General features: G+C 39.1%; 1 protein-coding gene and 1 long non-coding RNA gene across 8 annotated transcripts; one reads left to right on the top strand and one right to left on the bottom strand.

The window, feature by feature from the left end:
* Nucleotides 1-9708: 9708 nt before the first annotated feature.
* On the bottom strand, nucleotides 9709-41403 carry LOC122556689 (G protein-regulated inducer of neurite outgrowth 3). Of its 5 annotated transcripts, none has more exons than XM_043703735.1 (2): nucleotides 41288-41403; nucleotides 9709-12723 (listed from the first exon to the last, which is right to left on the bottom strand). In XM_043703735.1, exon 2 carries the CDS (start codon nucleotides 12600-12602, stop codon nucleotides 11367-11369), a length of 1236 nt encoding a protein of 411 aa, XP_043559670.1. In that variant the 5' UTR covers nucleotides 12603-12723; nucleotides 41288-41403; the 3' UTR covers nucleotides 9709-11366. The 5 variants fall into 5 exon arrangements, with proteins under 5 accessions (XP_043559670.1, XP_043559666.1, XP_043559667.1 ...); XM_043703731.1 differs by lacking the exon at nucleotides 41288-41403 and adding an exon at nucleotides 13248-13715; XM_043703732.1 differs by lacking the exon at nucleotides 41288-41403 and adding an exon at nucleotides 13046-13192.
* On the top strand, nucleotides 13673-26435 carry LOC122556690. 3 transcript variants are annotated; one of them, XR_006313612.1, is made up of 3 exons: nucleotides 13673-13735; nucleotides 23281-23492; nucleotides 26167-26435. It is a non-coding gene; the product is annotated as an uncharacterized LOC122556690 (long non-coding RNA). The 3 variants fall into 3 exon arrangements; XR_006313613.1 differs by lacking the exon at nucleotides 13673-13735 and adding an exon at nucleotides 21999-22040; XR_006313611.1 differs by lacking the exon at nucleotides 13673-13735 and having other exon boundaries at nucleotides 22052-23492.
* Nucleotides 41404-63372: the final 21969 nt, after the last annotated feature.

Here is a 63372-nt window from a genome sequence, read left to right as displayed (position 1 = left end):
ACATCCTTCCCTGACAGCCTGTGCTCCCAACGTATGCTCCTCAAATCCTGCCTTACAGCATCGTAATTTCCCTTCCCCCAATTATAAAATCTACCTTGTTGTGCGCACCTATCTCTCTCCATAACCAAGGTGAAAGTCACAGAATTGTGGTCACCCATCACCAAAATGTTCACCCACTAACAAGTCCACCACTTGTCCCGGTTCATTACCGAGTTCCAAATCCAATATGGCCTCCCCTCTGGTTGGACAATCTACATACTGTGTTAGAAATGCTTCCTGGGCACACTGCACAAACACCGCCCCATCCCATCTACTTGATCTAAAGAGCTTCCAATCAATATTTGGGAAGTTGAAATCGCCCATGACTACTACCCTGTGGTTTCTGCACCTTTCCAAAATCTGTTTCCCCATCTGTTTCTCCACATCTCTGCTGCTATTGGGGTGCCTATAGTAAACACCCAACAAGGTGACTGCATCTTTCCTATTTCTGACTTCAGCCCATACTACCTCTAAAGGCAGATCCCCCTCGAACTGCCTTTCTGCAGCCGTTATACCATTTCTAATTAGCAACGCCACCCCCCCTCCTTTTTTACCACCCTCCCTAATCCTACTGAAACATCTGTAACCAGGAACCTCCAACAACCATTCCTGTCCCTCTTCTATCCATGTTTCCGTGATGGCCACATCTTTCCTATCCATGTCCAAATGCCTTTTAAATGTTGTTAATGGACCAGTCTCAACCACGTCAGCTCTTTTCTCTTCTTACAGATGCTGCCAGACCTGCTGAGATTTTCCAGCATTTTCTCTTTTCGTCTCAACCACTTCCCTGGCAGCTCATTCCATATGCGTAATATCCTCTTGTTAAAAAGTTGCCCCTCAGGTTCCCTTTTATTATTTCCCCTCTAATCTTAAACTGATGCTCTCTAGTCCTTGATTCCACAACCCTGCGAAAAAGACTGAGTGCATTCACCCTATCCATACCTCTCACAATCTTATACACCTCTATAAGGTCTCCCCTCAGTCTCCTACACTCTAACGCTCCCCTGAGGGGAGCAGAGGAACTTCAAAGTATTATTTTTTCCTTTTAGCCCCTCATTCTTTTTTGTTTCTTCCAAGAGATGGCTTAGTGCATTTGGAGAAAGAAAGGGAGTTGAAGAGAAAGAATCCAGCCATTATGGTTTGGAGAAATTTGACAAACCAGCTTGTTTTTCCTGCCTCAACGTTTACGCTTTTTGTTCTTTGTGCTGGACTGCTGCAATAATGGAAATCTTTTCCCTCTGTCTACCCCAGATATTCCTTTTGAAATACGAAGAAACATAATCAAATTACCTCTAAACCTTTGATTTCTAAGGATTATGAGTCTATGATATCGTGCTTCATGAACTAATCCTTGGTAAGAAAATATGTTGGCCAATCTGCACTTCACTCTTTCCAAGGCCAATACATTGTCAGGTGGCGTGCTCAGAATTGTACTCAGTGTCTCAGTTTTGATTTAACCAGACTTTGTTTTGGCATTAGCTATAGCAAAACATTTCCCCATTTACATTCTAGCCCTTTTATTTTAAAGGCTAATATTCCAAAAGTGATTTTGATTTTTTGGATCTGCTTACTACAGATCAATGACCTATAGATTGATCAATCTTTTGAATCTTCACCATTCCTAGATTTTTGCCATTCAAATAATACTCACAAGTGTCCTTTTATTGTCCAAAATTAATGGCCAAACATTTACCTGAGGTGAACTATTGCTATTTTGTACAATCATGCTACAGTGGTCTTTTCATTGTTTTAAACTCTAGTCCACATGAGTTGCTCAATCATCAACCTTTTTGCAATCCTCAAAATTGGTTATAGTCTTTTGATTATGTCACCATCTCATTAATAGATATGTTAATATCTATATTAATAGATATATAGATATATATTAATAGTTATATAAACAAGGGTTCAGTACAGATTCTTGTAGGGCACAACTACCCATTTCTTCCAACTGAAGTATATATCCATTATGCCCGCTTTCTGACTTCTACTACTTAAGTAGGTCAGTAAACTGCCTTCAATTCCAAATGCTTTAATTTTAACTAACAATCCCAGATTGTCCTAGACATTGCTTTCACCATCCCTGGTTATGTCCTGTCTTAGGACAGACCCAGTAGAGGTCGTGGCACAATGATTTACGAAGTCAGGAGGGAGTTACCCTGGGAGTCCTGAACAATGACTCCTGACCCCATGAGGTCTCATAGGTTCAGGCTACACACAGGCAGGGAAACCTCCTGTTGATTACCAAATACTGTCCTCCCTTGGCTGATGAATTGGTACTCCTCCATACTGAACAACACTTGGAGGAAGCACTGAGAATGGCAAGGGTGCAAAATGCACTCTGGTTGGTGGATTTCAATGACCACGACCCACCAAGAGTGGCTCGGCAGCTGTACTACTGATTGAGCTAGTTGGGTCCTAAAGGAAATAGCTGCTAGTCTGAGTCTTTGGCAAATGGTAAGAGAATCAACAACAGAGAAAAACATGCTTACCAATTTTCTGGCTGCAGATGCATCTGTCAATGACAGCATCGGTAAGAGTGATCACCACACAGTCCCTGTGGAGGTGAAGTCCTGCCTTCACACTGAGAATATCCTCCAACAGATTGTGTGGCACTATCATCATGCTAAATGGGACAGACTTTGTACAGATCTAGCCAATCAGGACTGGGCATCCATGAGATACGATGGGCAGAATTGTACTCCAGCACAATCTACAACCTCATGGCCTAGCATATCCTCTACTCAACCGTGACCATCAACTAGGGGATCGATCCTGGTTCAATGGAGAGTGCAGGAGGGCATGCCAGGAGCAGCACCAGACATAGCTGAAAATGAGGTGTCAACTTGGTGAAGCTACCAGACAAGACTTCTTGCACACCAAACAGCATAAACAGCAAGTGATAGAGCTAAGTGATCCCACAACCAACGGATCAGATGTAAGCTCTGCATTCCTGCTTCATCCAGACATGAAATATGGTACACAATTAAACAACTCACTGGAGGAGGCCACTCCAAAAATACCCTCACCCTCAATGATGAAAGAATGCAAAAGATAAAGCTGAAGCATTTACAATAATCTCCAGCCAGAAATGCTGAGTGGGTGATCCATCTCAGCCTCCTGTAGTGGTCCCCATCATTACGGATACCAGCTTTAACCATTTCGATTCACTCTATGTGATAAAAGAAACATAGAAACATTGAATCCCCACAGTGTGGAAACAGGCCATTTGGCCCCAGTCCACACCGACCCTCTGAAGTGCATGCTACCCAGATCTACCCCCCTAACCTATTCCTGTAAACCTGCATTTCCCACGGCTAATCCACCTGGCCTGCATATTTCTGTTCACCTTGGGCAATTTAAAATGACCAATTCCCCCTAATCAGTTGGAGACACTGGATACTGAAAATATTATGGGCCCTGACAACATTCCAGCAATGGTAATGAAGAATTGTGCTCCAGAACTTGCTGCTCCCCTTCCAGTACAATTAAAATACTAGCATCAACCCGACAAATGTAGAAAATTGCCCAGGTATGTCCTGTACATAAAGGCAAACAAATGAAATGTGGCCAATCTACTCTCGATCATCAGTTAAGAAGGTGTCATTAACAGCGCTATCAAGCAGCACCTGTTCAGCAATAACCTGCTTTCTAATGCCCAGTTTGGGTTCCGCTATGGCCACTCTGCTCTTGACCTCATTACAGTCTTGGTTCAAACATGGACAAAAGAGCTAATTTCCAGAAGTGGGGTGAGAGTCATGGCCCTTGACATCAAGACTGCATTTGACTGAGTATCAAGGAGCCCTAGGTAAACTGGAATCAAAGGGAATCAGGGGAAAAACTCTTTGCCGATTGGAATCATACCTTGCACATAAGATGGTTGTGGTTGTTGGATGTCAGTCATCTCAGATCCAGGCCACCTCTGCAGGAGTTCCTCAGGATAGCGTCCTAGGCCCAACCATCTTCAACTGCTTCAACAATGATCTTCTGCCATCATAAGGTCAGATGTGGGATGTTCGCCGACGATTGTATGATGTTCAGTACCATTTGCATCTCCTCAGATCCTGAAGCAGCTCATATTCAAATGCAACAAGATCTGGACATTATCCAGCCTTGGGCTGATGAGTAGCAATCAACATTTGTGTCACACAAATGCCAGGCTATGAGCATCACCAATAAGAGACAATCTAACCACCACTCTTGATATTCAATAGTGTTGCCATCTCTGAATTCCCCCACTATTGGCATCCTGGGGGTTAGCATTGACCAGAAACTCAACTACTCACAACATAAATACTGTGGCTACAAGAACAGGTCAGAGGCAAGGAATACTGCAGCGAGTATCTCACCTGCTGACTCCCCAAAGCCGGTTCACCATCTACAAGGCACAAGTCAGAAGTGTGATGGAATATTCCCCATTTTCCTGGATGGGTCCTGCTCCAACAACATTCAAGAAACTTGACATCATCCAGGACACAGCAAATTACTTGATTGGCACTGCATCCACAAACATCAGTTCCCTCCACCATTGATACTCAGTTGTGGTAATGTGTACTATCTGCCAGATGCACCACAAGAATTCACCAAAGATCCTCAGACAGCACGTTCCAAACCCACAACCACTTCTATCTAAAAGGACAAGGGTAGCAGATACATGAGAATGCCACTTTCAAGTTTCCCTCTATGCCACTCACCACCCTGACTTGAAAATATATAGCCATTCTTTCACAATCCTGGAATTCCCTGCCCAATGGCATTGTGGGTCAATTCACAGCACTCGGACTGCAGCAGTTCAACAAAGACCTTACCATCACTTTCTCAAGAGCAACTAGGGACAGGCAATAAATGCTGGCCAGCCAGCAATGGCCACACCTCACAAATGAAGAAAAAAATCAAATGGAATTAATGGAAATCCTTCCTGTATTGTTGCCATACATTTTTTAAACAACAAATACACCATTAAGGGAAGAATGAACATTTTAAAAGAGTGTGAATCCAACCTTTTACTTACGAACATATGGGAAAAAAAGATAAGGGCCAAGTTTTCCATGTATTGTGTTTTAGACTGACATGATAGAAGCTCTTTAGACCATCAGCCCATTCTTCCCTAACACTACCACATCCTTCACTGAGAAGCATAAAAACATTAGGCCAATTTAGAGATAATAAAATTGTGAAAAATTAATCTCTGGAGTAACTTTTGGTTCATTTTTGCCTGTAGATAATACCTTATCCCATTTGATTGGCACTAGTATTAAAGTTTAATCTTAATTGAGATATTGTTCCCTTCTGTTCAATGGAAAGTGTGTTTCTGTAGACAAGCTTTCAATTCATGCGTCAGGAACTGTGTTCTTGACTATGAAGTATGTTTGTATAGCAGGCCACAAGGTGCACTTTTCAACCGGAAAGTAATATATCTTCCTACACTACTTTTCTGATCATGGTGACTAATAACAATCCCCAAATTAACAGACAATAATACCTCATTTACGCTGGCTGTTATGAATCGTGTCTTTTTTTAGTCAGAATGATGAACAAAAGCAAGATTCAAATCAACTGATTTAAATTAATTGTAGTACTCAAACCTAAAATGTTATCATCTAAAAGGGGAGTAGGTGCTTCAGAACACCACCATTAGCAAGTCACACCATCCTGACTTAGAGATAATTTGTTATTCTTTCATTGTTGCTGGGCCAAAATTATGGAACATCCTATCCAGCAGCACTATGGCTGGACTGTTCAGCACAGGCTGCAGTGGTTACTGTGGAAGGCTAACCTACAGTGAACATTATACCAACAGTAATTAGGATTAGTACAAAAATGCTGGCTTTGCCAGCGATGTCCACATACCATGAATTAAAAGAAAACACTACATGCTTTTAAAATAATAAAAGCCAAGAAGATGCAGCAAATGTTGAACTTTTGTCTTTAAAATCTGTTAGAAAGCATACAGGCATTAATGCTAGTTGTGGGTATGTGTTCAAAAGCACAATGAATACCTGATGAGATGCCTGATTTCATCTTTAATAACCTTAGAACATTACAATTGTGTTTTCCATTAGAGGAATGACCAATGCAGGCAATGTTTCTGCAATACTTCTTCTTCTGAAAGTGACACCAGGGATATATGCTAATTGTCCCTTTCTAGTTCAATCTCTAACTCAGACTTGGCATAGCATATTAAAGACAATTTTAGGATGTAAAAGAATTAGGCTAATTAAAATGTATAACATGGACATTCCTTAAGCCTGGAACAGGATAAGACTCTGACCTATCACAAAGGCTATCTGCAATAATTTAACAATCCAGTCCACATGGTAAAATTGCAACGTGGTTTCTTTCTGGTTTTAAATACTGGAATTAAGTAAAGTTATATTTTTTTTAAGCTCAGGATAGGTGTTCAGTTAGTTTGTGATGACTACTAATAGCTGTGTTAAGTAAATATCAATGAATCTAAATTTTATTATTTGTTTGTTTTAACTCTCTACATGTTTGATGTGCATCCACATTAGTATTACTTACTTTGTCAGCATTTAAAATCCATATGGCAGAACATATCTGTTACAAAACAGGTAAACCAAAGCGATACAATGTCTTTCGTAGGTGCATTAATAACACAGGTCATACACAAGGAAATGGCTATTTACCTAAAAATAAACCACAGAATGAGATGAGCCATAAAAAACAAGCTCAAAGGTTGAGTGACTTACGCAGTTTTGTGTCAAGATATGACTTATTTTTCGATAGATAAATTGTAAGCAGTGGTAGTCCATTATACTTTCATTGTGTATTTTATTACGTACATTCTGCGAGGAAGTTTGTTCCCTTTGTAATTCAAAATAGCTTTTTTTATTCTTTGTGTATAATTTTGGAGAGGTAGAATAGTTGACAAAATGTATTTGAGGACAGCTATGTGATAGTATTCAGTGGAATTCTGAGGCTTCAATCAGTGTCTGTAAGGCTTGATTTTTCCTCAGAAAACACATTAAAGGGATATGTGAGTGGCAAGGTAGCATTTATTTCTAAAGGCCAAATAGCATCTGAAAATAATTTCCATATAAGCACATAAGAAGTAGAATAAAGGAGTTATATTAAATAGGCATCGTAAGTGCTCAATACAGTAAATATCTATCACACAGTTGAGATTGCTGAAGATAATAATTTTTTAATTCTCTTTTCAAAGCATGAAACAGGGATAGGAAACTAGAATTCAATCAATACGTCTGAGTTATAAACATCATCTACAGAAAGGAACGAACAAAAGATATATTAGAGTACAGAGAAAAGGCTTTCTCGCTGCACGAATGAATAACAAACTGGATTATCACTTCATAGGGATTACGAGGAAGAAAGAGTAAGAATTGGAGAAACATGATGAATATTCCAGTATAGATTCAAAAATAGTTTGTGTTTGAATAAACCAGATCTGGCATCCTTCCATCTCCAAAAGATAATGGACAGGCAGCAAACAGGTCCATTTCAGATGGTGTGCCTTAAAGTGTTGCACTTGTGCTGATGGCTGAAGATGTCAATCCTTTACAGCGTGGTTCTTCCACAAGTATCACAAATGAAATTATCAACTGTCATTTCGAGTTATTGTTGTTTTTGGCATTGGTTTCTGATGCCAAGTTGCTGTAGGGTATGGCAGCCCACTTGAAGTGTTGCCATTTATTCCATCACCAGCTCATGGCTCTGAGGAGTGATAATCAAGGTCCTTCATGTCAAAGGTGCTGCATGGGTCATTGAAGCAGAGCTTTGAGTATCCTCTTATCTGACACTGGATACTTAACCATACAGAAATTTCTTGTGAATATGATCATCTTCTATCCTGCAGATGCGCCCAAGACCAAAAAGTTACTTTATTTCAATGATTGCCAACAAACTACCTGTGCCTTTGAGAGGACTACTACTTTTGTGATTTTATCCTGACAGGGGATTCATCTAAGGTGCTGCAGATAGTGAGGATGGAAGTTGTTGAATTGATTTTCTTGATAGCTGACTAAACACAAGAAGAACTGCAGATGCCGTAAATCAGAAACTAAAATAGAAGTTGCTGGAAAAGTTCAGCAGGTCTGGCAGCATCTTTGAAGAGAAATCAAAGTTAACGTTTCAGGTCTGGTGACCTTTCCTCAGAACTGAGGAAGGATCATTATCATAGAATCCCTACAGTGTGGAAACAGGCCCTTCGCCCAACAAGTCCACACTGACACTCCGAAGAGTAACCCACACAGATCCATTCATCTACCCTATTAGCCTATATTTACCCCAATTAATGCATCTAACCTACACATTCCTGAACACTAAGGGCAATTTAGCATGACTGATTCACCTAACCTGCACATCTTTGGACTGTGGGAGGAAACTGGAGCAACTGGAGGAAACCCATACAGACTCGGGGAGAATGTGCAATCTCCATACAGACGGAGTCACCAGACCCGAAATGTTAACTTTGATTTTTCATCACAGATACTGCTAGATCTGCTGAGCTTTCCCAGTAACTTTTATTTTTGTTTCTTGATAGCTGCATTGATTCACAGTCCGCTGAGAGCACATGTCTCATAAACCTTCAACCTATTCCTAAGGGTCAGCTTGATGTTGTTCCATATGTAATTCATAAATTGACTAAAGGTAGTAGCTGCTTTACCTCTGTGCACAACAAGTTCTGCATCAACGAATGGATTGTCTTTCCCTGTTTTCCCAAAGTTGTAGAATTTGCCAATCTCTACAAGAAGGTGTTAATATATTGTTCCACTAGTGCAGTTTTCATGATTGTTATAGTCAGGGGTAAGATTTGGTAGACACAGTCCATGAGTTTTTTGAGGATGAATTTCAGTATAGGCAAGTGGCATGGCATCATCACAAAAAGGAGTTCCCCGATCATGACATGATGTGCATATATGCATTTGTTTTTGTTATCAGTCATAATAGATTTGAGAACTTGTCAATTGACCTAGCATATAAGTAAACTTCTCCATGTCTGCTGAGACGGCAAAAATTGGGAATGTGCATCAGAGAAGAAGATGCAAAAAAGAGTGGGGCTTGGGACAGAGTCTTGTTTCACTCTATCTGTCACTCTGTTGAAGTGGAATCATCATACTGTACATCGCTGTGTATGTGCTCATGGTAAGAGCAGACAAGATTCAGCAGTTTTGGCGGACAGCTAAAGTTTCTGTTAGTTCCCTTCTGCTCGCAGTGTTGATTGCCTTAATGAGATCTATGAAAATAAGATAAAGAGGTATATCCTACATGCCAGACCTCTTATGTAGCTGGTCTATGAAGAAACATGTGTCCACAGTATATCTGCCAGTGCAGAAACTGCACTGTGCTTCCAGATGCACTTGGTCTGCAAGTATTTGGAGTCTTTTAAGTATGACACCAGCAAAGGGCTTCTCCATGATGCTCAAGAGTGAGATGTCCCTGTAGTTGTTGCAGAATGAACTGCACATGTTCTACATATCGCAAGCCACAAATTGATACATCAAATTGTTCTGACTTGCCGTTTTAACATCAGAAATGAAAATTTGAGGCAAAATGATCAAAAATAGTTTTCACAGTTTGGTATCCATTTCAAATTTTGCTGAGTGTTGTGTTATAAGGAATGAAAAGCAACAAATGTGGTGTAACTGTATTCATGTTATCTTTAAACTAAATAAAGAAAATTGTTCTGACTGAAGAGCTTGACTGATATTTTAATCCCTCCAATCTTTTTTGAAATTTTACAACATTTGAGATTACAATATTTTAACAACCCACACTAAAACAATCCATAACAATGGAACAGAAACCTGACCTTGACATATTTTTAAGAAACAATTTCTGGCATTGAGATTGCCCACAAAACAGCAAGGTTTTACAGATAGATTATACCTTGTGAATAAATGGAGCATTGTCCACATAGAAAAAAAAACAAATTATAATAAGAAGTTTGTTGCCTTTTATGATGAGAGGATGGAGTAAACTGTAATATTTAATGGTTATTTCTATCCATTCAACATAGAGCACCCAAGAGATTAATTCAGTATCACATTCAGCAAACACTTTACTTCAGATTTCTGCTTGTCGGAATGGATCAATAATAACAATATATTAATGTAAAGTGACCAATACAAAACTTGAATCTACAATTATGTTAGCTCACATACCACTCAATAGCAGCCAAGTTAGTGTATAAGAAACGACTTCAGACATTAGCTAAACTGAGGCAACTATACATTTTTGGGTTTTTTTGTATTTGTTCAATGGATAAGTTATACCCATCTAATTAGATTAACAGCCACACTGGAAAGCTAGAAATAGTTAGAAAAATAGAAACATAATTGTCAAGCAGTGCTGGGACTGTATTCACATTCTACTGATCTGAAAATATCTTAATACAATTGTATTAAATAATTTAATTGAAGTGTTCAGTTTTCATTTGTTGCAGTTCTGTTAACCAGGTAAACCATACCCAATTATTTTGTTTTCAGTTAAAGTTTTAAAATGCTCCTTGGCAAGCCCTTATTTTGTATAAATTAAAACAAATTTATCTACTGCACAGAGGATTTAGCGAATTATGCAGAGGCATTTATTTCTTTAATAAGGGCCAAATGTTATTCTGATGAAACATATTATATATAAAAGGAAAATAAAAAGTACCTCAATGATTTGTTTTAGAAACTGAATATAGTTTCCAAATAAATGTACTTTAAAAAGGAGATTTGGATGATATGGCAATGCAGCTGAAATAAACATCAACCAATGGCACCACCAGTCTGAAGCTGGGTTCATTCTGCAATGACACTTCTTGACCTCCCCCCACATAACTTCATCTCTGGAGGGAGACACCAACTTCAGACCAGTGATTCCCCACAAGTGAGGGGGCTGCAGGGAAATAGGAGAAGCTGCATTAATCCTTGTCAACCTTTTCAGAGCAGTGGTGATAGATGCCAGGAACCTATTCTGCCAGCCATTTTGTTGTGTGCATTTGGTCTCCGATAGCAAGATCAGATAATGGGGATAAAATAGTAATCCTAATTCATTTCTTGTGAAACATGTTATTATTACACATGCACTGCTGCAATTCTAGAAAATGTGCGGCTGGATGAATAGTTCAATTTTAAAGACGTTAAGATAAAAGAAAGACATTGTAAGAATAAATGAAACAAATTATCTGCTTTAAGCAGATTCTTCACTTGCTTATGTACTTATAATCTTTGATCACTGTGACACAAATTAATTTTGGTGATTAATCAACTTGCCGAGGTAAAGCATGAGAAAAATAGGGAAATGAAAGGAAATGGTTTTCATGTTTCTTCGTCATTTAATCAATGGGCCCAATCAAATGGAAATCATTCTGCTGCAGTGCTCCCACGGGTACAGCACTGTGGACTTCTTATGTTGTGCAGAACTGCTTGAAAAACATTACTTTGCCGTCTCTTGTTTTCTTCCTTTCTCAAAGATTCTTTCCTTGAAATGGGTTTATCATTTTGACACACTTCAGTGTTTTGTTTGCCATGCTCCTCTATTTGTTTTTCCAAATGTTTCTGGATAGCTAGTCCTAGCACTTCTGCATCCATGGATGCTCCATAGACTTCCCATGTCATTCCTTTTTCATCCCACTGGACATCGCGCACTGGCTCTGGTTGCTCATCTTCCATGACCTCCACTTGAACTTCAGGGAGTGTAGCAAGCGGGGTCTTCTCTAATGGAGTCATTGGGCCAGTGGCTACTGATTTACATTGCACTGTTATATCCACCTGCATCTCAACATCTTTTCTTGGTGGTGTAGTGAGAGATGATGAGGTCACTGGACATGCTGCTGTCTTCTCCACTCTTTGATCTCGTAATCTGACATCAGGGATTTTAAATACTGGGTAGTTACCTAAGGGAGCCAGGGGGCTGGTGGCAACAGATATCTTCTGCACTTGAATAGCTACCTGGACCTCAGCATCTTGGCTAGCTGTGGCAGGTGTTGATATCTGTGAAAGGCCTTCAGCTGTCTCAATGTCTGTATTCACTTGCTCACTCTGCTGACAAATTTCTAGCCTGTTTATGTCTGACTGAAGAACTGATCCAACATTTGTGGGTTTTGCCATCTCTATCTGGTTAAGGGATTCCTGAGGGTCAGTGCAGCTGGATGTTTCCATTCCCCTGTCCTCTATCTCGCATCCTGTCAAGGGCGTCTCTGAACCGTCAACATTCAACCCTGTGCTTTCTTTAATATTGAGGCAAATGGCTTCGATGGCATCGTCAGTGCTGTTACTGAAGGCGCAGCTGGATTCTTTTTGCACCGGCTCCTTGTTTAAATCATTCTCTGGAGTTTTATGCGACCTGCCAGTTTCTGTATTGGCATTTTTAGGCACATTAATGCTCGTCTCCACCAGATGGCTGTGATTTAGATTGTCTGGATTATTGGCTGTACAAGGGCTAGAACAACGAGCCTGGCAGTTGGAATGCAATGCAGCTTTTCCAACTTTCTCTTCTTGGTTATTACAGACAGCACCCTCTGGCAAACACTTATTCTCCATCTCAACTGGCTCTGATACTGAGACTTGCAAACTATCGAGATCTTTGATGGTCCCCATCTTGTTTCATGGTAACGTGGCGCTTTCAGTGAACTGCCTGGGCTCTCTCTCTCCCGTTTATAATGGGCTGTTTGTGTTTTTCTCAGATCCTTGGAAGATTGCCAAACGGAAGCTTTCGAGTCTGAAAAGGGAATAAGTAAACCGTTTACAAAATGAAAAATGCAGATTATTAAGAACTACACTTGAAACAAAAAGGTCAGTTGTCTTACATTTTAAAATAACACGTCCTGTTATTAATTTCTCCAAAAGTACTCTGAGCTCAATCCAACCCGATTGTTCAAGACCTGGGAATAACAGGAGTAGTTTTGGTCAGCATTGGTCTGTCTGGGAGAGTCTGGGATTACCTGCACCTCCTGGCCTTTGCGACGAACCCGTGAAATAAGGCATTACCTAAAGATTTCACCCTTCACACACACACACACAGACATAGAGCAGCAGCTAACCCGGTTCCCCGTCACTGTCAGGACAAAGTGGCTGCATTGCCGACAGATTCCCAGTCTAAAACCCCGAATGCATTCTCGGGGATAGTTCCTCTCACGACGGAGTCTGTCCGTCCTCACGCCAGGGAACACGGCAGACACTTTTGCTTGGGGATGAAATCTGTTGGAGGGGGGTAATGGGCAGCGACCGAGTGAAAGAACTGACCTCGCCAGCCGACAACCGGCAGCTGTCGCCTTCTTCCAGGGCGGGGATCCTCCCCTCCACCCTTCTCTCTCTCAGCAAGCCTCCTGTCGGCCTCTGGGGACCTTCCAGCACCGTAACCCCGCCGGAGCTCCAGGGGCTTTCCTGAAAGCACGCTCTCGCTTTGAGCTTCCTCACTGGGTTCTTCCTGCTTCACATGCGGAGGGACTGCTTCACACTCACTGTGGAGGAGGCATCGGTCTCTCTGGAAACGTCCTCTCTCTCTCTCTCTCTCCCCCTGTTGTGTTTCTTTCTTGACCTTTTAATCGATCAACATTTGACCGCCCCACGAGGCCAGCTCCCACTCCGAGAAATAAGGACCATGACCGCGCCACACAAAACTGAAGCGCTGGCAACTTGGATTATCTAACCTGGGGAACAAAGAGGCGATGGGATTGAATGCTGGCTGGGATCGCCATTGGTAAAGCGTGCGGTGTGACTGCAGTGTGCAAGTGAGTGTGTGGGTGGGAGTAGCTTTCCAAGTGGGTATGGTGACAACACCACCTCCCTCTTTAACACGGTTTTAGGTTCATTTTGTTTTGGCTGGAATGAATGACTTGGGACAGTTCCAAGGCTCCTGCCGATTCCAAATATGTTTGGGAAAGGTTCGTGTTGGCACAGCGTGCAAGAATTAAAGATTCAAAGGGAATGGAGAGAATTGCCTAATTAACCAGCGGGTTTTTATCAAGCTTTTATATAGCCACTGGATTTGTTTTTTAAAAAACCCTCCAAGTTTCAGAGTTTGAATGTGCGTTGGGGCTGGGGGTAGGGGAGGTGTTCAGCGATCGGGAGAGTCTGGAAAGCGTTGGAAATTCCAGGCAATCTCCTTGATCGCAACCACATGGAAGTTCATCAATAAAGTGGAAGTTTCGCCTTGTCAAACCAGCCTTAAGGCGACGACAGAAGCTTAACACGGGGCTGAAGTGGAATGTGGCTAGATCAGGGAATAACTCCGAATCGGTTATCTGAAGGCTAATTACCCTGGTTTTGGTGCACAACCAGCACTAACTTGGTGCAATTCGGATTGTTTCCTGTGTTTTTTCTTTTGTTAACGTGCCAAGTATTTATTAGTCACACTGCATCTATGTGAGTACTGGTTGCCACATCAATCATGCTTTAGAAAAGGCTGTGTTTCCTCCACTGACATCTTCTTGATTAAAATGAATTTATCAATCCTGAACTGAAAGTAACCAGTGGACAGATTTGAAAATGTTATGCATGTCGGTTCCAGCTAATGAAATGGTAACCGCGAGCCTGGATCAGTGATTAGCTTGTAAACCCTAAATGTCTCGATACATGAATCTATGTAGCAGAAATTGACTGTGAATGACACATTTCAAATGATAAATCGGTATATTGTTTAGTGCAAGGTAAATCCGCAAGCAATTGGGGAAAATCACAGGCAAAACTTACATAATCAGTGTTTGTTTTAAACACATTTTACTGGACAGATTTACAACAAATAAGTCAGTAAATAAGAACGACATCGGGATCAACATAAATCGATATTCGGAGTTGTGTAAATAATTTTAGGAGTCATATATATTGTAAGCGATATATATATTGTCATATATATTGTCATACCATATACCAGATGTAAGTGAGTGCACAAGCAAATAGGGATTGAGACATCGTAAATGCATTGCAATCTTCCTGTTAGTCCATTGCCACTCTTGCAACGCAGTGATGGGTGTTATATGCTTAGGTTCTATTCCGAACTGGCGTTGTGCATGCAAGCCATTGGGTCCTGACAGTGGTGGAAGGATGAAAATTTGATTTCCAGATATTTAAGGATATTGCCGAATGTCTGGGGAACAGTCACAACCTAAAAACGCCAACCTATTAACACCACTGAAATTTATTCGGGCGTTTCAGCACATTCGTAGTGTGGAGATTATCCCAGTACCTTATAATAAGATTCACATAATACAAGATGCACCTGGACGTAATGCTACCGATGTACAAAAATAATCATGAACATTAATGTTGGCTCGACTACTATGTATTTTAAAACTTGAACCCCATTACTGTTGTAAGCGAAATTGACATAACGGAAGTAAGGGGCTTGGGCTGGCTGCACTAGTTCGGGTAAAAACAAGTGCGCGGGAATTGGATTCCCTGAAACTTCTGAACTCTTTTTTGTTGTAATAATTTTAGTTTCATGATTTGACATTTCAGCAGGGTTACTCTGACACAAACTTAGTTTTCAACTAAAATATTTACTGATGAGCGCATTCTTGCTACAAAATTTAGAACGTGAAAGTCCAAAAATTAACTTTGCTAAAACAAGTTGGACAATGTTCCTCCCCATCTGAGATAACCCAAAACATTGACCAAATGAAGGGCTTCAGATAGCATAAGGACATGAAAACTGCTATACTGAAAGTAAGTCACAAAAAACTAGCTGTTTTATTTCCATTTCCTCTTATCCAAAGTGCAACCATTTTGGGGAATGGTATACATCACCGAGGACTCTAAGAATTCATCTGTCTACTTGTCATGATCTTGCATTAAATAATTATGTAAATATTGCACCTCCAACATGAACCTGCAAAAATCCCAAATGCTTTCCGCTAAATGATGTCCGTTCGATACGCATTGAAGAGATTGATGATTAACAGGATTAGCAAACACATGTAAAATCACTTCAGTAAAGGCCGTGAAAAACACTCTTTAGAAAATAGCACCAACATCCCCGTAGTATACTGGTGCCTCTGTGGATTAAAAGGAAGTCTGCAAACATTTGTGATTCCTAAGGTCTTGCTTCTTTATGTACATCAATTGCATGTAGCACATGTAGAAATAATGCTCGTAAGATTCAAAGGGGAACTGTGCCATTCCCGTTGCAAAACCGAATGAAAATGACGTGTTTGAGGAAGTAAGATTTTGTGGGGACTTCAAGACCATTTTGGAAAATACACTGTTGCTAAAGAGTAAGATGATTTGTTAGCTTTACATTTACCAGTAACCAAATTTGCGAAATACCCCTAACGTTCAGCCGATATTGCAGGAATTAGTGTGAACAAAATATAAAACAATTACAATTGCATTCATTGCAATTGATCTAATAGAAAACCTTTGCATTGACATTTTTATGTAGTTTTTACACGGTAGCAAAGTCTTCAGTGCATGCTGGAAATAATTCTACGGTTATGAAAGCCGCTGTACATCTGGCGGTCCTTAAGAATTCTATTGTACAAAACGAGTGTGAAGAAACTGGGAAGTAGATTAGATTAGATTACATTACAGTGTGGAAACAGGCCCTTCGGCCCAACAAGTCCACACCGACCCGGCGAAGCGCAACCCACCCATACCCTTATATTTACACCTTACCTAACACTACGGGCAATTTAGCATAGCCAATTCACCTGACCTGCACATCTTTGGACTGTGGGAGGAAACCGGAGCACCCGGAGGAAATCCACGCAGACACGGGGAGAACGTGCAAACTCCACACAGTCAATCGCCTGAGGCAGGAATTGAACCCGGGTCTCAGGCGCTGTGAGGCAGCAGTAGAACCCAGATTTTCCATTGGCCGGACAGTCGTTATTGTAGATTGGAGTCGCACATGGGGAAGCAGCAGGCTCCTAAGGAACTGGCCCGGAAGTAGAATTTTTAGCTGTGTAATTCCTCAACACTTGAAACTCTTTGAAAGTTTCCACTTAACCAACGTGGCACCCCACTTGCCTTGCACCTTACCCCCTCTTGGCATCCAATGCTGGCATACCACATCTCCCCCAGTTGGCATCCCACCAACCTGGCACCCAGCACCCTATGCTGCTGGCATGCTACTTGCTACTTACATGGCACCCAACCCCTCCCCTCCCCCCCCCCACCCCACTCAACTGGTATTCCACCCTGGCAGCCTACCCCACCTAATGCTGGCACCTTTCCAAGCTAGCATCCTATTAATCTGGCATTGTATCACACTTAACCATCTAGCACCCTAATATCATTGTTCTAAATTGACCAACAGGATATTTACATCTCAGAATATAGCAGCTACCTGCTGTGGAAAGAGGATACAGCTCTGATAGTTCTGCACGGTGAGAGGGCTGTCAGAATGGAAATGTGGCTCTGTGTTTCTGAGGGAATCCTAAGTGGGACATCCTCTCAGAAATGTAGAGTTCCCTTTTTTCATAAAGAATGGGAGCAGCAATCTGCATGAGATAACGACTTCTCAGAAAATCTGACCCCAAATGGCTTCTGCACTAAACATAATGAGATGTAACTGCCCTTTTTGTAAAGAAAATTGTTAAATAGTCAATATCGTGTTCAACTGATCAAGCTCCTGTTTTATCAGGTCCTTAAGAAAATGGACTAAGTGTGAGATGGAGTAAAGTAAGTGAAGAGTTAGAAAACATTTCTTGTAACATTAGTTACATTGCAACTTTTGGGAGAATTGTAAACTATGTAAAGGACAATGTAAAACTCAAAAATACATTGACACATTGGTGGAGTGGGCAGATTGGTGACAGATCAAAATTCAGTATAGAGAAGTATGAGATGATACCAAGGTGGTACAAAGAATATGGAGTGATAATATAAAATAAAGAGTGCAATTGTGAAAGGTATGCACACAGCACAGTGTCTGGAAATCTGCGTAAGGCATTAAAGATGGTAGGACAATTACAGCTATTAAATTGGCATACAATATTCTAGATTTTATTAATAGAGGCACAGAGTACAAAAGCAGGGAGGTTGTGCTGAACTTATATAGGGTAGATTGAACAATTTGGGCCTGTTTTCCTTGGAAAGGAAAGGCTGAGGGGAAATTTGGTAAAAATTTTCAAAATCACAAGGGGTCTGACTATAGCAGATTGGGATAAAATGTTTCCACTCTTAAGAGAATTGAAAATCAAAGAGCACAATTCTAAAATGTATGCCAAAAGAGACAAACGCTGGGTGAGAAAAATCTGTTCACACAGAAAGTGGTTTAGGTTTGTAATTCACTGCCTGGAAGTATAGTGGAGGCAGATTCAATTTATGCATTTAAAAGGGCATTGGATGATTATTTTAAATAGAGGCAATGTGCAAGGTGATGGGGAGAAAAAGGAGATTAGCATCAAATCAAAATGCTCAAAAGATTTTGGTTCAGACACAATGGGCTGAATGGCCTCCTTCAGCATGGAAACAATTTTGTGATTCTGTTATCATAGATAAGCAAACAAACAGGAATCTGTTTTGAAGTATTATACCAGCACTTCATTTTCATATATTTTTGTACAGCCCAATCTATTTGTAACATTTTCCTATTACAAAAATAACTTGTACTTGTTTAGTGACCTTAATATAGTAAAACACACCAAAGTATTTAAAGTTGTTCCAGTAGGGATGGCATTGCATTTCATTTCATTTCATTTCAAGTATGCAACTTTGAAAAGAGAAACTGCACCCAAGTTTGAACACTTTGCATACTGAAAGAAATTTCAACTTGAAAAAAGGGAGGCTGTTTGGGCAAAGTTCATCAACTAAGCAGTGTAGTGGAAGAAAGTGAAAAAAAAATTAGTGATTGCTCTGATCATTTTTGGAATGTCGAGAGAAGACCAAAGTCCTTCTCCAGATTCAAGAAGAGCTTAAAAATGAAAGTTAAACCTGACAGGATTTCAGATTTGGAGCAGTTTGTGTTGGAGTGGGGTGGATAAAGTTAAAAATCACACACACCACGTTATAGTCCAACAGGTTTATTTGAAGCAGGAGCTTTCGAAGCACTGCCTCTACATCAGCTGGGTGTGATTCAGGACCATGATATCAGAACACAGTATTTCAGAAACCTATGCTGCATCACATTTGCTGAGTTTTCAGACTTAAATAGTGCAATTTGCAAATAAATATTGTGCTAATTTTGACATTATGTTATTCAGAGCAAACTGAAGACTTAAGACATGAATAAGTGCACAATATTTTATAAACCAAATGCAGGCAAACTGTGACATATTTCCTATTTTTGTGGGGCATTGGATTGGTTAGGGAAATATTAATTGCATGGGAAAATAATATTTCAAAAGTCTGAATATTTATAATCAGATTAGTACCCAAGGAAATGCAGGGTTGCATGTGTCTTAAGAAATGCAACAATGCCTGAAAAGGACAAATTCTAAATAGTTGAATTTATGTTGTATACAATTGGCTTTCCAATGATGAAAAATCTCTTATATGCTGTAATAACTATTGCCTTGTAAGTCTTCCGTCAATGCAGGAAGCTATTCATGCAGCAGGCTAATGCATTTATCTCATCAATAGCATGCTAAATCATTGGCAAGTCTATTTATAAAGATATTTACTATAAAAGTGCTGAGTAGTTGGGAGTTATTATTTAATGTTGAGGATTATTATGAAACTTACATTTTCGGAAGAGAAAATGGAGCTTGTCACTAATTCTATCATGTTTTTCATGAATGCTGTTAATCCTAGCATAGTAGTGTGAACAAGGAGAAAGTAGGTATGTTATGTAACAGTAGTTGTTGACATTGAGAATAACAGTGTTACATAGGTAGTTAAAATGTGAATTCTTTCTCATATATAAAAGCTTATCACATATTTGAGATCGTTTTTAAACATTATTCTTAAAATTAAGAAATGATGTTTTCTATTACTCAAATTAAGTAGAATATGCAGGACAATTTAATTATTATCTGTAAGATATAATTAATATACAATTATCCTTCAATTTAAATTACATCAGATTATAATAAAACACCATTTCATTTAGGATTTTTTAAAACTGCTCTTCATTATAGTTTTAGATAGCTTCTATTCAAAAATATCCCAACCTATGAATAACAAACAAAAACTGAATTTGTTATCTGCCAATCCAGCTTTCTTGTGTATGCTAATTAATAACTGGGTGTGGACCAGTTTTAATTCAACCTCGCTGATTTATCATCAGCAGAATTTTTTTTTACTATTTTAAAAAATTGAAGAATAGAATATATGTGTCAGAAAAGATTTACTTTGTTGTGTAACAGGAAGTACAAAGCCAATGACAACGGTGTGCTTCCACATTGCAATGATTGAAAACATTCACCGTAAAGGTGGTTACAAAATAAGCATAACATCTATCCTGTAACATGAGTAAATTATTCAAGAATTATGAAAAAGATTAGATTTATGAAAAAGGTTAGAGTGTGACTGTGATGAGATCATTATTTGTACAGATAATAACTCAAGGTCAATTAAACTTCATTTGTAATTTGTATTGTTTATTTCAACATGTTGGACAATAACAGGGAGTTTCCCAATTGATGTAATATCTGTTATCTGAGGAGAAAACCCAAAGATTAAGACAGATCAAACAAAATTGTGGAGTTAAAAGCACATTTACATATTGGCTAAATGAGGACAAACTGTGAGTTGTAGCAGATTTACATATATGGAGTTAGAAGAATGCAACTATACTTAGTCAATTGAAAAGAGCAATAGCATGTTAACTAATGTGGCTTTTCATTGTTCTGGAATTAATACTAAATTTATTTCTCACTGATTATTTTACTGTTTGCTGTATTTCTAAAGTTGTAGACCAGACCTACAAGAAGTACTCCAATTTCAATAAAATATCACAGAATATCCTACATTCATTCTGACTCTAAATTTATGTAAAGTATCCGTCTTTCATTAGTGGTATAGCAGTTCAGTTGTTAATAACTATTGTTTTGGGGTGTGGTATGGAAGTGGTATAGTTGTGCAAAAGATTTATTTTTTGTGTACTATATAAAATAACTAAACCTTGCAGTTTGGCAAATTCCACAAATTTAAACAGTTTAACTGTAACACCATACTTAATTTTTACTGTCTGTCTTTAGATCAGATTGAAAGTAAAATAAAAGGTGGACAGAGCATTACATCAAATACGTAAAGGGTTAGCACCTATCTTTGAAAAGTGTGTGATTTTATGATTATGGGTCAAAATCCTAAAGTACAATGGTCATTTTTAACTTGAAGTTCCAAATGTGTTTTTTAAAACAGGGCCAATATAGCCAAGGTCTGCTTTGGATGTAACTCCAAAGCCTGTCAGCAGTGGAATGTAACATATTAAGTGGGTAAATCCAGTGGCCCTTTGTCAAAACTGAGGAAGGCGCTCATGTTCTGAAATTGCCACATTCTGGAACTGTCACGTTCTGCAGCAGGTTGGGTGACCGCTTTGTGGAACACGCTCACTCTGTCCATAAAATGACCCTGAGCTTTCACTTGTCAGCCACTTCAACACACTGCTGTGCTCCCATACCAACATTTCTGTCTTAGGCCTGCTGCAGTGCTCCAGTGAAACTCAATGTAAGTTGGGGAAACAACTCCACATCTTTTGTCTATGTATCTTACAGTCTTTAGAACTCAATGTTGCGTTTAACAATTTCAGAGCATGAACATCTTTCTCCATGTTTGTTATCCATTGCCACAACCCCAGGTCCTGTTCTGTATGGGTTGCTGTCAGCACAGCTGACATATTTTCAACTGTTCACACTCCCCTTTAGCACCCATTCACAAATTATCTCTCTCACAGTTTATCATCAGCAATCCCTTTGACTGCTGCTTTTTTCTCTCTATTTCTCGACTCACTCCGTTATCCCACCCTCCCTTCCGTCACCACCACTGTTTCCCAGCTGCATTCAGTTCTGATAAAGGGCCACTGGACTCAAATAATTAATTTTGTTTCTCTCCCCACAGATGCTGTCAGACTGGCTGAATTTCACCAGCGTTTTCAGTTTTGTTTCAGATCTCCAGTATTCACAGCTCTTTGTTTTATTGGAAACTGGAAAAGAGGTAATGTTAAATAAAAATGATGTTTAAGAATATAGAAAACTATCATCTATACCTAATTTGGAATTATTAAATGATACTTGAATTCAGGAACATGGTTTCAAATGAACAAAAAACTTTCATACTAATCCCAGTAATTATTCTTCAAATATTCATCAATACATGGAATACTGTTCCAAATTTTGCAATGGAGGAAAAAAAACTTGGAGTTATTTAAGAAACAGTAAGATATTAAAAAGAGTGGAGATTTTATGATCTGGATTAATGAACTGAGATGGCCTTCCTCATCTGAGATGATCTTGTGAAAGGGATGAATCTTTAACTTGATAACTAAAGTAGACTTCAGAGTATTGCATTCAAGATGTGGAGGACAAGTATTATTTGGGTCTGGGAGAAAGATAACCACTCGGAAAAGGATCCTTTTAAAATTATCTTGCTGAAATAACTCAGTTAAATTAACGAAGGGGTTGGGCAAACAAAGAAGGGAGCCCATCTTTCCTCTATTTGGCACCATAACAAATTAAAGAACCTTGCTTGGGTCTGGTTTAAACAGTGAGTAAAAATGATATTAGAACTTCATGGAAGTACATTCTAATTAAATATGGGTCTCTTTGAATCTGTGTATGGAAGAATATTTTCCACTTTACACCAATATTAAATTTGCTATGTAAATCTAAAGTCAAGACCTAATTCTAGACTGGAACAAAGCAGATTGAGATTCCTGAAGGTGATACTGGAAGGAATCAAATCTCTTTGCAATGCCAGATCTTTGTTTCACAAGATATTAACTTAAATATTTAGGTTCTCCTGATCCGTTCTCTAGTTATTTATATATTTAATCTGTTCAAAGAGAACTCAATCCAGATGTGTATCCACTCATTTTCAGAAATTAATCTAGGTGGTATAATTAGAATTTCAACTAGAAAGGAACCACAGTATTGAAATCAAGAGTTTACGTGGCTGCATTTTGAAGTATAGTTGATAATCTCAAATCTATTGCATCCTAAAATTTTGGGATGAAGATCTTTGTTCCTTCCATAGAAAAATGCTGCATACAAATTGGAAGGGAAAATGGATGGCCAGTTTGGGCAAAATGAAAAGATGTCCCAGGAGTCTTACTAGATTTGGAACTAAACATGGTCAACCCGAACATCAGTCAAAAAAAATCAGTTGTATGCTAATTGCAAAAATTGTAGAATATAAATCAGATTAACAAATGTTCAATGTTATAATAACTGTGTAGCATCATAGAATCAGAAAATGTTACTGCACTGAAGGAGGCATTTCCAGTCCCAATGCTGAATATGCAATTTGAGTATTCACGAACATTTGATTGCCAAGACAGAAAAGAGATTTTCCAGCTCTGAAGACAGTCAGGAGGACAACTGGACTAGTATCATGGTCAGAGAGATGTTGAATGATGGCAGCAATTGGATTTTTCAAACTGGAAAAGAGGTAATATTAAATTAAGAATATAGAAAAATATCATCTGTACCTAATTTGGAGTTATTAAATGGTACTTGAATTCAGGAACATGTTTTCAAATGAACAGAAAAATTTCAGACTAATCTCGGTAATTATTCTTCAAACATTCATCAATACATGGAATACTGTTCTAAATTGCGCAATGGAGGAAAAAAAAGCTTGGAGTTATTTAATAAACAGTAAGATATTCAAAAGAGTGGAGATTTTACGATCTGGATTAAAGAACTGAGATGGCCTTCCTCATCTGAGATGATCTTGTGAAAGGGATGAATCTTTAACTTGATAACTAAAGTAGACTTCAGAATATTGTATTCAAAATATGGAGGACAAGTATTGTTTTATAATAAGTTTCCCAAGTCACAAGGTGACAAAGTTTACTCCCAGCATGCTTCTGCATTGTGTTCCAGATTATAATATATTTTGCAGTTGTGAAAGTCTGAATTCAAAAGCAAAATTTGTAATGTATTTCACTTGACTGATGAAGATATTGGTGAAACAGGAAATACTTATTTTTCTGTTGATACTTCAAGAAGTAAGGATGTGGTATTTTTTCACATTTAAGCAATTTTACATTATTGCATCTAATTCACTATTTGTGATATATCTAAATGATTTTGACTTGGATTTAGAAAGATTGATCAGTAAGTATGCTGATGATATGAAAATTGGTGGAATGGTAAATAGTGGGGAGGATAGCCTTAAATTACAGGAGGCTATAGATGGGCTAGTCTATTATTTCACATTTAAGCAATTTTACATTATTGCATCTAATTCACTATTTGTGATATATCTAAATGATTTTGACTTGGATTTAGAAGGATTGATCGGTAAGTATGCTGATGATATGAAAATTGGTGGAATCGTAAATAGTGGGGAGGATAGCCTTAAATTACAGGAGGCTATAGATGGGCTAGTCAGATGGGCAGATACATGGCAAATGGAATTCAATTCTGATAAGTTGAAGGTGATGCACTTGGTCAGTACAAACAAAGCAAGAGGATATATGATGAACAATAGGACTTCGGGCACCGAAGGTCAGAGAGACCTTGGTGTGCAGACTCATTGGTACCATAACGTAGTGGGACATGTAAATAAAATGATTGAGAAAGGATGTGGGATCCTTGCCTTTATTAACGGAAGAATAGTATTTAAGAGTAAGAAGGATATATTGGAACTATATGAAATTTTGATTTGGCCATAACTAGGGTATTATGTACAGTTCTGGAATCAACATAATAGGAGGGATGTGATTGCACTAGAGAGAGTGCTGAGGAGATTTAACATGTTACCTGGACTAGAGAGTTCTCATTATGAAGAGAGATTGGATAGATTGGGTTGTTTTATGGAACAGAGAAGACTGAAGGGGATAATGATTGAGATGTATACAATTATTGATGAGACCTCTATGACCCTAATTTAATTATGTATCTCTTCTTCTAATTGACACTAGGTGGATGAAATGAAAAACATTTAGATAATAATTTCAATTCCATGTTGAATTATAAGAATGGTGTCTTTCACTATAAAAAAATTAAGCCTTAAAATTTAAACATCCCTTGCACAACTTTTGTTAAGTGGTAATGATGAGAACACATCATCTTGACCTCCTGTCGTTGATATTCAGTAATTGTGTTCTTTTCACTTGTTTTTTTTCAGCTTCTTTATTTCTCCAGTTTAGTTATTTAGTTTCAAACAATCAGAATTCTTAATATACTTAAACAGTCAATATGCCTTCTTTATTGGACTGGTTTAATAATGTGGTACGATGTAATTTTAATGTGCATGAAGGCTGTGCTTAAATAATTTCATGCCAAATCCACAATAATAATTTTACAGTTTAGTCTAATGAGAATGTTTGGAAAATGTCTGTTATGCTAGTATATTTTTCCAGCTTGTTGTCCATAATTTGATGAGAAAATATTGTTACAAAATTCTAAATAACTGCATGGCAACTCCATCAGAAATTGTGAAGCATAATGTACTTGAATAAAATCATGGCAAAAGAAAACAGCTGAATATCTGAGGCAGCCCGTGCAAATTTTTCTGGGAAATATCGATGCAGACTGTTTTCTACATTAAAGCTACATATCAGAAAGGGGCAAGAACTGAAAGTCTGTCTTTTCCACCTGTGGTTTTAGAAACAAGTGCGTATTACTTTTAACTTTGATATGCAAAACTAATCAAATTTAGTGCCAGGTTATAGTCCAACAGGTTTATTTGGAAGCTCTAGCTTTCAGAATGCTGCTCCTTCATCAGTTCATCAAAAACTCCTGATGAAGGAACAGCACTCTGAAAGCTAGTGCTTCCAAATAAACCTGTTAGACTATAACCTGGGTGTTGTGTGATTTTTAACTTTGTCCACACCAGTCCAACACCGGCTCCTCCACATCAAATTTAGTGCCAACTGAACACATGTATTGCATTGACAATTGTATATGACACGGAATATTATTCCATTTTGTGGCCCAGAAATGTGCCGTGTAATTTATTCAGTTTGATTATATTTACATATTCTTTGTACTAAGGACATTATATACAAATGTTATTTCAAACAATAATTCATTTGTGAAATTTAGCACTTTTACATAAGAATTCTCAAACTGTGGCAAGCACTAACCTATATTTCATATCCTCATATTCACAGGAATAATATTAATTTTCTCCATTATGAACTGGAATAGATTCAAGTGTGGAAGGAATACATCTTAGCAACATAATGGACCTGGTTTATTTCCATGGAGACTTTTATTTGGTAAATTTTGTGGATAAAGAAGAACTATTATGTTATTCCTGACCAATATGTTTTACTGTTCACTGCTGTTGCCATCTCAAGATCTTTTTTATTTTAAGAAAAGACACGCAAAATGGAATGTATATGTTACACTTTGAATAAATTGATAAATGGGAACCTTACTTTGTCTCCAAAATGAGGTGAAAGTGTTGCTATGGTAACCATCAGTACAGTGTAATTTTTTTTGTGCGAGTCAGAACTTTTTGCTTTTTATCGATTCAAGTACAATACCAGAACATAATTAATGTTCTTGTGGTTACGCTAAGCAGTATCATAAACAGAATCAGTACAGCAAACCAGCAGAAGTATTCTGCTCATAACAATTGTGGCTGTTGTTCTACAAAGTAATTTAAGAATCATGATTAGAAAATAGAAACACTGGAGTGAAATCCTTGTTTAATCATATGTGCTTTAATTCAATAGACAAATTACTATAAATTTCCAGATCAGACAAATTGTTTAGGAAACATTACATGTAAGAATTAAGCAAGTTTCCTCTGATATTATTATTCCAATTGATAGTGGTGGCTAAACCAATATATTGGAGGAATATTTTAAAAAGCCTTACTTTGTCTATTTCCTTGTTCTCATGAAACAAAGTCAATTATTTCAAATAATAGTTATCACCTAGCAACGCCAGTTAAAAAATTGTCCCAATTGTGAATAAACATCCATCATTATAAAAGTTACATGTATGAATTCACGCAAGCATCCCCTTTACTCAAGTTTGCAGTTAATTTAATCCCTAAACACATTCTACACAACACATTATTGATGTGACGTTTTAATTAGTCAGTGAAATGTAGGATTGGAGACATTAATGGTATTTTACGTTACACATATATTTCCAATATAGAGCTGATGAGTAACAATGCCTCTTAGTTCATGTGTGAAGAATTTGGCCACTTCATAAATGATTGGGAAGTTCAACACTTTACATAATCTCCATAATATTTCCAGTCAAAGCAGAAGCAGAAATTGAAGCATGAGGAGCCAATACCGAAAGCAGTGCAGTGTTGGTCAGAGGAAACTGAAGGGCTTCCGAGGCATTGCTTAGAGTTAGTGGACTGGTCCATATGCAAAAACTCAGTGACCAACCTTAACTAGTATGCCACCAGCGTTACCCCAGGATGGTCTGAGGTTGTTACCCAGGTCAGTGCAGTCTCAGCCATCTGGAGGAACGCATGGCAAAATAGGTAAAAGGTTGACAACATTCTCCACTCTACAGTATAAGTGCCATCATCTTCCACACTCACTTTATCTCTACGACTGCACATACTTCCTTCCAAGGCTCATGCTCTACCACTCTCGCTACTGCTTGCAATATCTTTTCTCACTTGCTGTTACCCATCCCAGTCACCAACACCCTGTGCTGCCTATTCACTCATTTTGGTCTCTTCCCCACTTGCACCAAAAGTGACAGCTGTGTCACCCGCTTGCATTTCACATCTAGTTTGAGGGAAAGAGGAATACTTCTAAGACCATTTTAAAGAAAGAACAGTTATGTGGGCATGAAAGCACAGCTGGCCAAAATGCATTGAAAAATTAGGTTGAAGCATAGGTCGGTAGAGATGAACTGGCAGACATTTAAAGGGGCCTTTCAAAATACAGAGACTCAAAATAATGAGTAAAAAGCATTCCAAGGCATGGACCCACCAGTGGTGGCAACTGGAAAGTTTAAAAGTAGAACCAAACCTGAAGAAAAACATAAAATTTTAGGTCCTAGATCAGAATATTGGGCACAAATCTAAAAAAAAATTAAAAAGGAGGGAAAAGTCAGAATATAAGAGAAAGCGAGCCAGAAATACAAAAACAGTCTGTAACAGTTTTGATAAAAATTTAAAAGAAGAATTAACAAAATGAGCATTGGTCTAATCAAAAGTGAATCTGGAGAATTAGCAATCTGTTTCCTGAATCAATATCTAGAATTCCCTTCCGAACAGCACTGTGGGTGTACACACCAAGAATTGCAGTAGTTCAACAATCTAGCCCACCATCACCTTCTCCAGGACATGTCAGATAAATACTGTCCTAGTCACTAATGTCCACATCCATGTTCAAAGAAAAAAAGGAGTTGGCAGATGAATCTTATAGCATTACAAGGGATAGAAAAACATGCCACAAATAGTTATAAATCAGGAAATAGAATTAATGGAGGAACTCATGAATGTTACACTCACCAGAGAAGTGATACTGAGTAAATTGTTTGAGCTGTAGACCTGGGCTATGACAGACCTCATCGTAATGTCTTAAAAAAAGTGGCCACTGAGATAGTACATTGTTTTTACTTCCAAAACTCACTTGATTTGAGGAAAACCCAATTAGATTAGAAGATAGGAAATATGACTCTTTTAATTCAAAAGAGAAGGAGACAGAAAGCAGGAACCAACAGACCAGTTAGCTTAACATCTGTCAATGCGAAAATATCGATGTTATTAGTGTGGCATTTACGTAAGTTCAAGGTAATAAGGCAGGGTCAATCTGGTTTTGTGAAGGTGAAATCTTGATTACATAATAAATTTGAGAACTTTGAGGAAGTAACACGCTGTATATAGACAGGAATTAGTATATGTATTTACAGAAGGTAAATATTTAGATTTACTATTTAGATTTTTTATTATTTATGATTTAGATTTATTTATTTACCATTTATTTATTATTTACTATTTAGATTATTTACTATTTCCAGAAGGCAGTTGATAAAGTGCTACGTCAAAGATTATTGCAGAGAATCAAAGCTCATGGTGTCTAAGATAACATATTGGCATGGTTTTAAGATTGAATGGCTGACAGATAGCACAGAGTAGGCATAAGTGGGTCTTTTTTCAAGTTGGCAGGGTGTATCTGCCATAAAGATCAGTGCTGGGATTTCAACTGTTTACAATTTATTTAAATGACTTGGATGAAGGGATAGATGGTATGATTGCCAAATTTGCTGTTGATGCAAATGTAGGTGAGAAATTCAGTCGTGAGGAAGGCGTAAGGAGGCTATAAAAGCCATAGATAGGTTAAATGAATGGGCAAAGATCTGGGAGATGGAGTATAAAATGGAAAATTGGCTATTTTGGACAGGAAGGATAAACAAGAAGCATATTATTTAAATGGTGAGAGATTGCAGAGCTTCAAGGTGCAGTGGAATCTGAGTGTCATACTGGATAAATTGTTAAAAGACTACTATGCAGGTACAGCAAATAATTAGGAAAGCTAATAGAATGTGAGCATTTAGTGGAAGGGAAATTGAATACAAATGTATGAAGGCTAGGTTTCAGCTGTATAAGACACTGGTACGACCATATCTGAAATATTCTGCGTGGTATCAGTCACTTTATTTAAGTAAGTTTGTTAATGTGTTGAGAACAGTTCAGTGAAGGCATATCAGACTAATACCAAGAATACCTGTCTTGGTGAAAGGTTAAACAGGCTTGGATTGCATCAGCTGGAGTTTAGAAGAGCAAAAGGCTTCTTGATTGAAACACATAAGATTTTGAAGGATTTGTTAGGTTGGATGTGGAGAGGATGTTTCCTCTTACACAAAAATATAGTAATAGGGCTCACTGTTTCGAAATAAGGGATCACCCGTTTTCAACAGAGTTTATGTGAAAGTTTTCTCAGAGGATCAGGAACTCTCTTCCTGAAAAGGTGGATGAATCAGTGCATTTGAATATTTTTAAGGCAGTTTTTTTAGATTCTCAGTAAGCAAAGTGTTGAAAGGTTATAAGGGGTAGGTAGGAATGTGGATTCATGATTATAATTGGATAGCCACGACTTTATTAAATAGCAGAGCAGGTTCTAGAGGTTGAATAACTACAGCTGCTCCTTGCTTCTATATTTGAATGTAGTCCATCAATATCACTCCACCTGGAAATTTACACAGGATAGACCAAGTCAATTTCCTTAAACAATCACAAGAAGAGAGAATTTGTGATCACTACGGGGATGTAGGAGCAGACAAGGACTGGAACTATAAATGACAAATGGCAATGGCAATAAGCTTGAAAATGGATATTAAGATTGCTTTCACTAATATGCAAAACATTATGTCGACCACACCAGGTGCTTCAATCTTGAACTACATGCATAGCCAAGGTTAAACCCAAACTCCTTTCTCTTCAGGAGTATGCAATATTGCACCTCAACACCTATAGCTGGTGATCACAACAGTGATCATTTGCATCATCGAACTGGTCATGAAGAAATGATTCATATTTCTCTGGCCTGGTATCTCTGATGTTGAGGAGGTAGTGAGTATATGTCTCCTTGCAGCAGATGTAATGTACAAAAATGCTTCACACCAGTTAATTAATCCTGGATTCCCTGGGTAAAAATGCCAAGTGACTGGATACTTTTTAGCAGCCCCCATGGCTACTGACAATGTGAAGGCTGGTTATCCTGGATGGTGATTTCAGTTACAACATTGATGCAGCTGAATGATCTGGGCTGACAGCTGACTGAATGTTATGTCCAAATTCTGGACGTAAAAACTAAAAGATGCCGAGTTACCCAATGTCTTCAGTAAACCTGTAGATGAACTGTAGCATATATTATATATACCAGATAGCTGAAGCCAGGTGAGTCTGTAGTTCCAGGCTAGACTTCCTGCATGTGTCCCAAACGTTCAGGATTAAATCCACTGATGTCAAGTTGGTGTTCTTTTCCAACGACTTTAAATATTGTACCTTTTAATTTCATTTATTTTTAGACTACAGACTGAAAAAGGAAGATACTGCTTTAAATCATGGAGACTGTGCAAAGAGGTTGCTGCGGTTTTAAAATTCTTGTTTACTGGAACACACTAAGAGTTATAGATAATGTGTTTCCGTGGAACAGCAACAGCAGTTGTTGATATCACGGATCCAGTTGGTTCGGAATGAAGGAAAAACTGTTAGACAACGACATTCAGATTGGTCCCTGTTAAGGCGACCATGGCTTGTGTGGAACAATGTAGCAGAGAACCACACACCCTGCAATAAGAAAGTATCAGAAAATCACTGTCTCTCTCTCTCTTTTATTAGAATGCATAGAAAACCTTCACCATCTGATATCTGTGTGCCAATCACTTTTCTCTATAAAATGCTTATTGAAGGAGAAATAAAACGCTTTCAAAGACAGTGAAAGTATAAATTTACAACTGGTAAATGAAAGCTAACATCACTGTGCAAACAATCTTGAGTCAACAGCAAAGAACTAAAAGAGTTGGAATAAACTGAAAGATACAACTCATTAACTCCTGTGGTCCAGACTGGTGCTATTGGTTTTGTTTTCTTTTTCGTGTATATATCTTGTCTGTCTTTGTGTGGTCTTTCCGTTTGTGAAATGGGTACTTTAAGAAGGGAGAGAATTAATTTGCAGAGTTATAAATCAGCAATTCTTATTTCCAAACTGCCATTGGTTCAAGCATAATAGTTCATAATAAACAGCTACTTCCCTGTTATGTACAGGAACCTTTTAACCTTCATTTGTCAATCAGGTAGATTCTTCACTTTGAATAGATTGTGAGACTCCTTAAATAGTGGGGCTTGATTTCCCGTGCACCACTCCAGTTAGTTGTGAGACTATTGCCTACTACTGGCTGTGTATGAAGAAGTTTATCTAAGAGTATAACACGATTTTGTTCAGATGGGCCAATGGGCTGAGGAGTGGCAGATGGAGTTTAATTTTGAAAAGTGCAAGGTGTTGCATTTTAGCAAGACAAACCAGGGTAAGTTTACACAGTTAATGGTAGGACTCTGGGGAGTGTTGTTGAATGGAGATACCTAGGGGTTCAGGTACATAGTTCCTTCAAAGTGGCATCACATGTAGACAGAATGGTGAAGAAGGTGTTTGGCATATTTTACTTTCATTGGTCAGAGAATAAAATATTGGAATTGGGATGTCATGTTGTGGCTATCCAAGATATTGGTAAGACCACATTTGGAATACTGCGTACAATTCTGGTTGCCCTGGTTTAGAAAAATGTTATAAAATTGGAAAGGGTGCAGAAAAAGTTTACAATGATGTTACTGAGACTAGAGGGCTTCAGATATAAGGAGAGGCTGGATAGTCTGGGAGTTTTTTTGGAGCATAGGAGGCTGAGGGGTGACCTCATAGATGTTTATAAAATTGTGAGGGGCATAAATAAGGTGAATAGCCAAGGTGTTTTCCTAAGGGTTGGGCAGGCTAAAACTAAAGGTTTAAAGTAGGAGGGAAAAGATTTAAAAGAGACCTGAGGGGCAACATTTTCAGTCAGTGGGGTGGTGAGTGTTGGAACGAATTGCCAGAGGAAGTGGTAAAGGAGAGTAAACCATCTGGCAGCAGCAGCTTACCAGCTGAGTTGTATTCATCTCTGTTGGACATATACGACAGCATATCTCTATTTCAACCATCAGCTTCAAGTGGCCGGGTGAGAGGAAGAAAATTAGATATTGGTGAACATTTCATTGTCATATATGGATGATAAAATTCTGTCCATAGTACCTATCAGTTCAGATTTGCTCTGTAATTGGAGACTCACCCAACCAGATCTCTTCTGATCCCAGCAGGACAATCTTTGAGGGCTTTGCTTTACTCAGGGATATGAGTATGTGTGGGACAGTGGGTGTAAACTTGCCTCAACTGCCTGGTGGGGAGGCAGCCTTTGCCAAAGTGGCACACACCTACATGACGTGCTACATGCATCTGAGGAGAAAATCCTTAATTGGATACATAAGCATCATTAGTGCAGTTTTAATTAATGGGTGGGAATCCAAAAGTTTTCCAATAGACCTTGCTGCTCTATATCCCCTGTCTTGGTTTGGAAGGGAACTTGCAGGAAGGAACCTGCAAGTTCCTCTCCAAGCCAATCACCATTGTAATTTGAAAATATATCACGTTTCCTCCAGTGTCTCTGGGTCAAAATCATGGAACTTGCTCGCCAACAGCACTTTGGATCGATACAGCACATGGACTGCAGTGGTTCAAGAAGACAGCTCACAACTACCTTCTCAAGGGCAATTAGGTATGGACAATAAATGCTGACTCAGCCAGCAATGCTCTGACCTGCTCAAGAGCTGTTAGAACCTTTCACCAAGTCCATTTGAAAGGATGTAGACAAAAGAGAGGTAACTATCCCAGGTATTGGATGCAGTCAGATCAACACCTCTATTACATGGATGATGTTGCTGTCTTCTGCTTAGATTTGCTGTTGATGTGCAGACTATCTAGCATCAGTGATCTGTTTGAACTGGCCTCAGGAGCCAAGGTACGTTGAGGTAACAGCAATGACCCTTTCATTGGAAACTGGGCTGATCAATTCCTTGTTCCTTTCACTGATAGGTCAGACTGCTGAGGTACTGGGGGTCTGGTTCAGAGGGGCTGGGATGTACACTGAAAGGAGTGGGTAGCCATAATCAAACAAATACTGAGTGTGTGGGAGCGATGCATCCTCCACATTGCAGGTAAGAATGTGGTCATCAGGTGTGAGGTGTTCCAATATTGGTGTACATGACCCATTCTTCACTCAAATGCCAAGGCAACAACTTAGCCCATTCTTCACTTTGTTTGGCAATTGAAAGAAGACCATATGAAGGTTAAAGAGAGTTGGGTGGGGGGTGGGGGGGAGGGCAAGTACCAAACATTGCTCCCATCATTCTGGTGGCCACATTTGTGTGAGCTGCACCAAGTTGTCTCAGTACATCTGTGGCATCCGCATCCAATGAATGAATAAAAAGTTTTTTTAAAAAATCACTCCAGTCAAATTATACAGAGTAACAATTATTGTATCACACATATTTCCTGGAGCATAGGCCCCTCCATCCGACCGAGGCAATGTGGAAAATGGGCAGGTATGTTCTGTACTCAAAGGAGGACAAATCCCACCCAACCACTTATTGCCCCACGAGTCTATTCTCAATCATCAGTAAATGTTATCTACAGTGCTATCAAGTAGCAGTTGCTCAGCAACAAATTGCTCACTTATGCACAATTTGGTAAATGCCAGGATCACCCAGATCCAGACCTCATTACAGCCTTGCTTAAAACATGAATAACAGAGCTGAATTCCAGATGTGAGGTGAGAATGATAGCCCTTGTTCAAGGCTGCATTTGACCAAGTCTGGCATTAAGATGCCTGCACAAAATTGGAGTCAATGGGAATCAGGGAAAGACTCTATGCTGATTGGAATCATACCTGGCACAAAGGAAGATTGGTGCAGTTGTTGGATGTCAGCCATCTCAGCTCCAGGACTTCACTGTGGGAGTTCCTCAAGGTAGCGTCCTTGTCCCAATCACTTTCAGCAGCTTCATCAATGACCTTCCCTCCATCAGAAGCTGGAATGTTGGTCGATGATTGCACAATCTTTGGAGCATTTGCAACTCCTCAGATACTGAAACAGTCTATGTTGAAATACAGCAAAACCTTGACAGTGTCCAGGCTTGGGCTGCAGAGTGACATGTAACAGTCATTCAGCACAATTGCCAAACAATATCTTTTCCAACAAGAGACAATCTATCAATCATGTCTCGACATTCAATGGCAATAGCATTAATAAATATCACGCTATGAATATCTTGAGGGTGACCATTCAACAAAAAAGAACTGGATTTGCCATATAAATACAAATGTTACAAGAACAGTTATATGTCAGAATCTTGCAGTGAGTAACTCACCTCCTGACTTCTCAAAGCCTGTTCACTATCTACAAGATACAAGTTAGGAATGTGATAGATTACTCCCATTTGTCTGGATGGGTGCATCTCCAATGATACTTGAGAACTTTGACACAATTTAGGGTCAAGCACCCTGCTTGACTGGCACCAAATCCATAATCATCCACTCCATTTGCAGATGATGTCCAGAGTCATCTACAAGATGCACTGTAGAAATTCACAAAAGATCCTTAAGTCAGCACTTTCTAAACCGATGGCCACTTCCATCTAGAAGGACAAAGGCAGTAGATACATGTGAACATCACCACCTGCAAGTGTGTCTCCAAGCTAGTCATTATTCTGACTTGGAAATATATCACATTATGGGTCTACCTACAGAACATGCACTGCAGTAATTCAAGTCCATCTTCCCAAGGGCAACTAGTTGCGAGTGATAAATGCTGGCTCAGCCAAAGATGCCCACATCCCATGAGAGATTAAAAGAAACATATGTTTGTACAGATGCTACACAATGATACAGCCATTATACTCAAAATAACCCATTCATTTTACAATGGATGCATTTTACTATTTAAGCAAAGACTGTTTGCACAGTGAATGGCCTTCAGGTCATGACCTCCTCAGTGGTGATACTGCTGTTACAAGGATGGCTGAAAGCAAGATAGGAAGATAAGGACATTAACACTGATAATTGTTGGCTGTGACCCCGGGAGACTGGCTCTTTCAAAGATATTGAAAGAGATGAGCAGAACGAAAAGCTTAATTAACCAAGAAGAGGGCTCAGAGAATACAAAGGTCAGCAAATCGCACACCTTCTTAGCTTACTGTTTTCCTTTGCAACAAAAATGGCAGAGACCTCCATGCAAGAGTGAGACTCCTGAACAATATCAGGGAGAGCTTAACACAAACTTGACCATCACAGAACAAACCATCATTTTCTGAGATGGAATACCGGAACAGAATTTTTTGGAATAAAGACAAGGTTTTGATTCTTAAGGAGCATTACAAAAAAAACCCTTTCCTATTTCCCTGACAGTCAGTTTCATATCTTATAATTTATACAGCATTTTTAATGACGGATATAATCCATAAAGCATGTTGTAATTAGAAATGCACATAGTTCAGCAGTATACTTGTAAATTAGCTGATTCATAAGATGGTATAATTAACACTTTAATAGACACCGGGAGCTGATCAGAACTATGAATCCAAGAGCACTAAGTTTTCCCCAGGATTAGGTACTGCTACAATATAATTAGTGTCAGAAAGAACTAAAGCTTCTAGCACAGTATCTTGTCATGATACTTGAACATTGACTAAAATACCCTGCTATTACGTTATGTCTTCTTAAATAATATTAAATAACATATATATTATGGAACGTAATCACCGTTGAATTGCTTCATGTTTTTATGAAATTATTTATGTACTGTTCTTGAACTCAATGGATATTGCTGGGGCCTTCTGCAGAAAAGATCTTGTTAAATTTGAGAGGATGCAGAAAAAAAAAATTACAAGGATGTTGCCAGGACTGGAGGGATTGAGTTATAGGGAGAGGCTGACTAGGCTGGTGACTTTTTTCCCTGGAGTGTTGGAGACTGAGGGATGACCTTATGGAGGTTTATAAAATCATGAAGGGCATGGATAGGGTGAATAGCTAAGGTCTTTTTCCTAGGGTGGTTGAGTTCAAAACTAGAAATCATAGTTTAAGGTGAGGTGGAAAGAGTTGAAAAAGACCTGAGAGGTAATGTTTTCACGCAGAGGATGGTGCATATATGGAACGAGCTACCAGAGAAGTGGTGGAGACAGATACAATTACAACATTTAAAAGGCATCAGATTGAGTATATGAATAGGAAGGGTTTAGAGGGATATGGGCCAAATGCTCAAATGGAACTAGGTCAAATTGGGATGTTTGGGCAGTGTGGATGAGTTGAACAGAAGGGTCAGTTTCCATACTGTATGATTCTATGATTCTGACTGTATCAATATTTTAATATAAGCTGAAAAGGCATCAGTTGTATCTGAGTACAAATAACTCAACTGTTGCAGCTTTGTTCAGATTTTGACAATATTCTTATTTCGTAAATCAAAATAGAAATTTTAGATTGGCCATATTTTTACCTAGCAACTGAAACAAGAGAAATATTGGACTGGATATTATACATCTCCACCAGGTGAGTCTTTGGATGTGTAAAATTCTTTCAGTCTATCACCCGAACTCCACCAACTCCTGATCCCACCCTCATAACATGGAGAGTAGGTAACCCTCATAACATGGAGAAATTAACAGCCTGCCTACTAAAGTATATACAAATAACTGTTGTTAGAAGCTCATTTGATCCCTGTCCCACAAAAACATGGTGATGGGAAGCAGGCAGTCTTTAAACATTTGGGAAGAAGGGGGCATTACAACTTCATAAAGTACCCTTTGCTCATTGAGTTCAGACTACTAGATAGTAAACCCTCTTCCTCCTTCCCCTCAAAATCCACACCTCAATCCTCTCCCTCATGTCGCCAAGCCCTTCCAGCTCAATAACAGACCCCTTAATAGAATCTGGTATCCAAGGCTGGAATCAAACGCTAGTCCCTGGAGCTGTAAGGTAGCAATACTAACCACTGAGCCACCATACTGCCCCAAAACAGGTTGCATTTGTAAACAGATCTTTATGTCAGTTCTCAAAAGGAATATATTAAAACAAGTTACAACTTATAAACTGTATAGGATTTAAGAATATTTCTGGAAGGTGATGACATCACATCCAATGTACTGTTCATTTCTTGGAATTCGACTTGGCTAACCTGTTACATGCATACTTTTTTTCAGTTGAGACATAAGCCAAAGTGATGACTTTGCAAAACATTATTTCAATCATCTTTTTAATAGTATCTTACACACTTGGTCTTTGTTGTAGAAAATCATGTAAATTACAAATTATAGGTGTTTCTTCCCTGCATTAAAACTGTTCGTAATGACATAATGAATAGGAACGATATATAAAAATATGTTTTGCTAATATTTTGACTATATTCTGACTTTATAATGATGCAGACGTGAAATAGTTTTGTTTGATTTCTATAACTCAAGTCTGTGTGCATTAATTTTATATAGGAACAAGGAATAATCTGAAGGAAGTGGTTCACCTAATTCTGGACATCTATACAATAGAATATATAATATATATATTTACTTGTGTTGTTGCAGGATTTGATTCTTCCATATTTCTTACAGCTTCTCACTAGTTTCTTTATGCTCAATAGATTTTACTATGGATGTAAATGGGGGTTTTCAAATAACATATATAATATTAAGACACACTCCGGAAAAAAAGGTAATGCTATTGAAAATAAGCTGTATAAAATTGTGAAGAGACCGATCATGTTCTGTAGAATGCAGTTTACCTAATTATTCAGGTTGTTTCTGTGTTTTATTGTGATGGATGTCAGGATGCGGGTGTTAGATGAGTCAGACTGATTACTTCAGCAATTGCATCTGCCTCAATTGTTCTGCTTTGCACTGGCTGCATGACACTCTAATCCAATCAGGATGCACCATGCAGTTAGTTGCCTAGCAACAAACTGAGTTGGCTGAGTAGTGTTTCTTTCAGATGGTAAAGAGGGTTATGCAGCAAATAAAATATGGTAATATCTGTTTTTTGAAAAAAGGAGAAAAACAAGATTGTCACTGAGCATTAAAAAAAAATCTTTCAAGGTAGTGGTGCAAATGTATTTTAAAAAATGCTTTAATATGGGGTTGGGCGAACAATTTTGTCATGTTTCTGACATTTACAATTATCAGTCAGCATTTAATGAAAATTTGCAATGATATGGAATAGAGCATTAATTGACAGATTCCTGATTCTGTAAGATAATGTTTGAATTCCATGTTCCTAGCAGTTCAGAGAAGTGCCAATTGGAGCTTTGACTTAACTCTGGACTGACAAGAACTGGGATACTCAGGGGAAAGATATAAAAGAGGCCTATGGGCAGCTTTTTCACACAGAGGGTGGGACAGGTATGGAATGAGCTGCTAGAGGAAGTGGTGGAGACTGGTACAATTGCAACATTTAAGAGGCATCTGGATGGGTATATGAATAGGAAGAGTTTGGAGGGATATGGGCCGGGTGCTGACAGGTAGGACTAGATTGGGTTGGGATTTCTGGTCGGCATGGACGGGTTGGACCAAAAGGTCTGTTTCCATGCATCTCTATGACTCTAAGTAGAAATTCACCTGTGTTTTAACATCTGCATTTTGTAAACTGATTACTGAAACTCTGTCTGCCTGTGGAATGGCCATGCTGTTGGCTGGTTGAATGAATGTCATAACAGTGGAAGCACTGTCCTCACAGCATGCCACACTGTTACTCAGTTGGTGGACCGTTCCACTACTTCACAGTGAGACTTCAAGAGTGAAGTGTGAAGATACTAAAACAAGAACACTTACATGGAAGGAAACATCTTTTTTGGCAGATGATGAGTGGAGGCTTATTACAAATCCATAATGACATCAATAAACACATTTCCAGGGATGGAAACAAGTTTAGAAAAGTGTCTTATATTAAACATTATAAAATATAGAATGCAAAAATAACTGCCGCCAGGCATCCATTAGAACACATAATGAATCACACATAGTTCTCACTAGACTGATGCAATCAGAATTATGTTGCTGATTAGAATGGGAATAAAGCTGAGGAGGGAAGATTAATTTCACAGGAACCAACATTCAGAATTATAATAGATGAAATTTTTGAATTAAGCTTTCAACCCCTTAAGGCAGGTTGTACTTGCCTGTGGAAATCAGTGGAAGCTATTTTGGACTCCTTTACTTCTCATGCATGCTCATTCTAAGACCAGTTGGCCAAAATGAATTTGCCTTTCCAGATTAAGTCCTCAAAAGTGATATGTATGAGTCTTCCTAGACAGAACTACAAGGTAAGTCATGTGTAACAACCAAGCTCATCATCTACTAGATTGTTCCAGTGAGTCTACACTGTTTTCATCTCTTTGCAAAATACTTGTCTGAGTCAGGCCATAGTCAGATTGGGTAGGGGCAGTCCATAGGGGCACAATGAATGGATGCATGCCAAAGAAGGTAGGTTTATCTGCAGCAATGAACCTGGCCTAGAGAAGTGTGCAATCATGAAAGCCAGCAAACGAATATAAGATTGCCAACTCATCAGGATTGCCTGTGATCCACATCCCTTAGATTAACTGCATCAAATGCAATCTATGGTCAGGGGCATGAGCATGTAACTACAAGTGAGGCAGGTATTGGGATCCAGAATTTAGCTTTGGAGGAGCTAAATTCATAAGATAATAGATCAGAATAGGTATTCAATATATAAGAGGTTCTTGCTCCTAGACTAGATGAGGCACAGAATACACAGAGGATGTGTGAAATAACCACAGCGCCATGGTACAGAAACCCATCCAAGTGAGTGTCGATGAGTGTCATTTAGTGGTAATGGGGGAATAGCATAGTTATGGGAAGTTCTCTGCAGCAAAGTTGGAATGCTGAATGCTGTGTTGCCTACCTGATGCCAAGGTTAGGGACATCTCTTCTGGGCTGGAGAGGAACATGAAATGGGTAATGAAAAGCCTAGTGGTTCACGTAGATGCCAACATCAAAGGTAGGATTAGGAAATTGATCTTTTCCCTGTTAGAGCTAATGCCTGACGTCACAGGAAAACAGATAGGTGATTGATAAGTATGTCCACTATGTGACTTTTGTTTGTCCAAGTGGTTTTAGTCAAGAGACATTATTACAAAGGAATAGTACAAATGATAATCTTGCTTCTGAAATATTTAGCATCCAAATTACTCAATTAAATAGAATAGAGATGACTGGACATGTGATGTGTTGTAGCTGTAGCATGTAGGAGCTAGTGGACACTGATGTGATGGATTGTGACCATGTTTGCAGCGAGCATTAGTTACTCAAGGGACATTTGTTCAAAGTTGATGAGCTGGAACCCAAGCAACACATGTGGGGAAGAGAGAGATAGCTGGATACTCTGTTACAAAGACAGCTGTACCCTTAGAATAATTACATCAAATTTGGTCTCTTGTGTGTTGGTAGCGACTGTTAATAAGGCAGGTAATGGGATCCAGAATTTAGCTTTGGCAGAGCTTGGGCCCTAATCCAATAGGTATGAGGTTTTTACTCCTGATATGTGCAAGGGTACAGACTGCAGGAAGGAGGAGTGAACTGGCCACAGCACTGTGATCCAGACCCCCATTTACGTGAGGGGTGAAAAGTGAACTGTGGTAGTAATGGAGAATAGCATATTTAAGGAAACAGATACAGTTCTTTGCAGCAGAGACTGAACCCTGAATGCTGTGTTTCCTACCTGGTTCTAAGCTGAAGGACATCTCTTTTGGACTGGAGAGGAAGTTGGAGTGGGAGGGGAAGGATCCAGTTGTTCTGATCCATGTAAGCATCAAAAGACATAGGTTGGACTAAGAAAGAGATTCTGTTGCAGGATTATGAGTAGTTCCGGGCTAAATTAAAAGGCAGAACCACAAAGGCATGAGTCATGTGCATATTCACAGATGTTAAACAAGATTAGAGAGATACATTTGTGGCTCAAAGATTGGTGTGGGAGAAATGAGTTTCAATTCATGGAACGCTGGCACAGTGGGGAAAGCGAAAGCTGTTCTGTTGGAACGCACTTCATTTGAACCATGCTGAGACTAGTGCCCTAGTGAATTGTATAACTAGGATTGTAGATAGGGCTTTAAACTAATTAGTGGGTCAGAGAGTTCAATTGAAGGGATTTAAAAAAATTTAAAAAATAAACAAGAGAGCGGAGGTGCAGGGCAGTGAAGAGGCAAATAATAGTAAAATTTGACAGGAAGGGGTAGAAAATATAAGCAGAAGAGTGCAAGAGAAATTGGAATCAATATGAGTATTAATGATAAAAGTCAAACCTTAAGGCTCTTTATCTGAATGCATGCTGCTTTGTAACAAGATAGATGAGCTAATAAATAAATATGACTTGGTATTCAAATAAAGCTACTTCAGGAATATGGTTGCAGGGTGTTCAAGACTGGGAACTCAATATTTAAAGGTATTCAACATTTTGGGGGAAGAGGCAAAAAGAAAAGGTAGTGGGATGACCTTGTTCATAAAGAAACATAACTGGGACGATGGTGAGTTATGACGTAAGTGCACCAGATCATGCTCTGGAATCAGTTTTGATGGAAACAAGGAACAGCAAGGAAAAGAAGTCACTGGTGTGAGTTATCTGTAAATAATTTGCCTCACTGTAGGACATAGATAAATGGGAGGTAGTGAGGCTGTGGAAGAAGGACTCCACAACTGTCATGGATGATGTTAATTTGCACCTGATTTTGGACAAATCAGATATGCAAGGCGAATGTAGAAGACAAATCTGTAGTTTCATCAAGTTCACCATTTAAGTATCAGGGATTATTTCTTAGACCAGTTTATTGCAGAACATACAGCCTTGGACCAGGCTATTTTAGATGTGGTAATGCGTACCACGGTAATAAGAAATCTCATAGTTAAGGATCCTCTACAGAGTAGCATTTACAATATAATAGAATTCCAAATTCAGTTTGAGAGAGTTCTGCACTGGAGTGCTGATTCGTTGTGTTAGAATGTAACTGGAGTTTGGTGAAACAGGGAGTTAGATTTAAGAAGATGATGATCAGTCTATCCTTTTCTCTCAGGGTGAGTATGTCTTTAATGTCTAAGTTTGGTCTTACAGAATTTGGAACATATTATTCATTCATAGGATGTGGGAGTCACTAGCTAGGCATGCATTTGTTGCCCATCCCTAATTACTCAGAGGGCTGTTAAGTGTCAATAACATTGCTGTGGGCCTGGAGTCAGATGTAAGCCAGGTAAGGAAGGCAGTTTCCTTCTGTAAAGGATATTACGTTTTTCTGACAATCAACAATGGTTTCATGGTTATCATCAGACACTAATTCCGTAATTTTATTATTTTATTTTCATATAGGGAAAAAGGAACGAGCAAGGGAGGAGATTGAGACTGAGCAGGAAATAAAATTGAGACCAAGGCTTGAAGTCTACACGCTTACCTGAGAGCCCAGAGAGAGGATCCAGCAGGGGAGGAGAGTTGGGATCAGAAACGGTGAAAAACACAGTGACATCTCAGGAAAAGCCATAAGTTCATTGGTTGGAAATTAACTGTCAATTTGAATACATATTCAGAGTTGCTTTCAGATTAAAAGTAAATTGGAGAAATATTTTATACATTAAAAACTAAAGAAAATTTAGTAGAAAATTTAAAAATCCAAAAAAACTAATTCAACAACTTTGAGATGTAGAGCCAGATGATGTGTTGTACCTGTATGATGCGGGAGTTGGTGGACCCCATTGTGATTAGAACCATACAGCATGAAATCAGACCTTTTGTCCAACTTGTCAATGCCAACCAGGTATTCCAAACTAAACTGGTCCCACTTGCCAGTGTTTGGCTCATATCCCTCTCAACCTTTCCTATTCATGTACCTATCCAAATGTCTTTTAAATGTTGTAATTGTACCTACATCTACCACATCCTCTGGCAGTTCATTCTATTTACAAACCACTCTTTGTGTGAAAAGGTTGCATCTCAGGTCCCTTTTAAATCTTTTTCCTCTCACTTTAAATTATGCCCCCGAGTTTTGGACTCTCCCACCATAGGCAAAAGAGCTTTACTATCCTTCCCGTCATGATTTTATAAACCTCTATAAGGTCGCCTCTGAACCTCCTACACTCCAGTGAAATAAATCCCAACCTACTCAGCCTCTCCTCATAACTCAAACCCTCCGGTTCCAGCGACATCATGGTCAATCTTTTCTGAACCCTCTCCCATTTAATAATATCCTTCCTTTAGCAGGGTGACCAGAACTATATATAGCACTCCAAAAGGGGCATCATCAACATCCTGTACAACCTCAACATAATGTCCCAACTCCGATACTCAAAGGTCTGAGCAATGAAAATAAGCATTTTAAATGCCTTCTTAACCACCTGTCTACCTGTGACGCAACTTTCAAAGGATTATGTACCTGAACTCCTAGGTCTCCCATGACCCTCCCATTATCTGTGTAAACCCAGTCTTTGTTTGTTTTACCAAAATGCAATACCTCTCATTTATCCAAATTAAAATCCATCTCTCATACTTAACCCAAATGATCATGCTCCCTTTGCAATCTCAGATAACCTTCTTCATTGTCAACCAAGCCACCAATTTTGGTGTCATCTGCAAGCTTACTAACCGTGACTCCCAAATTCTCATTCAGATAATTTATGTGAATGACAAAGAACAGTGGACCCAAGAACTAAATTAAAGAACAGGACCTCGGGGGTGATAATCTCTGGATTAACTTTTTCCAATTGGTATAGAGATTTAAAAAAAGGAAGTAAAAGGAGTGGAAAAGAAAGACGGTTCCATTTCATGGGGCATTGGCATCAGCATTGGGACTGGAAGGAACTGTACTATTTGGACGGGCTCCATTTGAATTGATCTCAGACCAATATCCTACTAAAAAGGTTAAATAGGGTGGTCACAAGGACATTTAAATTAGTAAATGGGGGAGGGCCCAGAGGAAATCAGCACAGTTTCAAGATCAAGTACCGTGGCAGAAAATAAAGAAACAGTCAGGAAACCTATTTTAGTATGTCAGAAAATGGCAAAACTATAAGAAGTGCATTTATTAAACCGAAAGAGAGAGACAATAGATGGGTGAAGAAAGCATTGGTGCTGAAAGACAGGTTAGAGTGTATGGCCCCAAAAAAAAAGTTCTATATGTGAATGCACAAATCATTAGGACTAAATTAAATGAGTTCCAGGCACAAATTAAAATTGGAGATTATGACATATTAGCCATTAATGAGTCATGGCTCCAGGATTGTTGGGATTGGGAATCAAATATACCAGATTATAATGTTTACAGGACCTACAGGGAAAATGGCAGAGGAATTGGAGAAGCCTTGATGATTAGAAACTTCCATGGTGAGGGAGGATATAATAAAGAGAAAGCATTCAGTGGAGAACTGACAAACCATAAATGATCTAAAACTGTAATAAGTGTTGTGTACAGACTCCCTTGTAGCATCTCTGAAGTGCTAGATTGTTTAAATGCAGAAATTAGGCAAGTGTATAGCAAAGCTAGAGTAGTATTAATGGAGGATTTTAACTTTAACACAGATTGAGAGAGGCATGCAAAGACCTAGCAGAAAAGTAGTGAATTTCTGGAGAGTGTCCAGGATACTTTCCTACGGCAATATGAACTGAATGAAACAAGGGGATGAGCAGTATTGGACATAGTAATGGTGAATGAGCAGGATTAAATTAGTAATTTACTTGTGCATGAACATTTATTTATTGTGATCGTAACATGATTGAGTACAATGCAGCATTTGAAAGTGAAAAGCATAAATTGGCTACTAGAGTTATAGATCTGGATAAGGTCAACTTTAATGAGGTGAGACAAAGACTTGTCCACAGTAAAATGGGCAAATCTGCTAATGGGTAAAACAACCCAAAATGGAGGATGTTTAAAGAAATACTTAATATGATACAAATCCAGTTCATACCTCTGAGAGGTCAAAGCTTCACTTTATAGAAAAGAAAACTGCCATTGAGATCTAAAGAGACAAAAGATTGCAGAAAACTAAAAGACAGGGCTTACAAAATTGCTAAAAGCAGCACATATCCTGATGAATGGGAAAGATGCAAAGACTATCAAATGGCCACAAAGCAGATTATAAGAGCTGCTAAAAGGGAGTATGAAAGTAAACTTGCAAGAGGCATCAAAATCAAGAAGAAGAAATATTACAGTTACATCAAGGGAAAGTGGATGATCAGGAGCAACATTAGCCCACTAAAGGGTGAAAGTGGATACATTGTCAATGACTATGGGGAAATGCCAGATGTATTGAATACTTACAATAGAAAAGCAGGATAGCTTGCTGGAATCCTAATAATGGATTAGGAACAGGAACTGGATAAAATTAACATCAGTAAGTAGCCAATAATGAGGAAATTAATAGAATTAAAGAGCAACAAATCCCTGGTGCCCAACAATTTTCACCCCAAAGATGTTAAAGGAAATGTGGGACCAAATTGTAGATGGCGTGATTATAATCTTTCAGAATTCCTAGATGTAAGAGTAATTTCTCTGGTTAGGAAAATTGCACATGTCTCTCTGCTTTGTTTAGAAGGACAAAAGAGGAAAACCAGGGAATTACAGATCAGTTAGCCTAACATTTGTGGTTGAGAAATTGTTGGAGTCTATAATCAAGGATGGTGTAATTGAACACCTTGAAAATTTTCCGTTTATCAGGGTGTGCAAGCATGATTGATGACAGGGGTCATGCCTGACAAGCCAACAGGATTAAAAGCAGATATATTGCCAGGATCTGATGAACAGCATCCAAGAGGTTTTAAAGAAGTGGTTGCTGGGATACTGGATGCATTGGATTCCAGGATGGTTCAGGCAACTCTGCTCAGAAGAGAGGAAGAATGAAAACAGGAATCAATACGTCGGTTAGGCCTAACATCTGAGGTTGGGAAAATGCTAGCGTCCATTATTAAGGAAGAAATAGAGGATATTTAGAAAAGGTTAATGCAATCAGAGTCAGCGCAGTTTTGTGAAAAGGGAATCATGTTGGCAAAACTGCTCAACTTCCTTGAGTTATACCAAGCAGGGTTGATAAAGTGGAATCAGCGGGGTAGAGTATTTGGATTTTCAGAAGTCATTTGGTAAGGTTGTCCCATATAAGATTATTGGACATGATAGGATCCCATGTTACTGGATAATGTATTATAATTGTTTGAGGATTGGTTTTCAGGCAGAAGACAGAACGACTGGACAATAGGTTGTTTTCAAGTTAGAAAGGTGTAACTACTGAAGTGCCACAAGGATCAGTCTGAGGACTTCAATTATTTACTATCTATATTAATGACTTGGCGGAGTACTCCAATTGCAGTCTCAGCAACACAATGTACAGTTGCTGCCCTATTTTTAAATTTCATCCCCCTCACAATGAACTCCAGAACTCCATTTGCCTTCTTAATTACTTGTTGCACTTGCATGCTAACTGTTTGTGTTTTCACTCCCCAAAATACTCAGATCCCTCCACATAGAACTGTTTTTGGAGTCTCAATTCACAAAAATAAGTGAGAGGTGATATTGTGATGAAGGCATAAGGAATCTGTAAAGTGGATATAAATAGACTGAGTAAGTCACAACAATTTGACAGATGGCGATTATTGTAGTTTAAAAGTGTGAAGTCATGTGATTTTAGGAAGAACCAAACCCTGGAAAAATATTACATCTTGAGAATAGGAGCAGATCGGGGCGGGGGAGGGAGAGTGTGTGATGGTACACATAGGGTTGGGGGATTAGTGAGATATACAACAGTGTGAAAATTAAAATATTTATGGTATCTTGCTGCAAGTAACAGTGTCTGTAATCATTCAAATGTTCCTAGAATAATTCCATTGCTAATCACAAAGGGCCTGATTGGCAAACTATTTTTCGTAATCAATCCTTATGCACCTAGGGAGTGAGATTCAGTAAGTGTTATTACAGAATGTGTGGTAGTAAATTGGCAGCCACCAATTTTCTATCAATTTGACTGGAACAGAATCTGCCAAAGTGCTATTGTCTGCTTTTGCTCCATTGACAAAGAGCAATTTCATCCTGAGTGTATAGTAAGATAACATTGTTTAGCTTCAATTGCTTGAACAATCATTAGCTCACCTTTTGTGATTAATTAAATGTAGAGCATGAAGCTTGTACAGCAGGAACTCTGATCTCATTGCAGACCTTGAAAGGGTTAAACACACAGTTGGATCGGTTGTAGCAAAAGCAGAAAAGTGAGTTTTGCAAATTAAAACTGATCTGCTTTTTTAATTAAGATAAAACGTAAAGAAATTTTATGGATTGTTTCTAAACATGTCTTTATGATTTGCAGGTGCAGCTGGCAGATAAGCAAGAGGATACTATATAATTTGTGGGAACGTTGCTGTGCCAGGATTGTTCAGCCTTAGAGCATCAATGTTCCCATATTTTAGGAAAGATGGATTATAAACAAATTAAGTTAGAATAGAGAGAAAGCATTAAGATTTTAAATTTTACTGAGTTTTTAAAACATGTTCAGTACTACATTTGGATGACTTACAAGTGATGAATGCCTTGCCTTACAAAGAGACAAACAAATGGTTCCATTTTAACTACTCCTGTATTGATGTCTGAATGACACCATGCAATCTGACTTGTTGTATTTATGAAGCATTCACCTGCCTCATTTGGACTGCCTCTGACACCAAATGATGTTCAGATTTAAAACAAATGGCAGGAGGAGTGGAATTGTTTTGTTTTACTTTATACATAACTTGTGTGATTTGTGAATGCTTAAATATCATTTAGTTTTGAATTGCGATTTTTGAACTAGTGGCTTATGGGTTTTTCTGTCTTTTTGAAGTAGTTTAAGATTAACTTGGTAAATTTTTCTGCAGTCACAGCTTGTCTTTAAAAAAGGTTTGAGAGAGAGTTTTGGAAACTAAAGTCAATTTGGTTATATTTGGAAAGTTTGCGAATGGACAAAGTAGCAGTGTAATGCTTTAAGCTTTCAGATAGAAATGTTTGGAACTGTGTTTTCCATCTTAAGAGAAACCCATAGCTTGAAACAACAATAATGGTTTTGGGTTTCAGTTTCAAAAGTTCTGCAGGGTTCTTAGCTGAAGCTGGATGTATAAAAGTTAATCCTGAGAGAAGAAGATGATCTAGAATTAATAAAAGTAGAATTCTGCATTATAAGGAGATTAGTATAAAAGTTCCAAATCAGAAATCATAGAGTCATAGAATCACACAGTACGGAAACCGACTGTTTGGTCCAACCAGTCCATGCTGAGTTTAAGCCCAAACTAAACTAGTTCCACCTGCCTGCTCCTGGCCCAGATCACTCCAAACCTTTCCTAGTCACGTATCCATCCAAATGTCTTTGAAATGTTGTAATTGGATGTGCATCTGCCACTTCCTCAGGAAGTTCATTCTACACGTGAACCACCGTCTGTATAAACCATTTGCCTCTAGTATCTCTTTAAAATCTCTCTCCTCTCACCTTAAAAATGTACCCCGCAGTCTTGAAATTTCTCATCTTAGGGAAAAGATAACTACCATCAACTATATCTATACCTCTCATAATTCTATCAGGTCACCTCTCAACCTTCTACACGCCAGTGAAAAACCTCCCAGGCTTTCTTTATAATTCAAACCTTCCATACCCAGCAACATCCTGGTAAATCTCTGAATCCTCTCCAGTCTGATAATATCCTTTCTATTAACTGGGTGACCAGAACTGGATACAGTTTTCCAGAAGAAGCCTCATCAATATCCTGTATAACCTCAACATAACGTCCCAACTCCTATACTCAAAGGACAGAGCAATGAAGGGGTTATTTGAAAGTGCTAGTATTTGAGCCCAGTTGTATGATGACTCAAGGAAGACACTACCAGACTCTCATGACTGGGAATTAAAGCTACAGCTAAGACAAACCCATTGTAGGTAGACAAAGGCATTCCCTCTGGTGGTTGACTAGTCTAATGGGATTCTATTGGAATTAATGGATTCATATTTTGACTGAGTGTTTGAAATCTTTAAATATATTCATAAATGCTCAGTTTATTACATTTTATATTAATCTTTTTTGTGTAATTAACTTCTGTTTTACTGTCAAAATTAAAATTGCAACATTGTATGCTTATGTTTCAACGGCACACCACCTTGTTAAACTGGGGAGATAGTGAGGGCTGCAGGTGCTGGAATGTCAGTCGATAAAATGTGGAGCTGGAAAAAGCACAGCAAGTCAAGCAGCATCAGAGGAGCTGGAGAGTTGACATTTCAAATAGGATCCTTCCTTAGAACTGGGAAGGGGGAAGGGAGCTGAGAAAGAACTTTTTTTTTCCTCAGCTTCCTTCACCCTCTCCAGTCCAGAAGAAGGGTCCTGCCCGAAACATTGACTCTCCTGCTCCTCTGATGCTGCTTGACGTGCTGTGCTTGTTCCAGCTCCATATTTTATCGTCACCACCTCTTTAAAACCGAACAAAAAGATTAATCTATGATGGCAGACTTTAGTCTAGGATGTGACAAATTCAGTAATAACAGCAGCTGGAATCATAATAATTTTAAGGAATCTCCAACACCCACCACCATTACCAGGAGAATAGTAGATTAAAATAATTTCTTCTTGCTCTTACTTTCTATTCCTGCGTATATTACAAAGAATAGCCGTATTTCCTTTATGAAATGTGCCATAGCACTTTGAATATGTTACTTAGATTCTGATCCAAAACATTGTACTGATTGAACTGATTCTAATGTGTTATGGATAGAAAGCTTGTCAAGAACTGATGCATTAGGTTTCAAGACCTATGAATTCTGATTGTTAATTACAACAGAAGATAGCTACATTTGCCACCCACTGAAAGGTTGTGAAAAAAGCAATTTGTGCAGAAAGCCTTTTGCAAAATGTCTTACACAACTGTTCATTCTTTACACTATTGCCCAGCTTGTAAGTATTGGAGGGCTATTTGATTGCAGAAGGCATTACAATAAAGCATAGTCTTAATCCTCACAAATTTATTTACAGGGCCCTGTTTCTATCAGGGATCCCTAATTAGGAAAGGGAATCCAGGAAGTTTTTTAATCCTTGGTGCAGGTCTTGACATTAGTTTTAACACCCATGCTGTTATCTGGTTTGGGAGCAGCTCGCTGTGTCAAGAAGCAAGATTAATGCAGGAGCTGATTTTTATAGTCCAATCCATACACAGAAGTCTTTGAACACTGAATCATCAAAGGTACTCACAGGATCATATCCAACACAAGTGTTTCTCTAAACACTGAATTCTATAACCCTGGAGTTAGCACACTGGATCCACAGATTACCTCTGTGGATGTGCTGCATAGGGTGCCTACTGTATTGAAACCTTTCATGATCAAACTTCAGAGCCTGTGTAGTAAGCTTTTGAACTAGTTTGCTGCTCTGTAAAAGAAACATAAGAATAAAAATTGAGATAACTCTTTCATGGACAGTCGATCCATTCACCAGCTCATTGTACAAACAGTGAAAATGAAAATTGTCCCCAAAGTTTTCATTTAAAGAGCACAATTCTATACATAGCCATAAAAAAATATAAAACCAGAGTAAATGGAAACATTTCAGAAAAGAAATGAAATAAAGTTCAAGGTGTCACAAAAACTTCATGACATGAAGGAAATCCACGAGTAATGAATCACATCAAATTGTCAGCGTATTCCATATTATTGCCTTGAAGCAACAATCACTCAGTTTATGGTGGGCATAGGTTAGCTCAGTTGGCTGGATGATGGGTTTATAATGCTAATATTAGTGGGTTCAATTCCTGCACTAGCTTAAGTTATGATGAAGAACTCTCCTCAATCTTTCCCTCACCTAAGGCATAGTGACCCTTAGTTTAAGCCACCACCAGTCACCTCTCTTCAATGAAAGAACAGCTCTGTTGCCCAACAGGACAATGACAACTTTATCTTTAACTATGGTGTTTAACAGAGTATTTCCTTGCATTGTAGGGCTGCATATAGTTCATTGGATATTCCAGTGTGAACCATGATGCCAAATGTAGATGCAAACACGTGATGCTTTGCCCAGAAACCAATGCAAATAGTCAGTTACAAATTCAAACTGTTTATGATCATTTGAATGCTTTATTTAAATTGTTTAAATTCAGTATTTAATCTCACTGTGAAATGCTTTCATAACTTTACTATGCACTTCCTCATTGAATGAACATTTTAATTACAGTTCAATGTTGGACACCATCTTATGGGTTGATTTGACTTCTTTGACTATTCCGTGCTCCCCACTGTGATGAGCTTCCTGCCGCTCACTCTGTGCCAAAGTGCTGCAGAGGCTGGCAGCCCATACATCAGTGCGGAAATCAGTAAGTGTGTGTTAAAAAGCAATGTGAAGTACACAAAGGCTGGAGCCTCCAAGGAAATACAATGTTAGTGAATGCTTACAAAGTAAATTAAGAGCCATAAGATGCATCCTTTGTAAATGCTCCTCGGATGCTGCCTGACCTCCTGTGCTTTTCCAGCACCACACTGTAATCTTGTCTCTGAAGAGCATCCCAACCAGACCCACCTCCCCATCCTAACTCCATAACCCTGCATTCCACACGATCAATCCATCTAACCTGCACATCTTTGGACTGTGGGAGGACGGTGTTGTGAGGACGTTAGTTTGCCAATTCTGACTTGCTTGGATGAAGAGATGAGGAGGATGGGGCTTTGGAGTATACAGGAACATTGTTGTGAAGAAGCAATTGTATGAATGCTGATAAATATGTACTCAGTGAATAGCCTAGAAAGTTTCCACTCTGATTTACTGGTCAGCAATTTTCAGCATTGAGGAAGAAGAGGAGAATTGGAAGTGTGGCCAAAAATGCCAATTTAGGCCTTCAATGAGATGCAAATGCTTTAAAATAAGGTGTGATGTGGAGGTGCCAGTGTTGGACTAGGATGGCACAGTTAAAAATCCCACAACACCAGGTTATAGTCCAACAGGTTTATTTCGAGGTACAAGCCTTTGGAGTGCTGCTCCTTCATCAGATGACCTGTACCTCCAAATAAATCTGTTGGACTATAACCTGGTGTGGTATGATTTTTAGCTTAAAATAAGGTAGTTGCCGCTCAATGGTGAGATTTTGAAGATGCCATTTAAAGCTTCATGAGAAACGTGCAATAATATTTCTCAATGTTGGGGTTCTGATGTTTTTTCATTCACTGTATTTTCCATGTTTCTTGTCAACGAGCATGCCTCTCAAGGGAGGACAAAGTTCCACATTTTGAATCAGTTGATGGAATATTGATGGTTACCAAGGCAATAATTGGATAGCCTCAAAATAGACCTGCAGATTGTTATGCTAACAAAGTAAGCTAAGAGCCAGAAAATGCATTTCATGTAGAGGCATAATATACGTGTATTCCTACATGCAATGCACTCTTGCAGAGTGTAATTAACCAACACTCACTGAGCATTCTAATATCATGCTGCATTCTGACAATGATTTCTTGTGTGTGGTCAGCAACAACTGTGCTCTTCATTAGCCGAACAGGTCAGTAGAGAGGGAGGAGAGAGTGAGGACTGCAAATGCTGGAGATCAAAGTTGAAAAGTTGGCATTGGAATAGCACAGGAGGTCAGGCAGCATCCAAGAGCAGGAGCAGTAGAGACTCAAGATTGAAATTACGTTAGCACCACTAGGCTGTTTTGCTAAGGCTAGCCTGCTTCTCTTGAAGAGGAACAACAGTGCTGCTGGAGCAGTCCTGGGACATATGCAGGAAATGCGTCTACCTTAGGAAATGGTGGTACAATATGGGAGAAAATGGATTACGAGGATTTGAGGATTCCATATTTCTCCTCCTCTTGTCACTTGAGAGAGGAAGTGGAGAGCCGAAGAGGTGTCCTCTACTTGGTTTAATACTCACGGCCTCCAGTTCAGGCAATGATGCTGTACATGCTTTAGAAGATGCATTGTTTCAATATTCCAATGTTCTGCAATAAAGTTTCACAAGTCGTTACATTTCTTTCTTTGTGTGCATATATCTGAGTGAGTTATGTGCTGGATCATTAGCCCCTTTGTGTGTGGGCAGGCTTTGTATCCCAGAATTCACACATAGTTTGCTGTAATGGCTCAAATAAAAAAGGCTACATCACATAGCCGCAGAAGGAAGACCATGTGATAGTTCTAGGAGGTTAGGCATGCTCTATTTGAATCACTGCCTTTGTTGAATGGGAGCTGGACATTGTGGGAATGGAATCTATTTTAGTTCTAGTGTCAGTTAATATGCAAAGCCCACAAACCAAAATGCAATCAGTCAATACCGGTTCCAGGGCGAAGCCTGTAATACGAGCAAAACCACATGTTCTCTCTTCCTGCATATATTTGGCAGGAGAGAATGGAATATAGTCAACTTGCTTGGAAAATTGAGTGTCACTGCCTTCTCTTAAATAACACTGGACTAAAAGTTGCAAGATATCATGAATATTTCCAAATCCTGCCTGTAAGGAACTACAAACGTGAAAGGTCATATTCTCAGACGTCCTCACAGTGCTAGCTTTGCACTGGTCTACAATGGTAACTGTAGTGCAGCAGACAGCAAATTTCAGTAGAGATACCCTTGTTGAAGTACAGATGTCTCTGACATTGTATGAGGTATGAGAATTACTTCCTGAACATCCTAAATGGCAATGATCTCCTGCTGAAAGTCCTTATCCTCATTCTCCTTCCTCTTCCAATAGTTTGTCCTATACTGCATCATTCTTTGAGTCACACTGTATTCCAAGGGACCACTACAGCCATATCTGATTTGTTTAGAAGCCTTTAGCTCTGGAAAAGGTCCATCAGCACTCCCTGTAGATTTGTGACTTTTAAGAACTATGGAAAATAGCAAACACTAAAAGAATCATAGCAAGAACAGGGAAGAAAAGATAATTCAGCAACTAACCTGTAAATAGTTGGTGATCCCTTTAAATAGTGCTGGTTGGGGAGTCCTTCCTCATCTAGGAATAGCATTCAATGTTTTGCTATGTAGGCCAAAGCATTGAGATCCCAAATGGCCCAGCTGGTATCAAGTTAGCATTGCATGCTGATTGAGACTATGATCTCGCTGCTCTTAAGGCAGACATTAGTTATCCATGTTCTAGTATCTTCAGTAAGATAGCTTCCAGTATGATTCATGTATGCATTTTGGTCTCAAAATGCCATTCAAAATAATAAGGACAACTTAACCCATATTTTTTCAAAGAACTCAAACTGACTCTAATGTTATGTGAATTTGATAGCTTTGTCTTTTGTGGATCATAATTGAGATCCATTGAGTTTAATAATAAAAAAAGTAAGTAAAAACAAAATACTGTGGATGCTGGAAATTTGGAAATTCCTTCTTAATGCTCGAAAATGATATTGACAGAGGTGGTGGAGGACCAAGCGAAACCAGCTTGTGCAGGTGGCTAGAGCAAAAGACAAAGACTGTGTTAATGGCGGTAAAGAAGAACTAGAAATGTAATGAGAGTGTAAATGAGGGTCCACTCCACTGAGGACAAAGTCAACAAGCCACAAACAAGATGTAGTCGGGGTGATGGGGTGGATGTAAGAAAAATTGAGAACTGCAGTCATACTCTGAAGTTGTAGAACTCAATACTGAATCCTCAAGGCTGAAAAGGAAGAGGAAAACGAGGCGTTGGACCTTCAGCTTGCATTATATTTCATTGGAACAGTGCATCAGGCTCAGGATGGAAGTGTTAGCATGGGAGCAAAAGATGGCTTATTGAAATGAGGAGAAATGGGATGTGTGGAGAACACTCTTGTGGAAGATGAAATAATTGCAATAGATGTCCTCCTTTTTCCTCAGCTGAGGAAAACCTCTACTGTGCCTGTAGGAATAACCCCAACATTCATTCACTTGCCATTTTACTAAACCACCTTGCTCCTATTTCTAAATGCATAAGCTGGAGACAAATGGGACACTGACCCCTGAACACATGGCAGCTTTAATTTATCAAACTGAAGTGTGAGACTTCAGTATCATTGTAAAGCTAAATTGAAATAAATAGCAAAATAAAGTACAGAAAATGATTGTTCCTTCACCGTCACTGGATCCAGAAATTCTTCCCAAACAACACCGTGCGTGTACCCAAATCATATGGACTGCAGTTGTTAGAGGAGCACCTTATCACCATTTTCTCAAGGAAAACTAGGAATGGGCAATAAATGCTGGCCTAACCAGTGAGACTCACATTCGTGTACAAATAAACAATAACATAGAGTCATAGAAATGTACAGCATGGAAACAGACCCTTCGGTCCAACCCGTCCATGCTGACCAGATATCCCAACCCAATCTAGTTCCACCTACCAGCACCCGGCCCTTATCCCTCTAAACCCTTCCTATTCATATACCCATCCAAATGCCTCTTAAATGTTGTATCAGCCTCCACCACTTCCTCTGGCAGCTCATTCCATACACATACCACAGGAATAGCCATAACTTAGTTATGTCCAAACTTCCTTGATTGTTAATGCAAGAGACCAGGAGAAAGTGAGAACTGCAGATGCTGGAGATCAGAGCTGAAAATGTGTTGCTGGAAAAGCGCAGCAGGTCTGGCAGCATCCAAGGAGCAGGAGATTCGACATTTCGGGTCTGAAGAAGGGCTCATGCCCGAAACGTCGATTCTCCTGCTCCTTGGATGCTGCCTGACCTGCTGCGCTTTTCCAGCAATGCAAGAGACCAGCATTATACACAAATATGCTTTCTTTTGGGCACTAATTGTTATGGAATTCAAGGCCTATATGCACAGGGTAATTATCTGTGCCTCACTCTTCAAAGTAATTAATAATGTGTAACTAAACAATATGAAATAATGACGTTTATTTTCACATATTTCTAAACTACACACAATGTTTTCTTCTTAAAGAGTTACAGTATTCCCTTCAGCATTATGTCTTGTGTATGTTGTTTTAATTAAAAGGCCAGTTTCTAAGCTATTTATTTTGCTGTGACTCAGTGGGTGGCCCTCTCACTTTTCAGTCACAAGGTTATGGGTACAACTCCACTTCAAAGATCTGAGTACTATTAACTTGGATTGATATCTCAGTGATATTTTAGGTGCGCGTTGCATGAGAACATTGGTGAAGCCACTTTTAGAATGTTGCATACAATTCTGGTCTCCCTGCTATAGGAAGGATGTCATTAAAATAGAAAGGGTGCAGAAAAGAAATTACAAGGATGTTGCTGGGATTAGAGGGTTTGAGTTATAAGGAGAGGTTGAATAGGTGGGACGCTTCTTTCCCTGGAGTGTCAGAGGCTGAGGAGTGACCTTATAGAGATTTATAAAATCGTGACGAGCATAGATAAAATGAATAGCCAATGTCTTTTCCTCAGGATAGGGCAGTTCAAAGCTGGAGGGCATAGGATTAAGATGAGAGGGGAAAGATTTAAAAGGGACCTGAGAAGCAACGTTTTCACACAGAGGGTGGTACATATATAGAATAAGCTGCCAGAAGAAGTGATAGAGGAAAGTATGATTAGACATTTAAAAGACATTTGGATGGGGACATTTACAGGAAAGGTTTAGAAGGACATGGGCAAAATGCAGACAAATGGGACTAGTTCAGTTTGGAAGACCTGGTTGCCATTGACAAGTTCGACAGAAGGATCTTTTCCTGTGCTGTATGACTCAATGACTTCACTATTCTTCATATTAAAATACACTAACTCACAATTATCTGTGCTGAGCTTCATTTGTCAATGCCAAATTTAGTAACGTCCTATAAACTGTTGCAGACTGTCCTCTCCAATTTGATGTTATCCACAAATTTAGAATTGTGTTTTTGGTTCCAAATTGTTAAAGCAAATTATAAATAAATCTGAAATTTTATTTTTTTATTATTTATTAATCCAAATTTCAGGTGTTCCAGAGTATTTTTTCCCTGGTATTTTAGAATGCTCTCCTATGTGAATCCAGGCCCTCCAAAATGTTGGAAATATTTATCCTGGCGTTGAGATTTATGTAAATTTTGATCAACGTGAGTAGGATAATAAATAGCAAATTATTTGGGAACTGCTTAATGCATTTTATCATTGTTTTCTACATAGAATGGATTGATTCATGTTCTTCTCCTATAAAATTTATGCACCTCTTTAAAAAGGGACAGTTTTCAGTATTTTAAAAAAATGTGTTAAAGCTAAATGGACTCGTTTGTAAATTTCAAAGCTCACAATCTGTTTGAAACTGATTTAGAGGCAGACAACTGGTTCATTCGGGACCACTAACTAGCTTAGTCCGATTCATTCCAAGAACAGTAGATATTTTGTTTAAAGCAGCATCCCAAGGGAGGAAGAAAAGTAACTGATTTTACTGCCAGACATTCAGTTGTATCACTCAATGGGAAAGAAGTCAGCTAGCATCTGTCCAGCCGGAAAGGACAAGGGACGTGTGAGTAGTCAGTTTTTTTAAATCATGAAACTGTTCACTTCAGGTTTGTGGCTAATACAAGATACAGGGGTATATCATTTTTACTTTTCATTTTTAAAGTTCACAAGCAAAATTAAGTGTAATTTACTTTGTCTTTCCCCTTGTACAATTTAGTGATTTGCATCTTACAACTCACTAAGTTTTCTCAGTTTGACTTCAGTTTATGAGTCACCCAATTTCCAATTCAAATTCCAAGGATCTTTTACTGATACAAGACGGCATTACCAAGTTACACAATTGGATTTTGAACTGTATAAACACACTCATGAGTACGAGACAACCAGAGTGTTTACAAGCTGCTGTGTTAAAGAGAAGATATCGAAAGCATACCCAAAATGAGTAACATTAGAATTCCAAAAAAAATGTAATAGCTAAAAATAAAGTCTCTTTCAAGGCCACAGAATATCACAAAGCATTTTACAGCCAATGAAATCCTTTAGAATTGTAATCACCGTTGTAGGAAGCACAGCGTCTAATCTGAGTATTGCAAACTCCAACAAACAATATGTTACTGACCAAAGAATGTGGGAAAATCAGTCTACATAGTGCAACCATACAGATGACAAATAATCCTCAAGCAGACATTGTAGCCGGACATTTCCTGCTGCATGGTTTATCTGGGTTTCTCAACTCCAATGGAGAATTCCCTGATGACAAAACTCGCATATGTTACTTGTTTTGTTATTAAGGATACATAGGGAGGGCATTGATTAAATATCATGAACTCATGTAATGAGAGACGTATGGGATACTATGTTTTTGTTGTGGAGTAAGCCGACATTTGTAGCATTGCATTTTGTAAATAAATCTAGTATTAAGCAAAAACTTGGCATCTGGCTTCTTGCTTCATCATCTGGCTTCAGAATAAATTAACATGCTTCCAGGGAACCAACTCAGCTTGCATAGTGCCACACGCAATTTTCTTCAAACTATTTTTGTGATGTTAATTGAGGTAAAAATATTGGCTGGGACATTAGTGATAATTCTCCTACTCTCATTGAAAATAGTGTCTTTAGCCTTCACCTGATGTTGTAGATGCTGCCGAGAGCAAATTATCTGGTCACTATCACTTTGTTCATAAGTGGAGCTTCCTATGTGCAAACTGGTTGTTATAGAGACATAGAGATGTATAGCATGGAAACAGACCCTTCGGTCCAGCTCCTCCACGTCAACCAGATATCCCAACCTCATCTAGTCTCATTTGCCAGCACTTGGTCCATATCCCTCTAAAACCTTCCTATTCATATATTCACCCAGATGCCTTTTAAATGTTGTAATTATCCCACTCTCCACCATTTCCTCTGGCAGCTCATTCCACACATGCACTAGCTTCTGTGTGAAAAAGTTGCCCCTTAGGTCTCTTTTAAATCTTTCCCCTCTTACCATAAACCTATGCCCTCTAGTTCTGGACTCCCCACCCCAGGGAGAAGACCTTGTTTATTTACCCTATCCATGCCCCTCATGATTTTATTAACTTCTATATAGTCACCCCTCAGCCTTCCACGCTCCAGGGAAAACAGCCCCAGCCTGTTCAGCCTCTCCCTGTAGCTCAAATCCTCCAACCCTGGCAACATCCTTGTAAATCTTCACTGAACCCTTTCAAGTTTCACAACATCTTTCCGATAGGAAGGAGACCAGAGCAGCACACAATATTCCAACAGTGGCCTAACCAATGTCCTGTACAGCCGCAACATGACCTCTCAACTCCAATACTCAGTGCTCTGATCAATAAAGGAAAACATACCAAATGCCTTCTTCACTATCCTATCTACCTACGACTCCATTTTCAAGGAGTTACGAACCTGCACTCCAACGTTCTTTGTTCAGCAACACTCCCTAGGACCTTACCATTAGGTGTATAAGTCCTGCTCTGATTTGTTTTTCCAAAATGCAGCATTTTGCAATTATCTAAATTAAACTCCGTCTGCCACTTCTCAGCCCATAGGCCCATCTGATCAAGGTCCCGTTGTACTCTGAGGTAACCTTCTTCGCTGTCCACAACACCTCCAATTTTGGTGTCATCTGCAAACTAGTTAACTATATCCCCTATGTTCACATCCAAATCATTTACAGGGGAACCTCGATTATCCGAACAAAATGGGCGGGCACTATTTCGTTCGGATAATCGATTATTCGGTAATTGATGAAATGTTTTTCCTCTGGGGCTTGGAGTGTTTAAAGTCTGCTCCTTGTTCAGTACACTGCAGCAGCACACAGTGCGCAAGACCCTGCCCCCCAACACCAACCCCTCCCCAACCCAGTCCAACACCGCCCCTGCCACCAACCCCATCCAACACCCCATTCTGCCCCCCCAAACCCAAACCCAGTCCAACACTGCCCTCTTGTCCACCCCTGCCCCCTCTCCAGGGCAGCCAGACTGGATGCCAACAACAAGACTGCTGCTGCTGCAGCTGCCTTTATGGGGTGAGTCTCCAAATTGCACACACACACAAAACTTTTTATTGCAATTTTTTGACAGGACAATGTTGGAGAGATTATCTGGGGAAGGGGTGGGTTTAGGGTACACCCCTGTGTAGAACTCCAAGGAAAGTGTAGGGGGAGAGGGCGGGAGGTCAGTCATTTGGAGATGGTGCCTGTTTAATCACTGTAAACAAAAGACACAATCACTGTTTGAAACATGTCATTAATGTAATGTTTCTGTCAGGACCTGGAAATCTCCTTCGGATAATCGAGGTTCCTCTGTATATAAATGATGAAAAGCAGTGGTCCCAGCATTGGTCCTTGTGGCACTCCACTGGTCACAGGCCTCCAGTCTGAAAAACAGCCCTCCACCACCACCCTTTGTCTTTTACCTTTGAGCCAGTTCCGTATCCAAATGGCCAGTTCTCCCTGTATTCCATGAGATTGTACCTTGCTAACCAGTCTCCCATGGGGAACTTTGTTGAACACCTTACTGAAGTCCATATAGGTCATGTCGACTGCTCGGCCCTCATCAATCCTCTTTGTTACTTCCTCAAAAAACTCAATCAGATTTGAGAGACATGATTTTCCATGCACAAAGCCTTGCTGACTCACCATAATCAGTCCTTGCCTTTCCAATACATATAAATTCTGTCCCTCAGGATTCCCTCCATCAACTTGCCCACCACCGATGTCAGGCTCACTGGTTTATAGTTCTCTGGCTTGTCCTGACCACCTTTCTTAAATAGTGGCACTACGTTAGCCAACCACCAGTCTTCTGCCACCTTACCTATGACTATTGCTGATACAAATATCTCAGCAGGGGGCCCAGCAATCAATTCCCTAGCTTCCCACAGAGTTCTAGGTACACCTGATCAGATCCTGGTGGTTTATCCACTTTTATGCATTTCACGACATCCAGCACCTCCTCCACTGTAATATGAACATTTTTCAAGATGTCACCATTTATTTCCTCACACTCTATATTTTCCATATTCTTACTCACAGTAAACACTGATGCAAAATATTTTGGATTAGTGGTGCTGGAAGAGCACAGCAGTTCAGGCAGCATTCGAGGAGCAGCAAAATCGACGTTTCGGGCAAAAGCCCTTCAGGAATAAACGCAGAGAGCCTGAAGCATGGAGAGATAAGCTAGAGGAGGGTGGGGGTGGGGAGAAAGTAGCATGGAGTACAATAGGTGAGTGGGGGAGGGGATGAAGGTGATAGGTCAGGGAGGAGAGGGTGGGTAGGTGGAAAAGGAGATAGGCAGGTAGGACAAGTCCGGACAAGTCATGGGGACAGTGCTGAGCTGGAAGTTTGGAACTAGGGTGAGGTGGGGGAAGGGGAAATGAGGAAACTGTTGAAGTCCACATTGATGCCCTGGGGTTGAAGTGTTCCGAGGCGGAAGATGAGGCGTTCTTTCTCCAGGCGTCTGGTGGTGAGGGAGCAGTGGTGAAGGAGGCCCAGGACCTCCATGTCCTCAGCAGAGTGGGAGGGGGAGTTGAAATGTTGGGCCACAGGGTGGTGTGGTTTTTACCTAACTGATGCAAAATACTTATTTCGTATCTTCCTCATCTCCTGTGGCTCCACACAAAGGCTGCCTTGCTGATTTTTGTTGGGCCCTATTCTCCCCCTAGTTACCCTTTTGTCCTTAATGTATTTGTAAAATCCCTTTGGATTCTCCTTCACCCTATTTGCCAAAGTTATCTTATGTCCCCTTTTTATCCTCCTGATTTCGCTTTTAAGTATGTTCCTACTGCCTTTATACTCTTCTAAGGATTCATTCAAACTCTCCTGTCTATACCTGACATATGCTTCCTTCTTTTTCTTAAGCAAAACCTCAATTTCTCTAGTTATCCAGCTTTCCCTATGCCTACCAGCTTTTCCTTTCACCCTAACAGGAATATACTGTCTCTGGGCTCTCGTTAACTTATTTTTGAAGGCTTCCCAGTTTCCAACCATCCCTTTACCTGTGAACATCTGCCTCCAATCAGCTTTTGAAAGTTCTTACCTAATACCATCAAAACTAACCAACCTCCAATTTAGAGCTTAAAATTTTAATTCCGGTCTATCCTTTTCCATCACTACTTTAAAACTCACAGAAGTATGGTCGCTGGCCCCAAAGTGCTCCCCAACTGACTCTTCAGTCACTGCCCTGCCTTATTTCCCAACAGTAAGTCAAGCTTTGCACCTTCTGTAGCTGGGACATCCACATCGTGAATCAGGAAATTTTCTTGTACGCACTTAACAAATTCCTCTCCATGCCTTAACATTATGAGAATCCCTGTCTATGTTTGGAAAGTTAAAATCCCCAACGACAACCACCCCATTATTCTTCCAGATAACTGAAATCTCCTTTCAGATTTGTTTCTCAATTTCCTGCTGACTATTAGGGAATGTATTATACAATCCCTAAAGGTGATCATCCCTTTCTTATTTCTCAGTTTCTTGCATTTCTACTTTGGCATTAATGTATTAATTATTCAAATTGACAACACTCTTTCTTAAAACTTTGATCACCTGGCTGGGTTCATTTCCCATTACTGGGTTCTACATGCCCCCTCTCTCATTGGAGTATCCATATACTGTATCAGAAAATCTTTCTGGACATGCTAACACATCGCTCCCTGTTGAGACCCTCAGAACCAAGTGAGTGCCAGTCAATATGGGAGAAGTTAAATCACCCACGACAATAATCTTGTTATTTTCACATCTTTCCAGAATCTGGATATATATCTCTTCCTTTATCTTCCATTGGCAGCTGATAGGTCTGTAGTATAATCCAATATTTTCAGTGAGGGAGTATTTTGGGAATAGTGACCATAATTCCGTAAGTTTACGCATACTTATACATAAGGGCAAGAGTTGACTTCGGATAAAGTTTTTAAATTGGGGAAGGCCACCTAAAACCAAATTAGGCAAGAATTGGAGAATGTGGATTGGGAGGGTAAATC

Source organism: Chiloscyllium plagiosum, chromosome 14, assembly GCF_004010195.1.
Source record: "Chiloscyllium plagiosum isolate BGI_BamShark_2017 chromosome 14, ASM401019v2, whole genome shotgun sequence".
Taxonomy (NCBI): Eukaryota; Metazoa; Chordata; class Chondrichthyes; order Orectolobiformes; family Hemiscylliidae; genus Chiloscyllium; species Chiloscyllium plagiosum.
This window is presented reverse-complemented; position numbering and strand designations above follow the sequence as displayed.

Bases quoted from the DNA above. Each gene is read 5' to 3' on its own strand.
- LOC122556689 (XM_043703735.1), bottom strand. From the start codon at position 12,602: ATGGGGACCATCAAAGATCTCGATAGTTTGCAAGTCTCAGTATCAGAG.